Below are 72089 nucleotides of genomic sequence, written 5' to 3'. Positions count from 1 at the left end.
ATCCCTACATAACCACATGTTGCCTCATTTGTGTGAAGCCTGCTCCTGCTTGCTTGAATACTCATATTTAAGTTCAAAAGCAAAAACATAAAGCCTTGGAAATTAGAATGAAGCCTTTTTTTACGAACTGTGCTATGTTTTGATTTTGTTTGTCTTGTCCTTTTCCTATGACTGTAAATAATGTTGGTTGAAGATATAGTGTAGGTCTGTTGTGTGCCTATTGATACTTTATTTGTGGTTAAGAGGTTGTGATATCTTTTTAAGATCATAGTTGTTCATGTTGTGATATCTTTTTAAGATCACAGTTGTTCATGCAACCATGTGAAGTTTAAGTTCATTAGACTTATTTCCTGATCAGTTAAGTGTCATTATTGAACTTAAAAGTGGCCTAAGTCTAATTGGAGTTGTGAATGCCTATTTTTGATTGTATGATGAATTTGCTTAGTCTCTGTGCTCATATAGTGTCTTCTTTGGGAAAATTTCAATAGATAATGGTTGCCATATAACCTACACATGCTTCACTTACTTGGGTTTCAACTATAAAGGATTTACATGTCTCCTGATTGTCCTTTAGGTCTCATATTTGAGTACAGTACTGCTACAATAACCGACTTGCTACAGTAAGTGCTACAGTGAACCCGACCCGAATTTGACCCCTATATAAAGGGTAATAACTCCCCTTTTCCATCAGTTTTTGCCAGAAAATTCCTGAAATTGAAGAGAGAGAGTGAGGGAAAAAAAAGTGAGCAATTTTCAAGTAGCGGAGTAGTAGTTTAGGTCCGAGTAACGCATGGTTGTGATTCTAGTATTGTTTTGTGGTGGATATTGAGGATATTGCTGTCTTAACAAGAAAAAAGGTATGAATCTTTCTCTTTTGGTATTATTTAAGGCTTATTTACGGAGATAAAGTCGTTAAATAATTGTGTAGTAAGTTGGTTAGTTATGGAAGTTGGAAAACAGCGTGTGGGCTGTTTTATGGTACACATTGGTGTTGAAAATGATGCTATTGATGTTGGTATTTTTGTTATTGTTTTTGGTTGTTGGATTGTGATTTCGGGCTAGGAATATACATAGGGGAGGTGCTGCCCAAATTTCGGCAGATTCTAAACGAAATTAAATTGAAGACTTAAGTTGAACGTATGACATTGAGCCTAATAATAGTATGAATGGTTTATATGTAGATTTACGAGCTTGGAAGGATAAATGTTGAACGACTAAGGCGACCGAAACGTATATTAAGGCTTGTCCCTTTCTTTCAAAGGCATGATTCCTATGGTACGATTTAATAAATGTTTTCATAACTTCTTAATTTCCAAAAGCTAGATGTTTATGACTCCAAAACATGATTCCTTTCCTGATAACCCGTAAATGTCTTTCCAAAATGCTCGTATTTTCCAAACCAAAGGTTATGATTATGTGAGCTCTTGTGATAACAACGATGAACATGTTTTTACCATGATAATGATGACGTCAAGAGTGAGAATATTTTCTACAATGAGTATGATGCTGATGTTTTTATAGATAAATGTCTCAAGTTATGAGATCGATATTTTTATGAGAATATTGAGCTATTTTCCTAACTTTCTCAATTTGATTCATTGTTGTTGGCTTCACCTTAAAATAATTGTTCCTTCAAGGTGAGATAGAGCGATGAATATTCCATAATATAATCAGAGGTTACCGACCTTACGTCACTCCGATAGAGTTATAGCTTTTCTTGGGCTCTCATGCATGCTGCTTATATGATATATGTATATGTATATGGGGCCGTCATGCAGCAGAGCAATGTTCATCTAACTAGAAATTGAATAAGAGAAGAAGAATCGTAGCGTAGGGTCGACATAAACAAGAGGATGTTAAGACCGCTCAAGCACAGCATTTTCAGGGCTTTTTAAACTGAAAAACCCAAGCCCAATTGGAGATACAAGAGAGGGCCAATAACAGGATCTTTCATAAGTGAATCAGAATACCTTTACATCTTTCTATTCACCTTTAATAAAGCGAGCAGTGGCTATCAAAAGACCTAATCCAAATTGTCGAATCAACACCAGGCAGTATAGGAGTGCTTTCTCTGATCGGCGTTCCCCAGACCAGAACTGAAAGGACATACCAGCCCCCGAAGGATTATCTATTTGGTAGAATATAACGACCTGATCTCTTTGCTTTCGATGGCTATATGGGAAAAAGGGCGAGGTGCTATAGACGTATAGCCACCTGATCAGTTCGTATAATATGATATCATCTCGGACGCGGGATATATAACAAATGGATCGGGCCATTCGTTCCTCGACACTATTATATACTTATGGATTGGGCTGCATGTTCCACAGCAACAATATACATATATATATATATATATATATATATATGGATCGGGCTGCAGGTTCCGCAGCACTATTATGATACTGTTACACCTCGAAAAATTTTCTGTTGATGCACAGTGAATAGACTAATGAAGATTGCGAGTATACGGTATTTCAATAAGTAAGGAATGACATTTGATGACCCTCATTATGATTTCAAAGACGTTCGAGGTAGGGGGAAGAAAGTTGGCCAAAAGAAGGCAAGGCATACGATAGGTATCGAAAAGGAATTATGAGTAACAAGTTAACGAGGATTTAATAATGCTTTGGAGAAGAGTTATAACGTCCCTTAGATCGTTAATGAGGTGATAGAAAAATGCTAAGAAGGTTCCATAAGGATTGGAGATCAAACGAGTCGACGAGAACGAACTTCAAAAAACTGGGGATTATACGGCCAAACATACTGGTCGTATAAAACATACGGGCCGTATGTTGAACCGTATAATCAGCCCAGAATAGCACCCCTCTCTAGACCAAATATACGGCTAGACATACGGTCAGTATAATTTATACGGACCGTATGTTGGTCCGTAGAAATTAGTCGGGACAAAATTGTGTTATTAATAAGGGATCAAGTCTCATTTTATTTCATTTCCCTTTCACACCCCCTTCTCTCTAAAACATCTCTCTACACTTCTCCCACAAGAATTCAAGAGATATTAGTGATCAAATACATTAAACTAAGTGAATCAAGTGTAAGAAACCCACTAAAGTTCATCCAAGGCAAGGAATCCAAGTGAAGGTGAAACCAGGGTTTTGCTCAAGTGAGGTGTTCTCACCCAAGGTTCATCCCTAAAACATCTAAGGTAATATTTATGGTACTTCCATGTTATTTAAGGTATTTGAAAGTTGAAACACTTGGATTGTAGAAGGATATAGAAAAATGGGTCATGAATGTGGTAATAGTGCCATTTTGAATAATAGCTTTAATTGAGTCATGATTCTTGATGTATTGTGATATGGTTGTGTTATAAATGATGTTAAGAACATGGGGTAGGCATTGTATATGAATGAACGTAATCGTGTGCTATGACCATGGATATGGGTGACTTGAAGTGAATTGAGAATATGGATAATGTAGGAGAATAAAGACTATTATTATGATGTTGTGAATGTATTATTGATGTTTGGGAGTTGATATATGATATGGAGGAAGTCGTATAAATAAAGGAGATGTTGTCCAGATGTCTCTAGTTTTAGTCGTGTATGCTAGCTATCGATTTCTAATGATAGTATAACTCTAATGAAGGTAGAAACGTCATCATTGAAGGAGAACGTGCAAGTGATAAAATAGTTGAACGGAAAGGTATGTAAGGCATGCCCTTCTTTCATAAGGCATGGTTCTTTGGCCAAGTATCTATTCTTCTATGAGCTTAGGATGCTCTCCAAATGATTCTATCTTCAAAAAGCTACAAAGCTTATAATTCTTGATATGTATTACGATTGTACTAAATTCCTCATATGACGAATAATCCTATAAGGATAGATGTAATGAACAACGGTAATGATGACAACGATAATGGTAATGATGATAATGATGACGACGATAATAGCAATAACGATAATGATGACGATGGTAGTAGTGACAATGCTAAAGATGCCTATGAGCTTATATGTATGTGTGCCTATGTATGACTATTATGAACCCCGAGCTTATATGGTCGGGTAGAATATATATTTATGTAACTCGCGCGCACCTCTGCGGTTGGGTACGGATAACCCTGAAGCCTTGGTAGGGCCAAGTATGTGTAACCCTAAAGCCTTGGTTAGCCAGGTATGTAAGATAATCGAGCCTAGCCATGGTCGGTTACGTGAAACACTGAACCTTCGTGGTCAGGTATGCTATGTAAGTGCTATGTATATGATATGGATATGTATATGATATAGATATGAGTATGAATATGAATATGATACGAATATGAATAGGATGGATACGAAATGTAAATGATTACGGATACGGATATGGATGTATGTACACAAATACGCGTTAGAAATGGAAAGTCCCCATGAGAAGCAAGTAAATTCTTATGACGATGATACGACTATCTCTCATCCTATGCTATTTCTTTGTTGTATAATATGCTTTCATAATGATATTGATCATGCTTTACTTACTCAGTACATTCTTCGTACTGACGTCCTTTTGTTTGTGGACGCTGCGTCATGCCCGCAGGTGGCCAGGGAGACAGACTTGATCCATAGCTATATTTCTCAGGGACTACATAGCGGAGCTCCACTTCATTCGGAGCTATAGCTTTTGGGTATTGATTCTTTGTGTACATATTTATGGGCATAGCGGGGTCCTGTCCCGCCTATATGATATGACATACTCTCCTTAGAGACTCGTAGACACGTGTATATGGTTAGATGTATTTAGCCTTGTCGGTCTATATTTTGGGTATCATTTTGTTACCCTCGTCGGCTTATGTACATTGATAAGGGCATAGTTGCAAATGATGATATAAATGTATTGATTGTCCAATGGGATTAGTATGATTGATGGATAGAATGTATGATTTAATATGTAGCTCACCTAGATGTGAATGTGAAAGTATGTTAAGGGGTGCCTGGGTGGGTTAGCATCGGGTGCCCGTCGCGGCCCTTCGGTCGGGTCGTGACAGATACATATGTATGAGAAAGATTTTATAAAAAGCTAAGCATGCATGGTATCCGCCTTAAGAGGCAATCAGATGTACAGGTTATTCCCTTATCATATGTTATGCTCTATATTTTTCATTATGCTATTTTCCATGTTCGGTATCTCTTACTATGCTACTATTCATGCCTTACATACTCAGTACATTACTCGTATTCACATCGTTTCTTTTATGAACGCTGCGTTTATGCCCGCAGGATCAGGTAGCTAGCTGAGCAAGCCAGACCAGTAGGATCTCTCTTCCGTCTCAGCCAATACGCTCCATTAATCCGGAGCTACAGCCCTTTTTGGTATACTACTATGTTATGTACATATATGGGTATGGCAGGGCCTTGTCCTGTCCTTTCTACAGTTTGTACTCGATGGTGGTCTGTAGACAGTGATATGTAGTTGTGATGTTATGCAGCCTCGTCGATGTTTATTTTGTTGTACAGTATGTATGTGGCGGCCAAATACAGTACAACTCAGTTCCAGATTGTGTATGGGCCCAGGATAGTCAGTGAGCAGTAAATGCAAGCATAGGAGTACTTGGCCAGTAGTGGTCGGGCACTTGTTACGGCCCATCAGTTTGGGTCGTGACATTTCTCTTCATGATTATTTTCCTCATCTATATTGAAATTGCCTTGTGAATAACATGTTCACTACTAAGTTTTTTATTTGAAGTAATGGTCATATAGAAGTTGATTTGCTAGAGGCTATTGGTTACGTAATATTCATCTTCAAATAATGAATCCTTGTGTACCCTATCCCTTTAGTCCCCTTTTGATTTTATGTGTTGCCTATGAAAGTTTAAATGGTGCATAATGCAATCCAATTGCTCTAAATGAACTTTTATTTAATGTGTATCTACCATATATTTACCCTAGAATCGAAAATTGAGATTGACTTTTACTCTTGCCATAGTTAAGTTGAAGCTGAGCATAGAGACGAATTGAAATATATAGACTAGTTCTTATGCTTGCCTGCTTTTCTCTTCCTGGTCAATATCAAAGAAAATAACCCTGAACAACTGTGTTTAAGTGAAATCTAGGCATGTTTCTTAAGTATTTTAAGTATAAAATGAGCATGCTGAGTTTTTAGAGTTAGATAAGATGATGCATTTCTTTCCTTTATCTATTTCAAAGATTGTGCTTTTGCCTTTGTTGATTTTGTCTTGAGAAACTGCTGCAAAACGAGAAATATACACAGGTATACTGAATGTATATAATCTCTATATGTCCTTGGCATATAAGTATATTCATGGTATATTTCACGTCAGGCCTTGAATAAGAATGTTGTTTGCGAAGATGGGCTTAGTTTGTTTTTTGCCTGAATATCACTCTTAATTGCCATATTGGGCTTTTTCTTATATGTTGATGTATTTATGTGTTTTGGACTCGTTTCTTTCATCTGTTTTCCCTTATCACTGAATTGGGTCTGTCTTTTTTTTCATTTATTACCGAATTGGGCTCTGTTTCTTCATGATTGTCATATCTAGGCCTGCTTTTCCTTTTATTTCTCTTTCACTTTGAGCTTTTAAACTCCTGCTCATTTATTTGCTAAGTGTAGTGAGTATATTTGGTAAATAAATACGTACACATGTTTGTACTTCTCCTTCAAACTCTTGTTGATTTAATTACTGAGTCCAGGTACTTTCTAACCATATTTCCCCTTTTCCCCTCCTTTGTTTTGCATGAAATCCATACGAGCCACTTGCGGAATCTTGTATGAGACTAGCGTTGGGCTAAAGGCCCAACAACACTTCTTTTTCGATCTAGTCTGAAGCATAAAATGAAAACGACTGAAGGCCCATCCATGGGTGAAAATGGCAGCTGGTGGGCTTAGGTAGGCCCACCAGCCTAACCTTCTTATTTCATTCCTGTATTTGTATTTGTATCTATGTATTATATATGTAAACAAAGATGCTTGTAATTATTGAAACCTCAACGGATAGAACTTAGGAATTTTGCATAGAAAGTTAGGAATTCTCAAATGATTTTCATTTCAAATCAAACTTAGTAAGAATAGATGATGCATGAAAATTGGTAAACGGATTTCTGTAAAGTCTTTGAAAACTGGAAATTTGATATACGGTGTATATACATGTATACAGGTATGCGTACTTTAGAGTAAAATGGGAATATTTATGAACCTTGATTTTTTTATCAAGATCAAGAAGTGAACCTCTAACAATCGGGCAGATTCTAGAGTAAAAGGAAAACAAATGTTTGATTTTCATAAAAATTGATTGAAATGGCTGATAACGTCCGAATCCACCCTATTAATTAGAATGAGCACGGTCGTATGCAAATATAATTTACTCAACTATGAGTCGGGGTCGAATCCCACAGAGAACAATATGTAGGTGATTTAAGCAGATTAGGAATTATCACTAACAATAGCTATGCCCGAACGCATCATTGGTGGATTTTGATAAGGTTTTTATAAAATATGGAAATATAAATTCTAATCTAGAAAGCAAGTAAATTGATCAATGGCAACAAGAATAGAAGGAGGGAAACTACTTCTCAAGTAACGATTCAATCTATTTCACGAATTGTAAATAATAGAAAGTTTATGTTATTTAGCCTCGGATAATTACTCTAAATTAACTTCTTCCGAAGATTAACTAGACTACACAATTGAAGATCCCTCAAGCAATTAGGAGCATTAAGAACACCCGAATATGGCTACAATTGGTATTGCCTATTCCAAGGTCAATTTCCATTAGATGAGGGTTAACGCCCCAAATTCATGTTAATTATTCTAACCCAACTCCGTTCTTCCTCTTCCGAGTTTCAAACAAAGTAAATGGGCGAGTTCAAAGGTTAGCTAATCCATTGAAAACATTCAAGAAAGAGAATAATTAAAATAGCCAAAAACTTACTTGATTAAGAACAATGCAAATGAATAAATAAGCACAACAAGAGTTTCAATCTTAATTGTCCCCAAGAGATTTCCATCAACAAGGATTAAAAAGAAGAGAGAACATTTTTGTAGGAACCCTAGCCTCCAACTTGTGGGAGCTGCCAAAGATATCTTATATTTTGCCCTAATTTTCTATTTATATGTACTAAAATGGAAGAAATCGTCAAAATCCGAGTTCTGGTCGAAATTGCCAAAAATCCTTCAACGCGATCGCGCCATGTGTCTGCGCGATCGCGTGGATGACGTCAGCTCCCCTGCTCCCTTAATCGCGATCGCGTGTCGAGCCTGCGCGATCGCGTGTCATTAACAACGTGCGTGGGCGCGGTCGCGTTACATTCCAGCGCAACGCGTGGAGTGAAATTCCCGCGTGGGCGCGATCGCGTGGGTACTCTGCGCGATCGCGTAGAGTATTTTTCCACGGTATTTTCCAGAACTTCCAGTTATTTCCAGTTTTGCAACTTTTTTGCTTGTTTTCCACACTTAGGCTCTAGGGACCTCGTATTACCTGAAACATGACAAAAACTACGTAAAATGACATAGACTTGCTTAAAAACAAGTAAAACTTATAGTTAAAAAGCATCGATTGTGGTGTAAAATCACGCCACATCAACACCCCCAACTTAAAGTATTTGCTTGTCATCAAGCAAGCCATACAAAACCATGACTCAATCTAATACCTAGATATTATAGAATAACAATGTCTACATTGGTTTTGACTTTGAACTACCGGCATGCATGTTTTTCTTCCAAGGACCACCCCAATTTCTGTTTTAAAGCAATATGCACAACTCAAGAACACTACGACTAACATTGAAGCTTCAATGAATGACATTACATTATCGAACATATTATGGTGCACACAAACGCTACTTTAGGCGGTCACTTTATTTTGTTCAATTCTCATCCTTATGCCCTCACATAGACCAAAGAATGTCCCAACACACATATATACGACAAGATTGGGACGAAGACAAAAGAGAAGAGAAAAACACTCACACTCACAAAGACAATTCATATTTACACATGCAAATACCATAGGCTTGCCCTTATTTTCTATGTTCTCATCCTAGGATCGTTCGGTTGTGATCTCATTAGGACTTGTTTCGGCTTGTAATGTAGGTTTAGGGACGGGTCGGATACTTTTTGGATATTAGTGACTCACCCTCCTTGAACACTACAACATCTTGTCACCTTAATTCGCCTCTTTTCTTTCCACCCCTTTATTTTCTTTCAGTTTTCGACCTCGATGTGGTTTTACTTCTAACCAACTTACAATTCTTTTTGCGTTACAATTTTCTGATTTTTTTTTTATTTTTTATTTTTTATGTATATATATATACGCAGCTACCACATCGAATCTTCACTAGCAAACTCCACCACCCCCAACTTATGTTTTGAACATATACTCCACATTTAATTTACCCCCAACTTAGGCATTTTGCCTCATCTAATTAATAGCATCAAGGAGGGAACGGGTGTGAAGATGGATTAATTTCACAAAGGGTAAGGTTTCATAATTGGCTAGCCAAGAAAAAGGTCAAAAAGGCTCAAAAGGGAAACTAAGGGTATTTAACACTTTTGGTAAGACTTATTTAGGCAAAGTGACTATTTCAACAAAGAAAGCCTAAGATCATCTCACAACCAAACTAACTTTCGGATTTCATACAAGACCAACCGGGCAAGTTCTAGATCATACATGCATAAACAGAATCAAACTAACAACTCACACACACATCGGCATAAGGACAATAATTTTTACACTTGTGACCTCCTAAGTAGTAATTCATCACACACAACACCCCAACAATCATAATGTCATATAAAGAATCAATCATGTCAGACAATAACTGTTCTAAGTATGCATTTTTCAAAATTTCGAGGGGTCTAAAATTTCAACAAAACACAATACATGCCATTAGTTACCAAGTAGTACCAAATAAAACAAAATTAATCTATTCAACCTAAGTAACATCCTAAACATGCCAGTTTCAACAAAATAAAACCCCCCTCAGGAAAAGAACTCTGGCAAAGAAAAGCCGAGGAGGTTCCTACCCCTAACTAAAACAACTTGCAGTGTCCTCACTGCAGTACATCAACACTGAAAAACTTTTTTTTTTCATACCTCCTAGCACTGCGTGCTAATGGTCATCTCTGCTCACCCTCTGAACTGGAGCTGCTGGGCTCTGGCAGGACAAAATCGTCCTCATTTTCCTCCTCTTCGTGCTGTGCTCCACATACACTCCTCAGAATGCTCAACATTTTGTTCAGAAATTTGCTTTGCTTCTTGGCATGCTCCCTTGCCTTTTTCTGCCTCCTCTCTATTTTTCCATGCTTTTCTTTGATATGCTTCATGTCTTCCACCACACCTGCTAATGTTTGACCAATAGGAACAGAGGGAGCTGTAGATGTGCCTTCTCCATGTGGGCCCACAGGGAGACTAGCCACTAGCTGCTGAAGTCGATTGTCCACCCCATGGACCTGGGTGGAGATATATTGGAAAGGCCTGGCGGCTTCTTGCAGTGGTGGCAAGATTGGTATAGCCATGGGGGGGGGGGGGGGGGGGGGGGGGGGGGGGGGGGGGGGGGGGGGGGGGCAGATGCCCCACCAATCGAATCTGATGCAGTAGATGTGAACTGCTCAAATGATGATGTTGCTATATCAATCTTCCTTTTCTTCTGTACATTACCAGGCCCTCTCTTTTTCAACGGATAAATCGGTCCAGCAGGCCCTTTTTCTCTGTCGCCTGGTCTTGTGGGCACTCCATCAGTGGAGCACAAGTAAGTGATCAATGATGGGAAGAATAAGCTCTTGGTCCGTTCAAGCACCACCTCCCGGATTTCCTGCATAATGAGCCTCCCCACGTCAACAGGCAATCCTTCCATCACAGCACAAATTACTTTAGCCCTCTCAAGCGGCACCTCTGAATCATGTTTTGAAGGCAGCACCCTGGATGTGACAATATCAAGCCATGTTTTGGCTTCAGCGGTGAACTCTGCAGAGTCAATCCTTTTCTGCATTGTGTTTAGCCACTTTGGTTGTTCCCCACCGTGAAGGTGGGTCACAAACCATTGTTGCCACTGGTTTTCGTACATCTGTGCCATCTCGCTGTTGTCACCATCCTGCAGATTATAATAGGCATTGATTCTTGAGGCATTGCACAGGACATCCACGCCTCTGCAGCATTTGCGTAGAATTCCCGCACCAGGGTATGATTTGCCCTGATTAGTTCATCTGCAAAGCGTATCCAGCCGCTTGTTACCAACCTTCCATAGAACTCGGGCATCTTTTCTTCCAAAATTTCTGTTACAAAGCCCCTCTCTTCAATAACGCTCTTTCCCAGCAGTCTATCATATAGCTTCGAACATTTTGCTGAACAGAAGGTGGTGGTGTCATAATATTCAATCAAGGGTACTTGGGTAGCACTGGATGATGAAGCCATTTTTTGAGTTTAAGTACCTACAAAGAAAACACAATGCATATGAACACCTACAATGATGTATAATGAGGAGTTGGGTTAAGGACATTGGGCACCCAAGTTTTGAACAGCTCTGTGCGAGCATTCTGTTTGTGAACTGGGATTTTTCCTTTAGCGCGATCGCGTGACAAGGAGTCGCGATCGCGCCATTTTGTTGTATTCCTTCAGCACGATCGCGCAAGGAACTGGCGCGATCGCGTAATTCTTATGATTTCCTTAACCGCGATCGCGGTTCAACAGTATGCGATCGCGCCATTTTTGTCCATTATTCAGCGCGTTCGCGGCTTGTATTGGCGCGATCGCGCTGAATCGTTTCAGATTCTCCCAAGCATTTTCACAAACAGGTTATGGACATCATTTTTGGGGCTTCAATTCAACGATTTTAAGCTTGTGTTTTGCCCAATTTTTTTTTCTTATATCAACACCCAACACTCAACTCACAACACTCAACAACAAACAACAATTTGTATAACAACAAATTCAACAATTTCATCATATATTCATGCGTAAACAAGTAAAAGAAAAAAAAAATTCTTTCACAATTTCTAACATGGAATGATGATGAAAACAACCCTAGGAACAAGACAATGAAAGAATCACATACCTTGTGGTTGCAAGTTGAAGAATTTTCCTAAAATTTGAAGTTGAATTTGAGAGAAAAGTGGGAAAATTTTGAGAAGAAGTGAAGGAAATGAGGGGTTTTGCCCTCTTTTGTTCTGTTTTGATACCTGGAAAGCGCGTGTCTGCGTGTTCGCGTGGCCTTAAGGCGCGTTCGCGCAGAGTTATTTTTTTATTTTATTTTTTTTATTGTTTACCGCGTTCGCGTCTGTGTGGTGCGCGATCGCGCAGAGATAAATTAGGCACTATTTTTCCAGACTCCGAAAATAAGCACAGAAACCAGCAGCTACTGATTTGTGACTGTTCTGAAAACCCAACCTGCTCAAAACAATTCCAAAAATTGTGAAATTTTGCAGATTAGTCACAAATCATAAACTAAACAATTCTAAAAAATCAAAGTTCAAAAATGATTTAAAAAATTTTAAAACGATGGGTTGCCTCCCACCAAGCGCTTAAGTTAACGTCGCGGCATGACGGTTACCAACTTTACCGCTTTTCTCGCCATTTGGAAGATATGAATTTGCGCCCCAATTTTGAATCAAGATTATGATGATGCTCATGGGGCGGTGGCAGAAAAACAAAGAGGCTAACTCTCGGATGTCTCATTTTGCACTTTTTGGCCTTTGAGTGAGGAATGCCATTGTCTTCTTGGCATAGCAAACTTCAAAATAAAAACGCTTTCTTCTTCGTATCCAAAATTCTCCATTGGCTTGTTTGGTTCAACTTCCATATCATCAACCAAGCACAATGTTGAAAAATGGTTCGAATGTGGTCCAACGCGCTCAAATTTAAAATTTGCATGAATTTTGACATTCTTACCCATAAATGAACTAGAGTCTTCAAAAACGATTTCATGAACGTTTTTATGCAACTCTAGTATCATTTCTTCAATTTCGGCATCATTCACTATTTTTGGATTTGTTGGTTGGTAATTTATCATTAGCTCTTGAAAATCAATAATGACCACTTCTTCATTGGAAACCAACTTAAAACTACTATCCATGGCCTTTTGATATTGAGTGTTACTTTGCTCAACATGCATTTTTAGATATTCTTCCATCATCCGTGAAAAGCCTTCACGGTGATTTCCATAGGCTTCAAGTTGTTGAGCTTGATTCATTAGCCAATCTTGGCTCAAAATTTCCTCTTTGTCAAGTTTTTCTTCATGGTGAGAATCGTCCAAAGCTTGTAAAAATCCTAACATGGTGAAATCCATGTTTTGGATAGTTTCATCATCTCCCTGTTGAACTACTTCCCACTAATTGGCCACAATCTTCCCATATTCTGCATTTCTCGCCATAATGCCATTCAACATTTCCTCAATTTCCTCTTTTCGAGAAATGGAGATTTCTTCTTCATGACTTAGCTCATTTTCTTCAAGTTGAACCGTTTCTTCAATTTCACAACTCTCATCATGGTCACAAGAATTTTCGGGTTCATCTTGTAAACTTGAAATCTCTTCTTCAACCATTTCATTTTGAGGAGTCGACACTTCCATGACAATTGAGGAATTTGCTTCCTCAAATGAATCATTCAGTCTTTTTATGGCTTCTCCATTTTTTAAAATGGATTGTTGGAGGAGCTTTCACTCTTCCTCCATTTTAGCTTCTCGATCTAAGTATGTTTGGAGCATTGCCATAATGCCTTCATGTCCGGCACTTTGTCCTTCATTTGTCATGTTGTTGTCCCTGTCAAACTCAAAAGCATAGCTAGCATTTTCGTTAGAACAACTAGGGGGAGGGGAAGTGGAATAATTGGGACAATCACCCCAATGTCCACCTTGAACACCACATATATTACAAACACTCTCATCATAGGATTGAGACGGTGCACACATCTCTCTCCCGGGAGCATATTCACAATCTTGCCAAAAGTGGGGTCCTCCACAATATGGACATGGGTCATCAAAATATGGATTACAACCATCAAACCCATTTTCATTCGAAGATGCCATTTTTTTTATTTTTTAAATAAAAATAAAACACAGAAAACAACTACACAAATATTTACGGGTTCGGTTCAAAGCAAGTTAGCTTATTTCTTAGATTAGCCAAAATACACCAATTGTTCCCCGGCTGCGGCGCCATTTTTGATAACGTCCAAATCCACCCTATTAATTAGAATGGGCACGGTCGTATGCAAATATAATTTACCCAACTATGAGTCGGGGTCGAATCCCAAGGAGAACAATATGTAGGTGATTTAAGCAGATTAGGAATTATCACTAACAATAGCTATGCCCGAACGCATCAATGATGGTTTTTGACAAGGTTTTTATAAAATATGGAAATATAAATTCTAATCTAGAAAGCAAGTAAATTGATCAATGGCAACAAGAATAGAAGGAGGGAAATTACTTCTCAAGTAACGATCCAATCTATTTCACGAATTGTAAATAATAGCAAGTTTATGTTATTTAGCCTCGGATAATGACTCTAAATTAACTTCTTCCGAAGATTAACTAGACTACCCAATTGAAGATCCCTCAAGCAATTAGGAGCATTAAGAACACCCGAATATGGCTACAATTGGTATTGCCTATTCCTAGGTCAATTTCCATTAGATGAGGGTTAACGCCCTAAATTCATGTTAATTATTCTAACCCAACTCCGTTCTTCCTCTTCCGAGTTTCAAACAAAGTAAATGGGCGAGTTCAAAGGTTAGCTAATCCATTGAAAACATTCAAGAACAAGAATAATTAAAATATCCAAAAACTTACTTGATTAAGAACAATGCAAATGAATAAATAAGCACAACAAGAGTTTCAATCTTAATTGTCACCAAGAGATTTCCATCAACAAGGATTAAAAAGAAGAGAGAACATTTTTGTAGGAACCCTAGCCTCCAACTTGTGGGAGCTGCTAAAGATATCTTATGTTTTGCCCTAATTTTCTATTTATATGTACTGAAATGGAAGAAATCGTCAAAATCCGAGTTCTGGTCGAAATTGCCAAAAATCCTTCAACGCGATCGCGCCATGTGTCTGCGCGATCGCGTGGATGACGTCAGCTCCCCTGCTCCCTTAATCGCGAACGCGTGTCGAGACTGCGCGATCGCGTGTCATTAACAACGCGCGTGGGCGCGGTCACGTTACATTCCAGCGCGAATGCGTGGAGTGCAATTCCCGCGTGTGCGCGATCGCGTGGGTACTCTGCGCGATCGCGTAGAGTATTTTTCCACGGTTTTTTCCAGAACTTCCAGTTATTTCCAGTTTTGCAACTTTTTTGCTTGTTATCCACACTTAGGCTCTAGGGACCTCGTATTACCTGAAACATGACAAAAACTACGTAAAATGACATAGACTTGCTTAAAAACAAGTAAAACTTATAGTTAAAAAGCATCGATTGTGGTGTAAAATCACGCCACATCAATGGCAAAAAATGATTTCTTACAACTCCAAACTTAAGGCTTCTTTAAGATCTTTTTAGGCCTAAAGCCCAACCATAAGTCATAAAACAAGAGGAAATACACTCAAACTTTTATTTGAGGTAAAGGTTTCAAAGTTAAAATGTAGTTGACCTTTAAATTGGACATTGATAAATAATTACAAAACCCCTTTTTATATACTTGTGAACCTATGATAAATTTACAAAGGAAATATACTCAAATTGTTTTCAATAAATTTGTAAAGGATTAAAAGCATAAACATTTGAAGCAAAATTAAGTTGGACTCTACTTAAGAGAAATCTTAAGTGTGTCTTGGTTTGGAAACGAAATAACTTTAAGACTTTATGTATTATTTAAAGAAAAACCCAACCCTGTTTTATCAAATAAAGGATTTTTGCTACCAAATGAGTTATGATATGCCATGACAGTTTTACAAGAAAGAAACTCTTTAGCAAATAATCACGATTAATCACACATTGGAGCTCGTAGGTCAACCATATTCTATGGATCCTTAATACTAGGCTGCTTAAAACCTTCACTAGGGGATCACCAGAACCCTTACCTCACACTCTGCTTTAAAAAGGATTTTTCTATTGTTTGATAAACACTTTTAACTTGGTTTTCCTAATATCCCTTATAAATTAGGCGGCGACTCTAAAAATACAAAAATCTGAATAGAGTCCACAACCTCTTAGTTGCTTTTATGCCTAGCGTAAAATTGAACCGTAACATTGTTAATATTGTGAATTTAGAGCTTTTGGTTTTGGTTGCCCGCACGATGCACGAGTTAGGTTGTGACAAGTTGGTATCAGAGCGCTAGGTTACTGGTCTTACAAGTATAAGAGTTATGTCTAGTAGAGTCTCGTGGAATGGTACGTATACGTCCGTACTCTTCCGCGAGGTGCTATAGGACATTTGTGAAACTTCTTTTCTTTTTTTTCGTTCACTCCTATCGTGCCACTTCGTTCAAATTGGTATCTGGTTGAATCAAATTGGTATCTAGTCTATTCCAATTGGTGTCAATGTGTAGTGTGTTAGCGAGTGTTGCGTATGCTTGGTTCTCGAAGGAATGTTTTAATGAGTTTCGGGTGTCGTGTAAGTTCCTAGACTTAGAATATTTTCCTTTTCTGGTTCCAGGTTTCTCGCGCTGGTGAGAGGAACTCCTGCGTCTGAGGTGCTGCATCCGCTAAAGATGGGCCACAGATGCAACTATATTATCGCATGGCTAAGGCTGCCCCTGTTTGACCTTGTCCGCAGAAGCTAAACCAAGAAAATTTTCTGAGTGCGGGTAGGTGAAACACGTTACGCCGAAGCAAATCCGCCTCTGCGGGGATTTATTTAGAGTTAGCAAAATCATTGAGCAGAAACCAGTGAAGTTCTACCCCTTCTTTTCAACCTGTTCAACATCAATTCATAACCCAATTCATTCAAACCAACAATTTCAACATATAAAATCAAGCCCAACGAGGGTGAAAGTCTAGCAAATATCCAAAGCCCGACGAGGGCACAAAAACCAACATCCAAACCAAAGGAAAGCAAAAATAAACAATACTAAACCAATTTCCAAATGTCTAAAAAAAAATAGTAAATGTCTAAAATGAAAGCCTAACAAGGGCTGGACCAGAAACTGAACGGGCTCAAGCCTGTCGAGGCGTAGTCTGAGCCTCATCCTCCTTATCCCTATAACTATCACCACCACCTAAACCGTCCTTGCCAGATCTACCCTCGGCCTCCGTTAGGAAGGAGTATCTCTCCTTATCATCAGTGTCCTCAACTGGAAGCCTTCCCTTTGAATTCAGCATCTTGAAGACCGCCTTGATTCCCCTCCACATCCTCACCACTAATTTTCCCCTAGACCTGTGCTTCTTCTTCTCTTTGTCAACGTCTTGGCGGAACTCACTATGGGCTTTCACCATAGTGGTATAGGCTGCCTCGACGGAGCTAATGGAGGTCTTTAGCCCATTCTGTGCCTCCAAATACTATGCCATCTCCTCTCTGGTGAACTGTCCAGCAGTGATAGACCCTGAGGCACCGGCTTTTATGGGATGTTTGGGAATCTGGGCTACCAAGTCCCAAATAGTCTGCATCTAAGAACTTATCAAATCAAAGGTCCTCTGTGCCTACGTAGGGAAAGCATCATCTTCATCCTTAGCATCACCTACAGTTACCTCAACCTTTCTCTTTTTCCTTGATATCAAACTACCCTCCCCTTGGAACCTCAACGAGTGCAGCGGCTTCTTCGGAGCAACCCAATCATTGTTAGGATAAAACGGAACCCTCGCATCTTGGCACAAGTCAGTATTCAAGGAAGGGAGCATCAAACTCGTAGAGTCCAGACACAAGTAATCTTTCCACACCTGAATCACTGTGCACAACATTCATCAGAATGTTGTCCGAGATACAAGAAATCATAAGGGCACGAGAATACATGCAGTCAGTGGTGTTTAATGAAGGGTTAACCCTACGAGCAATGATGCTTTGCCACTTCTTGTCCTCGGCCATAAAGTATGTGTTTTGAATCCCTATCTTCTTATGAACCCAAGTAATCTTACCCTGTCACCCTTTGAAACAAGTTTGGAGAACAGCGAGTCCCCGTTTCCACAATCATCCTTAGCTTGCATCAACTCCACGGGATGATTGGCCACTTTATAGCTATGATTGATCACCTCATTATTCAACTTCACTACCATATTCTGGATGATGATCTCCGAATCCGGCTCAGAAAACCTCACGTGCTTCAGGTTGGCATAAAACTCCCTCACCTAATTTTGGTTTGCCTTGCTCGGATTTTTAATGAAGCAGTTACAGCCTATTGCATAAAGGCACCAATAGAAGTCTGGAATACGCTCCTCCACTTTACGCATATCAATTCCCTTTTCGTGTAAGAGTTTCTTCTCCAATAGATTTTGGAAGTAGCGAGTCTAACAATCCCGAGACATGAGGCGGGTGGCATGAAAATCACCCTCGGTCCCTTCTCTAACATTTCCTTGGGCCGGGGAAACATTTGCATCCTCTTGTTGATTTAATTTTGCCAATTAGTACGTGCATTGATCAAAATTCAGTCAATTTATTGATTGAAAAAAGTCCAGTAATTTAAAACTTATCAGATGAGCCGAAGAATCCCACAAAACCTACCTAGGAAAAACCAATGTGAAGTGATCTACATATATACCCAATCCTACTCCTTTTTCGCATCAGCACAGGGTAGGGCACCGAGAAGGAGTCGCGTTTGCGAAACTTGTTCCGCAGAGGCGAACTCGTCTTCAACCTTCGAGACCCAAAAATAATTCCATAACGTTTCCCATAATTTGGACCTGAAATCAGTGTTTTTACTCCTAGATCATATATCATTCAAGCATGCGTGGGTATCGAACTTCAAAAGACCTAATTTCGAGCAATAAATACCCCAAAATTCTAAAGGTTCTACCCCCAACTACCATGAACACTCACACCATTATTATTCAAGTTTTTACCCAATATCGAGCAATTCTAGTGCATTACACAGTGGTGGAGATGATCTAATGTTTTAAAAAAAAACCTACAAATTTTTCAACCACCCACCCACAAAACCCATTCCATAAAATTTTAAATTCTAGCCCAAAATTATTAAATTATAGGCATGTATAAATTCAGATATGCAATTAGAAACTATTCTAGAGTATAATGGGCGTGATAAACTTACCGTGGAGTAGAGACCTGAAGAGCAGGAAGTGCGGTTGAAAATCCTTTTCTTTTGCTCATGCATGTACCGTTTGCTTATCTATTTTATGTGTAGTGTTGGAATAAGAAGGAGAGTGGAAGAGGGGGAAGGGGTGTAATGGTTGGGGAGTGAGGAGAAAATTTCAGGTGGTGGAGTGTTGTGGAGGTGTGGAAGTGGTAAAGCTTTCTTTCTGAAACTTTTTGAATTACCGAACTTTCGCTTCAGCAGAAAAGGCCCGCCTTAACGAATTCACATGTGCAAATGATCATCCCTCCTTCACAAGCCTTTCCTTCCTTGACAAGCCACTTCTATGGCTGAGTTGATCAGATTGACGGACTCATCTTCGCGTGTTTCCTACGCTCCTGCGAGTTTGGTCCCTTTGGAGACTATCGCCTATGAGGATAGTCATTCGCACCAGCGAGTGCACCACTACTATTCCCCTTCACTTAAGCGGACTCTACGAGAATCTATTTTGCTTTGAGGAGTATTTATTCCACCCCAGCTTGATTCAAATCCACCTCCCAACTGTTATATAACCCTAGCGAAGCTTTTTATGTCATTGAAATCTATTGATGTGTTCCTGACCAACACAGTAGGTGACTACAAGGAAGATGAAGCTGCAGATTCAATAAATACCGATTGGTGTCTGATATGACTGGAAACCTTCCGATAATAGAAGGCAGGAAAACAAGGATACACAACAGATTTATGATCAGAGAAATTCACCACCTATGTATTCCACCATTTCCGGCACCTGGATGTTGTATCATAATTCATGACAGTACGACCGATGGCATGAAGCATTACTATGATAGCCAAATTTCCCAATCATTTCCATTCCAAAAAGTTATGATGTTTGCATATGTGCTTAAGTGGATAGCTCGAATTTCTCACGATGAGAGCTACTCCATAAACAGAGTCTGGTACCATTGGGTTTAAGGCATGAGATGTAATGTCGTTCTTGGGTAATCATTCTTCGTGCTGGAGGGAAATTCCTTGTGAGGCCTTGTCTCAAATTCATTGCTGATTTTGCGCATCTCCCTTTCCTTACTCTCGATTTGAGGACGAACGGTAGTTTATCTGATGTAACGACCCGTTTGGTCATTACAGACTTTCCTCCCCCTTTATCCAAATAATCCTTGTTCCGGTTCGCGCTGGTAGCTATTTCACGTGGGGTTTACGTGTAAGAGTGACCCATAGCCAGTTTTAGAAATAACCTCTCTAACTTAGGAAAATTTGAGAACAATTGTTCTGCTTCTACGTTTGACGGGCCGCTTCGCGAGCCCGCATCGGTGAAGTTATGGATGCGTAGGTGAGCAACTCTGATATTTTAATGATTACGCATCTGCGGAATACCTTCCGCAGAGGCGACTTCACGTTAGCGGATGGATCTCAGCGTAAGTAGAAGTCGTTAGGCAGACCTAGCATTTAATTCCCCATTTCGGGATTGGACCTCATTTTCACCCAACCAAAGCTCTAGAGTGTTCCTTGAAGAGAATTTTAGAGAGATCAATGGCCACTGGGAAGGGTAAGGTCAAACTCTATATCATTTCTTCCATTCTTGTCCTTTATATTCTATTTTTAAATCCCATGCTTAGGAGTAAAGGATTTGGGGAAACGTTCTTTTGCTAGTAAAACCCTTGGTGGGTGAATGGTGTTCTTCTACCAAATACCTTGGTGTGTAAGGATTATTAATGTATGGTTTATCTTGGGAAACCATTTTTCTAACTTTTATCTCTATTTAATAATTGGATTTTGTCAAATAGGTTAGACTAGGGCTGTCTTAGAAATTGGGGTGTTTTGGTAAGTGAAGGATTTGGAGTCCCATTTGCGGTTAGATGATTTGAAATTTAGGCTATTAATCGTTGGAGAACCTAGTAAAATAGTTTAAGGGAAGATTCCAATTTTCCTTTTGGGCCTGGGGACGTTCTCTATAGTTCTCTTAGAACTCTTCTACAGTTGTAGTATTTGAATATCCTCAACGCGTCTCTTAAATGAAATACTTGTTCTTTTAGACCCTATTATTGTCAACGCTTTCCGAAGAAGGAAAATGAAGTTCGAGAGGGATGTTCGTGGCACCTGTTCGGTATTAAGGTAGGTTACGACTTACTTGAGTTAGACTCCGATTAGGAATTCATATGTTAGTAGGTGTTGATGGAAAAACCATGCATAGGTCTTCGAACAAGGTGTTGGGATGGATACTCTTAGGTTGGTAATTAGAGGTTGTGTTTGTGGTGATTGGGATTGTCTCCCCATATTGTGACGTTGTGCTTGTTACTTTATTAATCATGATTAGAGGTTGTGTTGAGCTTGATGTTGCTTGTTCAGAATATTCTTGGCGTAGTATGTCATTTCCTTTATCTCTTATCATTCCTGGTAGGTTTACCCATATTAAGATAATTTATGTATAAACTGTGGTTTACTAGAGAGACTATTGTAATGACTGATAGACTTGGGAGTTAGAAGTTCCACCTAGGCTAATGAATTGAGTAGTGAGTTGCATCGTACTTGTGCTCGAGTTAAATGGGTTGTTGAACCTTTTGGATATGGATGATTGGTTGCAGTTAATACACCTTTATGACTATTTTTGTTGATTTGACATTCATGCATGTATTTCATTCCGCATTATTCATGGTTAATTGATGTGGTTCCAAAGGAAACAATGACAAACGTGACATGGTACTGTTGATGAAAGATTTATGGAAACCAGGATAAAGTATTGTGATATTTTGGTGGAAATATTATGTGAGTCTGTGATCTGAGGTTGTTACCGGAGTGGGTGGTACGTGTGCTCGTTATCCAATGGGACATTTCAAAGCTAGCGGTACATGGACTTTGCTGGTCCCCTACGGGTCATGACTATCAAGACGTCAAAAAATCCACCAGTAGCATGTGTGTACAGGTTGTGACATTGGCCATTGCATTGCATTACACTTCATTCATATGCATTACATTTTACATCATTATGGTTTCCATTATCTTTTTCGCTCCTTGGTTGTGTAATGCTTTAGTGAGTGTTTGGCTGTGAGGTAGGAATCTTGGTGAGGTGAACACGTATATTGAGGAATATAACTTGACTTTAGGATAAGATTTGAGCGTATAGAGACTCTCTTATACTAAGTGTTATGGACTATTGTGTTGATATGTGTACTTCCTCATTTGATTTCCTATCATACTCATCTGTTAACTCCCACTTGTTATATATGTCTTACTAATCGTTTTCAGCCTATGATGCTTGCCATTACGTCCGTTGTACTAATACTACTCTTGCTACACACTTTTTGGGGTGTAGAGTTGTTCCAGGTTAATGCCTAAGGTTCAGTTAGCTTTCGAGTATCTCATAGTGTCCACTCTAAAACTTCCTGTTGATTCTCATTCCCAAACAGGAGTTGTACTTAGTTAAATGGTATTTCATGGCAAGTTGTATGTCTTAGAAGCCCTTGACTGAGCCTAGACCCGGTTTTGGGAAATGGTTCAATTAATGAAAGTATATTCTATAGTAAACTTCTCTTTTAAAAATTGTGTTTGGTTTGGCTAATTTATCATTCTTATTAATATTATGAATTTTGAGCTTTTGGTTGGGAAAGGATACGCCCACCGGGAAGGGTTAGTGTGGGTGCCCGCACATTTCACAAGGTGGGTCGTGACAATATCTTTCCTCATACCATTCCACCAGTAAACCTCTTTAATATCGTGGTAAATCTTCATCGACACTGGATGAATAGAATAGCGGGATTAGCGAGCTTCCGCCATAATTTGCTGATGTAGCGCGAACACATCTGGAACACACAATCTGCCTCAATATCTCAGGACTCCGTCTCTTGTTACCTCAAAGGGTAACTTCTCTTTCTGTGGCCCTTGTCCCTAAACTGCAATAACGTAGGATCCTCTTACTTGTGCGCCTTTAGCTCTGCTACCAAGGATAATGTCGATGTATCCTGAATCGTAACTTTGGTATCACCTGAGTCCAGTAATAGGACTCCCAAGCTAGCCAACGAATGGAGCTCATGATCTAACCCTTTCTTCTCAACCCGTAAATACGATAAGCTACCCATAAATATGCGACTAAGAGCTTGAGCTACGACCAGAGAGAAGAGAAATGGCTTGTGAGCTCCAACAGTTAGCCAGCCTAGGAGTTCGAGTAGTGGACTCAGGTAGCCAGGGAGCTACTATTCAGAATTCAGCAGTTTCGTCGCTAGTAGCAGAAGTGAAGGAGTGACAATACGAAGATTCCATGGTAATGCAGTACAGAGATACACTCCCTCAGAAAGAGGAGTCCTCATTTGATATTTTAAGAGACGGAGTTCTCTGATGCCGAGGCAGATTATGTGTTCCCGATGTGGCAGGTTTACGCCACCAGATTTTGAGAGAAGCTCATTGCTCTCGTTATTCTGTTCACCCCGGTGCGACGAAAATGTATCATGACCTTAAGTCGATATATTGGTGGAATGGAATGAAGAAAGATATAGAGGAATTCGTAGCTCAATGTCCCAATTGTCAACAAGTGAAAATCGAGCACCAAAAGCCGGGTGGATTGTTGCAAGCTATAGAAATCCCAACTTGGAAATGGGAAGTGATTAACATGGACTTCATTTCAGGCTTACCCCGTTCTCGACGTAAGTATGATTCCATATGGGTGATTGTAGATAGGCTCACAAAGGCAGCTCATTTCTTACCGGTCAGAACGACCTATGTGGCAGAAGATTATGCAAGGCTTTATGTTAAAGAGATAGTGAGACTCCATGGTGTTCCGGTATCTATTATCTCCGATAAAGGGACTCAGTTTACAGCCAACTTTTGGAAGTCTTTCCAAGAGGGTCTAGGGACCCAAGTGAGCCTTAGCACGGCATTTCATCCACAGACAGATGGACAGGCTGAACGTACCATTCAGACTCTTGAAGATATGTTACGGGCATGTATGACAGATTTTGGAGGTAATTGGGATGATCATTTGCGACTCATTGAATTTGCTTATAATAACAGTTATCATTCTAGCATTCAAATGGCACCGTATGAAGCTTTATATGGGTGAAAGTGTAGATCCCCAATTGGGTGGTTTGAAACCGGAGAGACTAAATTGATAGGGCCAGAATTGGTCCAGCAAGCTATAGAGAAAGTCAAGCTCATACAAGATCGGTTGTTAGCAGCCCAAAGTCGTCAAAAGTCCTATGCGGATAATCGCCGAAGACACTTAGAGTTCCAAGCGAAAGATTGGGTATTCCTGAAAGTGTCGCCAATGAAGGCGTCATGAGATTTGGTAAAAAGGGGAAGCTTAGTCCCCGGTACATTGGGCCTTATAAGGTTTTGCGCAAAGTGGGCAGAGTGGCCTATGAATTAGATCTACCTCCGGATTTGGAGTCAGTCCATCCAGTCTTCCATGTCTCGATGCTTTGGAAATGTGTAGGAGATCCTACTAAGATTGTGCCAATAAATGATGTACAAGTGACAGAGACATTGACTTACGAAGAGGTACCCATTGCCATACTAGATAGGCAAGTATGGAGGCTTAGAAACAAAGAAGTGGCCTCAGTTAAGGTTTTATGGAGAAGAAGTAATAGAGAAGAAATGACATGGGAAGCGGAGATGAGGCGTCAAGATTGTAAGATATGTATGTTTTCCTTTTTATGCTTTTTGGTCGTGTGTGGCCAAATTTTATTGCTATTATGTTGTGGCCCTGTGAGGCATTAATATTATGGGTCGTTGTGATAGAATGGTAGTGCCATATTGTAGGGGAAACTCTAGCGAAATTTTTATAGAATTCTCGAAGACTTTAACATTCGAGGACGAATATTCTTAAGGGGGGAAGAATGTTACACCTCGGAAAAATCCTCCGTTGGTACGGAAGTGAATGAACTAGTGACGAGTACGAGTGTATGATGTTTCCATGAGTAAGAAATGACGTTCAATGACCCTAAGTGAGATTTCAAAGGCATCCGATGTAAGACGAGAAAGTTGGCTAAGATATGACAAAGTATTTGATAAGTATCGGAAAGGAAATGTGAGTAATGAGTTAACGAGAACTTAATGATGTCTTGGAGAAGTGTGATAACGTCCCTTAGATTGGTATTGAAGTCTTGAACAAGTGTTAAGAAGGTTCCATAAGGATTGGAGATCAAACGAATCGACGAAACGAACTGCGGGATCACTGGGGATTATATGGCCAAACATACTGGCCGTATAAATTATACGGTCCGTATGTTTGGGACGGTATAATCAGCCCAGAATGGCTCAAGTCTATGGACCAAATGTACGACCAAACATATGGCTCGTACAATATATACGGACCGTATGTTGGTCCGTATATTTGGTCGGGGCTGAAAATGGATCATTCAATAAGGGGACCAAGGTTCATTTTATTTCACTTCCACTTCACACCCCTTCTCTATAAAACATCTCTCTACATATATCCATAAGAATTCAAGGATATTTGGTGATCAACAACATAAATCAAGGGAAATCAAGTGTAAGAAAACCATCAAAGATCATCCAAGGTCAAGAAATCCAAATGGAGTAAACTAGGGTTTTGCTCAAAGTGGAGTATTCTCAACTAAAGCTTTTTCCTGCAACATATAAGGTAAGATTCGTGATATTTCCATGTTGTTTAAGGCATTTAAGAGTTGAATACTTGGATTGTTGAAGGGTATGGTAAAATGGGCCATGAATATGGAATAGTGTCATTTTGAGAGATAGTTTGAATTGACTTATGGTCCTTGATGTATTGTGATGTAAATACGTTATAAATGATGTTGAGAACATGAGATGAGCAATGTATGTAAATGGACGTTGTTGTGTGTTATGGCCATGGATGTGGATGATTAGAATGAAAAGTCTAGAAATATGGATAATATGAATGGATAACGATTATTGTTATAGTATTGTGAATGTATTATTGACGTTTGGGAGCTGATATACGTTATGAAGGAATGTTATATAAATAAAGGGGATGCTGTCCGATTTTCTTTAGCTTTGGCCATATATGCTAGTTATCGATTCTAACGATAGTATGCCCTTAATGAAGGTAGACACGTGAGCTTCAGAGGAGGACGGGCAAGTATAGAATAGTTTATCGGAAAAGGTATGTAAGGACAACCCTTCTTTCATACGGCATGGTTCTTTGGACTAACGTCTAAATCTTCTATAAGTCTATGATTTCTTCAAATGATTGATCTTCCGAGCTAGTAAGCTCACGATTCTTGATACGCTACAATAGTACTAAGTTCCTCATATGACGAGTAGGCCTATAATATAGATGTAATGATAATGACGATGGCAGCGATAATGATAGTAATGATGATGAAAATAATGTGACGCTAAAGATGCCTCCGAGCTATTATATGTATGTGTGCCTATGAAGGGCTATAATAAGACCCTGTGCTTATGATGCCGGCAGAATATATGTATATGAATATGTATAGAGTATGTATATGATTTCGTAACGCGCGCATACCTCTGCAGATGGTACGGATAACCCTGATGCCTTGGTAGGGCCAGGTATGTATAACCTTGAGCCTTGGCTGGCCAAGTATGTATGAAACACCGAACTTCTTGGTCAGGCATGCTATATATATATATATATATATATATATATATATATATATATATATATATATATGTGTGTGTGTGTGTGTGTGTGTGTGTGTGTGTGTGTATATATGCTATGTATATGACATGTATATGAGTACGAATATGTTATGAATATGAATATGAATACGAAAATGAATGTGAAGGTAATTAAGTAAGGATATGGAAGTATGTGCACGTTTATGCAATGGAAATGGAATGTCCTTGTGGAAAGCAAGTAAGTGTTATGACGACGATATTATTATCTTTCATGCTATGCTATCGCATATGTTGACTATTATGCTTTCATATTGATATTGATCATGCTTTACATACTCAGTACATTCTTCGTACTGACGTCCTTTTGTTTGTGGACGCTGCGTCATGCCCGCAGGTGCACAGAGAGACAGACTTGATCCATAGCTGCTTCTCAGAGATTACATAGCAGAGCTCCATTTTATTCGGAGCCATAGCTTTTGGTACTTAATTCTTTTGTGTACATAATTATGGGCATAGCGGGGTCCTGTCCCGCTTATGTGATATGTTATACTCTCCCTAGAGGCTCGTAGTCATGTGTATATGGTTAGATATGTTTCTCCTTGTCGGCCTATATTTTTTGTCACACCCCAACCTTACTAGGGTGTGATGGGCACCCGACCCCATATTCGGAGCCGAGCGAACCCTCTGAATCTTATTACATACATACTCTTTTCGAACTTTCAAATCAAATAAGCATAAAACTCATAATAAGGTTTTCAAAAACTTTCTTTCTGTCTTTCTCAAATCAAACAAAATCTGTAATCATACGGGGTTTATCACATAACACATAATGACACGTCGGCTGATGGGGCCGCTTACAAACTGACATTCTATACCCACGACTCTGGCTGCAAAGTCTCTAAGTTCGAACAAGACATCATAGCATAGTACTCTGACCCGACAACACTCCAGGGCAAATGGAGCTTGCCAACTCCGCTGGAACGTCTTCTATCATAACTTCTACTCATCTGGTTGTACCTGCGCGACATGAAATGCAACCCCCGAAGAAAGGGGGTCAGTACGAGCAATGTACTGAGTATGTAAGGCATGAATAGTAATATAGTAAGGGATATAATTATAAACCATACAGACTGGGAACATAGAGCATATCATGAGATAAAAGAGTAACTTGTACATCTGAGTGCCTCTTAGGGCGGATGGCATTCATGCTTGGCTTTCCTTTGAAAAACATTTCTTATCCATATATATAGAAAATAGAACATATCATAGCGCTGAACAACGTCGGCTCCCCCACATATGTCCCGCGTCCAGGATGATAAGTTACGCCAACTGACCAGGTGGCAATGCGTCTATAGCGCCACATATGTCCCTTTCCCCCATATTCCCCATATACATATACATATGTCATGTCCATGTGTCATATACATATATCATATAAGCAGCATGCGTGAGAGCCCAAAAAACATCATGTATCTATCGGAGTGACGTAAGGTCGGCAACCTCCGATTACATTATGGAATAACCATAGTCGCTTTGTCTCACCTTGAAGGAACAATTATTATAAGATGAGACTAGCAACGAATAACAGCGTACATAAACCGACACCTAAAGACTCAGAAACAAGTTTCGAGTCGATCCGATTTAGTATAAGAAAGTTATGAGCGTTTGAAGTACAGAACCTTCTACGAACGTTTCAGAAGCCAATTTTGGAAAATCAAAGCAATAATCATACCAAGTACCTTTAAACATGAAATCATTCTTATCATATTCATCATAGAAACATTCTCATCCTTGACATCATCAATGTCATTGTAAAACATATCCATCGTTATTGTCATAAAATCTTACAAAATCATAAACCTTTGTTTTGGTAGAATACGGACACTTTGGAAATACATTTACGAGATATTGGGAAGAGAATCATGCCTTGGAATCATAAATATCTAATCTTTTGAAAAACAAGTAAGATATGGAAACAATTATGAAATCATAACATCGGGATCATGCCTTTGAAAGAAAGGGACAAGCCTTAAATACCTGTTCCACGTCCTATTAGCTACGCTTAATTGTCCAAGCTGGCTATCGCTAGTCTACATTCAAGAAGATTGACACAATCATTAGATTCATCACCATATACTTGTCTTAATCCTTCAAATAAATTCACTTATGATCTGCCGAAATTTCGGCAGCATCTCCCCTGTAAATATACCATCCTCGAGAATCTAACTCGGCCCAAATCATCAATCAACAATCAGAGAATTTAACTCGGCCAAACTATCAACAACAATACCAACAATCGTGCCAACAACATCAACAATCAATTCAAGACGCATTCTAACATTAATAACCTTTGTCATACAATTCAACAACATTTCATTTATGTTCAATTCAATTCACATAATATTCAAAACAACCCAATCAACATACTACTTCACCCGACACCTTCCAAATTCAACAAGAACAATAACAACCTATTTCCTTCTTTCAAACTCAATCACAACAACCCAACTTACAATCTTCCAAACACATCTCTTATCTCCAAATTCATGAGTTATATCAACAACTCATACATTATCAAATTTATTCTTACAAATATAAGAAACCACACTAATGTCACACTAACTTCTTCAATAATGCACAAACGATTTCAAATTCATTTCAAGCCACCAAACCTTCATTTTACATCATGGAATCCACAACACAACAATCAAACTACTAAATAAAATTAATTCGTCACCTCTACACAACACTACTCTATATTTGGTCACAACACCATATTCGTATTTCGTGAACTTCATCCATTTTTACCTTCTACACTACTCACAAATCATCCATAAAACATGTAAGAGAAGGTTGAACACATACCTTTTTCCACTTATCTCTTCACTCGGCTAGAGGCATATATTGCACAAATGAATGATTTAATTTCCCCAACAACTCCTTCATGTTAATAAGGACCTTCCATTTAGTTTAAATGCTAGAAGAAATTAATTTTTCTTGATCAATGTCCATGGATACATATTTTGGACTCATGGCCGAACACTACTATATTTCTCTCTTTAAGTTTTTCTTGAGTTGGAAGACAAATATTTGTCTTGCTTTGTAAGCATGTCCACATATATATAATTAGCCTCATCAAATAGAGTGTGGACACATGCCCCCTTCTCAAAGATTCTCTAATTTTCTTAAATTAAAAAGATGACTTAATCTTGGTTAGTCATCACTCTTTTCTTTCTTTCTTTCTTTTTTCAAGACTTACAAGTTTCCATAATTCACTTGTAACCCCAAATGTTTCCTTAATATTTCCATGAGCCACCTTGTGAATTTTTCTTTTTACCCTGAGCCTTTCTCAATATTTCCATACTAATAGTATTCATAATTAGTATTCATAACCAACTTGTACATTAAAATAATTTTTGAAAGTGGTCTTGCCCTTAACCTACCACGACCACCTTGAAATATCTGAATGTATAAAATACGGGATATAACATTTTGTATATCATTTTGATGGCCTCGTCGGCCCATGTACGTTGATGTGGCATAGATGCCAACTATGATATAAAGGCATTGTCGTCTAATGGGACTAGTGTGATGGATGAATAGATTTATATGTTTAATTGTATGGCTCACCTAGATGTAAGTATAAGTGTAAGTTAAGGGGTGCCCGGGTGGACTAGCATCGGGTGCTCATCGCGGCCCCCTAGACGGGTCATGACACATAGTCCTTCAATAATTTTAACCATCATCTCAAACAACTCATTTTGGTTGAAGATATACTGGAGACTCTTCTGATCTGTATAGATATCGACATAGATGCCATATAAGTAATTCCTCCAAATCTTAAGCGCTTGAATCATCGCTGCCAATTCTAAATCATGGGTTAGATAACTCTTCTTATGCTTTCTGAGCGGCCTCAAAGCATATGCAATTACCTTACCATGCTGTATCAACACACAACCCAACCCGACGCCCGAAGCATCACAATAGACAGTAAGCCCTTTAATCCCTCTGAAAGTGTCAGAATTGGCGCTGAAGTCAACCTATCTTTCTACTCTTGGAAACTCCTCTCACAACCATTTGTCCACAGAAGCTTAGCTGCCTTCTGAGTGAACTACGTCATTGTAACGACCTGTTTGATCATTACGTGTGTTTTGACCCTTTTACCCCCATTGACCCTTCCCCTAACTCTGTTAGCGTGATTTTGACCCACAGGGATGGGTGACACGATTCCTGAGGTCATAAGGGAGATTTGATAGGATTTGAGGAAGTTAGGACCTTAAAGTGAAAAACATTTGACCAATAGTTGACTTTGGGTAAACAGACCTTTTTTGGAATTTCATCAATTCCATGAGGTCTGGAGGATCGATTATGACTTGGTGGGTTCAGTTCCCGAGGCTTTCGGGAGCATTTTATACCTTAGATTGGAAACTTGGCTTTGGCTGTTTAGGGGTTGACTTAGTCAAGGTGACCTCCGTTGGGAATTTTGAAGCCACGGTTGAGTTTGTAGCATGTTTTTTCTTGTGTCTGCATGTTCAGTTTGTGCCTGGGAGGTCTCGAGTGGTTGTCGGGATTTGGGGTGGAACTTGGTGAAAACCAAATTTTTTAGTTTCTGGTGTCCCGCCTCTGCAGGAGAATGTCTGCCTCTTAGGGTCTGCCAACGCGGAACCTAGCCCGCAGATGCGAGAAATGACGTGATTAATGAAACCCACCTCAGCAAACGGTCATCTGCCGAGGCGGAAGCGCAAAAGCGGAACGTTGAGCACAGAAGCGGGGATCACTGAATAGATTCCCTTTTTATTTCCCAATTCGAACCATTTTTCATTCATTCACCAAATTGAAACCCTAAGAGATTCTAGAGGAGATTTACGGAGTTTGGGGGTGACTTCTTCATTGGGTAGGTTCCCTTTTACTTCTTGTGGTTATTTTATTTATTTAGAAAAGAATCCATGGTGGTTTTAAGGTTTTAATTGGGGAAGATGGGTTTACAAACCCTATTGTGAATTGTTGAGTCTTTAGCTATGAAAATAGGTTTATTTGGTAAATCTTGCCTAATATAATAGAGCCAGAGCATTAGCTTGAGCATGGGCCTGTAGAAGAGAGAGAGCTGGGATCAGCCCAGACTCAGCCCGAGGTGATTCTTATTCTGGTGCTTCAAGACACCATGATCCATATTCTACACTATGTTGATGGGATGAATGTGGTGGGTGGCCATCTAACCACTGTAGGAGGCTCACAGACTAGAGCGGGAGCGTAGACTCTCGAGCTGGGCCAGACTTAGAGGATATAGATGGTTGCTATGGCTACACGTATGGACGAGAATCCCGACACCTGTATGTGCTCCTTGGCTTGTTACCGGCCCAACTATGATCGTTGTAGATCAGGAGATGTTTTGCCAGATTTGTTACGATGAAGCCGCCGAAGTTCTTTTGTACTATGTATTTTGTCAATTTTGAGGTGATGCTAAGGTGTGGTGGAAGTCTTTTGTTGAGTGTTGGCCAGTTGGGCAGCCTCGGTTGTCTTGGGTTTAGTTTCATTCGACGTTCTTGGAGAAGTATGTCCCCCTCACTCTTAGGGATATGAGAAGAGACGAGTTTAACAACCTGAAGCATAGGGGTTTGTCTATTGCTAAGTATGAGGCCTGATTCCTTGCCCTCGCTTGATATGTTGTTCAGTTGATTCCTTCCGAGGCTGAGAGGGTTAGAAGGTTTGTCACAGGATTGATACTTCTGTTGTACTTGGCTTGTCTTCAGTTTGTTACCATAGGGTCTTCATTCCAGTCCATGGTGTATTATTCTATGAGGGTGGAGTCTACTAGGCTTTGAGCACACGATGGAATAGCGACCAGAGGGCCTGAAAAGTTAGCAGTTTCAATGGTTAAGCTTCTAGAGGTGGGGGCCAGTCAGGCCGGACTCACCAGCATTGTCCTGGCCGTCCCATCCAGTCAGCGCTCCAGGCTTCAAGTAGTGGTCCTTCGAGACAGATTGGTTACAGCGCTGGGCAGACCTCTAGGGGTACTTCTTCTCGACCAGCAGACCATGGTGGTTATACCGGTTCATCAGCTTCTGTGTCACAGCCTCGAGAGGTTAGATGCTATGAGTGTGGTGACTTGGGACACTTTGCCAGAGAGTGTCCCAGTCCTAGACATATTGGGGCCCAACAGGGTTCTAGATTTCAGACTCCCAGGACTTTACACCTTCAGCCAGCTGGGGTAGATATTCTAGTAGGGCCGGTGCTCTAATAGGCCCCGGTGGTTCTCAATCTTCTCGAGGTGGTTATCAGCCCGGTTGGGGCGGTTCTCAGGGTTCTAAAGGAGGAACTCAGTCATGCTAAAGTGGTCGAGGTAATGCACAGTCCGATGGCAGACAGGTCCATTGTTATGCCGTCCCTGGTAGACTAGAGACGAAGGCTTCTAATGCAGTCATCACATGTACCATTTCTGTTTCTCATCGGGCAGCTTCGATTTTATTTCATCCGAGTTCTACCTTCTCATATGTGTCTACCTACTTTTCTAATGGATTGGATATGACTTGTGATATTCTTGATGTGCCCATATGTTTGTCTACTCCGGTTGGAGATTCTGTGGTAGTAGATCAAGTCTATTGGGATTATGTGGTTACTTTTATGAGCTATGATACGGGGGTACACTTGGCGATCCTTAGTATGGTAGACTTTGATATTATCTTGGGCATGAATTGGTTATCTATGTACCATACTATCTTGGACTGTCACGCCAAGACAGTCACGTTAGTTATGCCCGGTATTTGCATTTGGAGTGGAAGTGTACTCCCAACCCTTCTCCTAAGAAAATTATCTCGTACCTCCGAGCGAAGAAGTTAGTGGATAGAGGATGCTTATCCTACTTGGCACATATTGGCAATACGAGCGTGGATACTACTTCCTTGGAGTTTGTTCCTAGAGTTAGTGAGTTCGCAAAGGTCTTTCCCGCAGAATTTCCTGGTATGCCACCTGACGGTGACATCGATTTCTATATTGATTTGGAGCCAAGCACTTGGCCTATTTCTATTCCATCTTACCGTATAGCTCCAGCCGAGTTAAGAGAGTTGAAGGAACAATTGCAGGATCTGCTGAGCAAGGGGTTCTTTCATCCTAGTGTGTCCTCTTGGAGTGCTCCTGTGCTATTTGTGAAGAAGAAATATAGTTCTATGTGGATGTGTATCGATTATCGACAATTGAGTAAGGTTACTATTTGGAAGAAGTATTCGATAACCTATATAGATGACTTCTTCGATCAGCTTCAGGGTGTATCATCAACCCGTTATGGTCATTATGAGTTTCTGGTTAGGTCGTTTGGGCTTACTAATGCCCCCCCCCCCCCAGTGTTTATAGATTTGATGAATGGGATCTTTAAGCCATATTTGGATTCGTTTGTGATTGTGTTCATTGATGGTATCTTGGTTTATTCACGAAGTAAGGAAGAGCATGACAAGCACTTAAGGATTGTGCTTGGTATATTGAAGGAAAAAAAGTTGTATGCCAAGTTTTTTGAGTGTGAGTTTGGCTCAGTTATGTGGCATTTCAAGGCCATGTTGTGTATAAGGACGGGATTATGACTGATCCTAAAAAGATCGATGTTGTTAGAGATTGGGTGAGGCCCACCTCAGTTACTGAGATTCGTAGCTTCGTGGGCCTTGCGAGCTATTATCGCTGGTTTGTGAAAGGGTTTTCTTTGATTGCTAAGCATTTGACCCGGTTGACTCAGAAGATTGTTCCTTTCTTGTGGTCCGACGAGTGTGAAGAGAGCTTCCCAAAGCTTAAGGCTTTATTGACTTTAGCCTCGATTTTGGCATTACCCGTGGAGGGTAAGGACTTCACTGTATATTATGATGCATCTCGGATAGGTTTGGGTTGTGTGTTGATGCAAGAGGGCAAGTTAATCACATATGCTTAGAGGCAATTGAAGGTTCATGAGAAGAACTACCCCACTCATGAATTAGAGTTGGCGGTGGTAGACTTCACGTTGAAGATATGAAGGCATTATTTGTATAGGGTCCATTGTGAGGTGTTTACCGATCGCCGCAGTTTTCAGCATGTGTTCAATCAGGGGATCTCAATTTGAGGCAACGTAGATGGTTGGAGTTGCTTAAGGATTGTGATATCACCATGTTTTACCATCCGGCCAAGGAAAATGTGGTAGCTGATGCGTCGAGCTGAAAGGCAGTGAGTATGGGTAGCTTAGCCAGTCTGGTTGTTAAGGAGCGTCCTTTAGCCATAGAGGTTCAAACTTTGGCTAATAGCTTTGTGAGATTATATATTTCAGAACCTGGCAAGGTTCTGGTTTGTGTTGAGGCGAGGTCATCCCTCTTAGAGCAGATTAAGGCCTATCAGTTTCATGATATAAAGTTGTGTAAGATTCGAGATAAGGTGTTGAGTGGATAGGCTAAGGAGGCCATGCTTGATAGCGAGGGTGTTTGGAGGATTAAGAGGCGTATTTATGTTCCTCTTGTGGGAGGTTGATTCGTTTGATATTGGGTGAGGCTCACAGTTCAAGATATTCTATTTATCCGGGTGCACCAAATATGTATCGTGATTTCAAGCAGCACTGTTGGTGGAGTTGGATGAAGAGGGAGATTGCTGATTACATCTCTCAGTGCTTGAATTTCCAGCAAGTTAAGTATGAGCATCAGAGACCAAGCGGTGTAATTTCGAGGATGCCATTCCCGGGTAAAAGTGGGAGAGGATTGCTTCGGATTTCGTGGTTGGTCTTCTGAGGACCTTGGGAAAGTTTTATGTTTGGGTTATTATGTATAGGTGGACTAAGTCCACGCACTTCATTCTGATTCAGATGACTTACAATGCATAGAAGTTGGCGCGGATTTACATTAGAAAGATCGTCTGATTGCATGGGGTGTCTATTTCCATTATCTCAGATAGAGGCACTCATTTTACTTCTCAATTCTGGAGGACTTTCCAGCAGGAGTAGGGTACTCAATTGGATCTTAGCACCGCATTTCATCCACAGACCGATGGTCAGTCTGAGAGGACAATTCAGGTGTTTGAAGACATGTTGTGTCACGACCCAACTGGAGGGCCATGACGAGCACCCGAAGCTAACCTACCGACCACCTCTAAACTTAAGAGACATATGCACTGTATTCTTATCATCAAACTATGCCCATATATTTATACAAGCCAACATCTAGCTAGATACTTCTGTCAACGAGCCTCTACATGGAGTGCATAACATCATAAAGATGGGACAGGACCCTGCCATGCCCATATATGTACAAAAGAATATTACCAGCTGAATCACCGCTCTGGAACGAATGGAGCGCTCCTGCACAATCGCTGATGTAGCAGCCTAGGGGTCTGGTCTGTCTCCCCGTCTACCTACGGGTATGAACGTAGCGTCCACAGACAAAAGGACGTCAGTACGAATAATGTACCAAGTCTGCAAGGCATGAGTAATAAAATAAGGAAAGTATAGTCCCTTCGAGATTCTCCGTAGTGTTGGTGAGGTGGCTTACAAGTTGGCTTTACCACCGGGGTTGTCAGGTGTTCTTCCGGTATTCCATGTTTCCATGTTGAAGAAGTATCATTCAGACGGTTCTTGTATCATTCAGTGGGATTCGGTGTTGGTTGATCTGAATTTATCCTTCAAGGAAGAGCTGATAGCGATTTTGGATCGGCAGGTAAGGAAACTGAGGTGTAAGGAGGTTGCTTCAGTCAAGGTGCAATGGAAGCACCGTCCAATTAAGGAGGCTACTTGGGACACTGAGGCCGATATGTGGGAGAGATATCCCCAGCTTTACACCGACTCAGGCAATTTTCCTTCGTTTCCTTTCGTCTCTGTTCGAGGATGAACGATTATTTAATTGGTATCTAATGTAATGACCCGTTTGGTCATTACGTGCGTTTTGACCCTTTTACCCTCGTTAACCCTTCCCCAAGCCCCGTTAGTGTGATCTTAACCCTCGAGGATTGATGACATAATTCCCAAGGTCATCAAGAGAGATTTGATAGGATTTGAGAAAGTTAGGACCTCAAAGTGAAATACGTTTGACCAATAGTTGACTTTTGGCTGAACGGACCTTTTTTGAAATTCTGTCAATTTCATGAGGTCTGGAGGGTCGATTATGACTTGGTAAGATGGTTGGTTCAGTTCCCGAGGCTTTCGGGAGCGTTCTGTACCTTGGGTTGGAAACATAGTTTTGGTTGTTTAGGGGTTGACTGAGTCATGAAAACCTCCGTTAGGAATTATGAGGCCACGATTGAGTTCGTAGAGTGTTTTTAGTTGTGTCTGCATGTTCAGTTTATTTTCGGGAGGTCTCGGGTGGATTTTGGGATTTGGGTTGGCACTTGGTGAAAACAAAATTTTCTGGTTTCTGGTGTCCGCCTCTGTAGGAGTAAGTGTGCCCACGCTAGACCTATCCCCGAGACCCGATTAATGAAACCCTCCTCAACGGACGATCATTCGCCGAGGCGAGAGTTTGATTACTAGACACTAAGCTTGAATCGCAATTTTGAATACTAGACACTAAGCTTGAATCGCAATTTTGATTAAGAATTAGATTATGGGAAGTTAAGATTTCATTCCAATTTGGGGGTTTTCGATCTAATGGGGGAATTGATGGTTAATTGGGTCTAATTAGCAATTGGGGAAGAGTATTGAACTTCTAAAAAGTTGTGTTACAGATCTTACTCTCGAAATTCCTATTTGCCCTTTGTGGGCCCGATTTTCCTTCAATTAAAGAGTTGTTTCGATTTGATTGGTGCTATAACTTATTGGATATCGTTAGTCTCTATGTCTCATATAGCATGCATTGTTGAATAGGCTTTGATCTTTCGAAAGCTCTTCGAAAGGGCAAGGTTCAAGTTGGATAGTTTGTGGCACCCACTCGGAATGGAGATAGGTTACGGTTTACCTTTCGGTTAGACTCCAATTAGTGAAACATATGTAGGAGTTAGTTATTGACGGGAAAAGCATGCTAGGCCTTTGAGTATAAAGTTGGGATGGAATTCTATTACTTTGTTGTTGTGGGCTTGTTGCCTTATTATTTTTGTTTGGGCTTGTCACCTTATTTGTTATGTGGTGACTTATGTATGCATTCATCTCTCTTATTTATGACAGTTATCATCGAATGGGGAAAGAATCATGATAATTAGGCTTGAACTATGATGTGTGCTTACAATAAGACACGAATGAGACTTGATTTCGAATTGTTGTTGATTATGATATCTTGCATTACATACACTCTAATTTCATATGATGCACTGATGTGAACTGTGACTTGGTACTGATGATGATAAGTGATACCAAGGAACATCCGAGGTCTTTGCCGGATTATATATGAAAGAGATGAGAATCCGTGATCCGAGGTTATTACCGGAGCGGAATGTGATATACATGTTATCCTAGGTTTCTTACCGGGACGAGGGAGTGCATGGACTTCGCGGGTCCCCGATGGGTCATGACTATTGAGACGTTGAGATTTCCGTCCTTATCCTATGTGTACATGTTTGAGGTTTTCGCTAGTGCATTGCATTGCATATGCATTTCACTCACACATCCATTATTCATTGATGAGTTTCAGTTTGTATTGATATTGAGATGATTTCATTGTTGATTGGTTCATTAACGTACTTGTTTGCTTACATGTCTACTTGTTGATTATTTCTTCATATATGTGAACTAATTATTGTTGTCCTAGGATACTTACCAGTATGTAGTGTTTGTATTTATGCTACCTTATTGTACTCTTTCCTGAGTGCAAAGTTTGCTACAGGCTCCACTTTAGCACGTCGTTAGTGATCTTCCCAAGGCTTTTAGTACGAGTTTCAAGGGTGAGCTATATTCCTGATCAGCTGTCACGACCCGACTAGGGCCATGACGGGTACTCGGGGCTAACCACCGAGCACCACTCATTCTAATACTCATTCTGCGTACAGTCATATTTCATATACTCATAATCGTAGGAAAACCATTTTCATTTGAAACATATTTTACCTTTATATACATAAGCCCTTCGGCTATCAAAATAATACATATATACAATGGGAAACCGTGAGACCATACTACCCACACATGCGTATCTACGAGCCTTTACTAGAGTACTAGACATATGGACGGGATAGGACCCCGTCGTGCCCAAAACATATATACACAAACAAATAAATCAATGGCACCTCTGGAGCAATGGAGTGCTCTCAAGGCCTGCTAATAGCTCCTACGAGTCTGGATCACCTCCCTATCTACCTGTGGGCATGGACACAACGTCAAAATAAAAAGGACGTCAGTATGAACATTGTACTGAGTATTTAAGGCATGAATGAAATGAAGATAATAGAGAAATTATAAGACATAAGGTGAAGAATAGGTATAACCTGCTTGACTTTTAAGAGTGTGAGCATTTTAATCATATCACATATATCATGAAATCACATATATCATCATATCACGTTTATCATATCACATACACCCTCGCCGTTAACCCGCGTCCAGGTAATCATCATACGCCGCCCACTAGTTGTGTCATGCCCGGCCCTCTAGGCTCGATGAAATCATAAGCAGCCCGCCTTAGCGGTGACATGCCCGGCCAATTAGGCACGGTGGAATCATATGCAGCCCGCCTTCGCGGTGACATGCCCGGCCATTTATGCACGGTGTAATCATATCATCATATACTCATCATAAACTATCATCATCATACATTTGTCATAGAACACGCATTAGAGCTTAAAGACCATCTATACTATATCGGGCTGATGTAAGGTCGGGAACCCCCAATTACATTAAGGAGTGATCATAAGCATCATATCTCACCTTGAAGGAGACTAACATTATAAGGTGAGTGTACACAAGGAACAACATCAATGTAACCATACTTAGGATCATTAACCTCATGGACATCATATCTTACTTTAGGATTATATATACTTAAACTCACCATCATCATTATCATGCTCGTGTTTTATCTCTTTTCTTTATCTCATACTTATATAGCTCTTTATAGTCATAGACTCATCATTTCCGTTACATAGGAAAGTCATGGAAAAATAGGAAGATTCATGCCATATGAGTCATGCCTTAGAAGGAAAGGACTAGCCTTACATACCTTTTCGTTTAGCTATTCTATCGCTTGATCGTTCTCCTTAATTGCTCACGTTTCTACCTTCAAGAGAGTTCGTATTAACATTAGCTAATCGATCACATGAACATGTTCAACTAAAGCTACAGAAAATTGGGCAGCATTTCCTTTGTTTATACAACTTTCCCCATATCATATATCAACTCCCCAACATCTATAATAACACTCACAATATTATAACCAACAATCTTCATTCACTCTACATTATCCACATTTCAAAATTTCACTTCAATTCCTCCATAATTATGGTCATAGTTCACCTTTACACTTACTCACATATAATGCTTATCCCATGTCCTTAATATCATTTATAACATAATCATAATCACAACATATCAAGAATCATGACTCATTTCAAGCTACTACTCAAAATCTCATTATTCTCATCTTTGTAACCCATTTTCTATCTCCTTTCATAATCTAAGTCTTTCAACCTCTCAATATCTTAATAAACATGGAATGATCATAAAACATACCTTGGATAGTGTAGGAATGAGCTTTGGGTGGAAATACTTCACTTGAGCCAAAACCCTAATTCACTTCCCACGGAATTTCTTGACTTGGATGAACTCCAACGGGTTTCTTACACTTGGTTCACTTGGTTTGATGAAGTTGATCATAAATTTATCTTAAGATCTTGTGGAAGAGGTGTGGAGAGCTTTCTAGAGAGTTCTTGATGTGTTGGGTGAAAAATGAAATAAATTGAATGAGGTTGGTCCCTTATATTAATTTTAGAAGCTGGCCTGACTCAAATCTACGGACCAACATACAGTCCGTATCTTTTATATGGACCGTATGTCTGGCCGTATCTTTGGTCCAGTGGAAGTCCCATTCTGGATAGGACATACGGCCTAACATACGGCCAGTATGTTGGGCCGCATAATGCCCAGCTTTTCCGAACTCTTTCTCGTCAACTCGTTTGATCTCCAATCCTTATGGAACCTTCTTAACACTTGTTTAACACCTCATTAACAATTTATGGGACATTATAACTCTTCTTCAAGACATCATTAAGTCATCATTAATTCAGTACTCGTAAATCTTATCCGACACATAACGTATACCTTGCTTTTCTTGGCAACTTTCTTCTCTTACCACGAATGTCTTTGAAATCTCAATTAGTATCATCAAATGTTATTTCTTACTTAATGAAACATCCCACACTTCGTGCCCTTCATTAGTCTATTCGCTGTGCATCAACGGGAAATTTTCCGAGGTATAAATTCATCCGCCCTTTTAGAACATTCGTCCTCGAATGTTGAATTCTCGGGAATTCTACGAAAATTTTGCCAGAGTTTCCCTTGTAATACGGCACTACCGTCCTGCCACAATAGCCCATAATAACAATGCGTCACAGGGACACAACATAATAGCCATACAGTTTGGCCACACACGACCCGAAATCATAAATAGAAAGCATACATACCTCATAATCTTGACATTTCATCTTGGATCCCTTCCGGGGGCTGAAATAGGTGCGGGTACTTGGACTTCATATTTTCTTCCGCTTCCCAAGTCATTTCTTCTCGGTTATTGTTTCTCCATAAGACCTTAACTGAGGCTACTTCTTTATTTCTAGGCCTCCGTACTTGCCTATCTAAAATGGCAATGGGTACTTCTTCATAAGCCAACCTTTCTATCACTTGAACATCATCTATTGGAACAATCCTCGTAGGATCTCCAACACACTTGCAGAGCATTATGACATGAAAAATCGGATAGACTGATTCAAGTTATGTGGGTAAGTTCAATTTATAAGATACTTGGCCCACCTTGCGGATAATGTTATAAGGTCCAATGTATCGAGGACTCAACTTTCCTTTCTTACCAAACCTTATCACTCCTTTCATTGGCGACACCTTCAAGAATACCCAGTCATCAACTTGAAATTTTAAGTCTCGCTGGCGATTGTCCGCGTATGATTTCTAGCGACTTTGGGCTATTAACAACTGATCTCGGATGACCTTGACCTTTTTCAGTGCCTGTTGAATCAACTCAGGGCCTATTAGCTGTACTTCCCCTACTTCAAACCACCCAATTGGGGATCTACACTTCCTTCCATATAGAGCTTCATACGGAGCCATTTGGAGACTGGAATGGTAGCTATTGTTGTATGCAAACTCGATAAAGGGTAAGTGGTCATCCCAACTACCACCAAAATCTAGTACACATGCCCGTAGTATATCTTCCAAATAGTTCGGCTTGCCCATCAGTTAGAGGATGGAATGTCGTGCTAAGCTTTACTTGAGTACCCAAACCTTCTTGGAAAGATTTCCAGAACCTAGCTGTAAATTGTGCTATTCTATCTGTGATAATAGACATCGGGATACCGTGGAGTCGCACAATATCTTTGAGATACAACCTTGCATAGTCTTCTGCTGAATATGTGGTTCTGACATGAAGAAAATGAGCTGCTTTCGTGAGTCTGTCCACGATCACCCATATGGAGTCATATCTACTTCGGGAATGAGGTAATCCCACAATAAAATCCATGTTGATCACTTCCCACTTCCAGGTTGGAATCTCCATCGCTTGCAATAATCCTCCTGGCTTTTGATGTTCGATTTTCACTTGTTGGCAATTTGGACATTCTACAAATTCTGCTATGTCTTTCTTCATTCCATCCCACCAATACATCAACTTGAGATCATGATACATCTTCGTTTCACCTGGGTGAATAGAATACCGAGAATAATGAGCTTCTTCTAGAATTCGACGATGTAGTTCTGCAACATTCGGAACACATAGCCTTCTTCAGTATCTAAGAACTCCATCTATAGAAGTTTCAAATGGAGACTTTTCTTTTTCGTGAAATGTGTCTCTATAATGGCTCAAGTGAGGATCTTCATATTGACGCTCTTTTACCTCCATGTCCAAGGATGAAACAGTGGGATTATTGACAACAATTCCTGTACTGCCTGAATCAATTAGACGAATTCCAAGATTAGCTAGTTGGTGGAGCTCATGAATTAATTCTTCCTTCTCTGGAGGAACTTCAAATAGGCTACCCATTGATCTGCAGCTAAGTGCATCAACTACTATATTTCCTTCCCGGGGTGGTATAAAATACTCACCTCATAATCTTTCAATAATTCTAACCACCGCTTCTGTCGTAGATTTAACTCCTTCTGTTTGAAAATGTATTGAAGACTCTTATGATCTGTATAGATATCAACATGAACATCATACAAGTAATGTCTCCACATCTTTAATGCATGAATAACTGCATCCAATTCAAGATCATGAGTTGGGTAGTACTTTTCATGTTTCCGCAGCTGTCTCGAAGCATAAGCAATGACTTTACCGTGCTGCATTAATACACATCCTAACCCAATGCTAGAAGCATCACAATATACAACATAACCATCTGGACCTTCTGGGAGTGTCAAGACTGGGGCTGAAGTTAATCTGACCTTCAACTCTTGGAAGCAGCATTCAGAAGCATCATTCCATTGAAATTTAGCTGACTTCTGGGTTAGCTTTGTCAATGGGGCTGAAATAGAGGAAAATCCTTCTACGAATCTTCTATAGTAGCCCGCCAATCCCAGAAAACTACGGACTTCCATGGGTGTTGTAGGCCTTGGACAAGTTTTCACAGCTTCAATTTTCTGAGTATCCACTCGGATACCATCATCTGAAATAACATGAGCCAAAAATGTGACGGAATTCAGCCAAAACTCGCATTTTAAAATTTTTGCATACAATTCTCGAGTTCAAAGAATTCCAAGAACAATACGTAAATGGTCTGCATGTTCTGATTCTGTCCGACAACATACCATAATGTTGTCAATGAACACTATCACAAATAGGTCCAAGAGAGGCCTGAATACATTATTCATCAAATTCATGAACACTGTCGGGGCATTAGTTAACCCAAATGACATCACCCAAAATTCATAATGGCCATATCTCGTTCTGAAAGATGTTTTGGGAATATCTTCTTCTTTAACTCTCACTTGATGATAACCTGACCTTAGATCTATCTTGGAAAACCACTTGGCACCCTGTAATTGATCGAACAAATCATCAATCCTTGGAAGGGGATATTTATTCTTGATCGTCACCTTATTCAACTGTCTGTAATCAATGCACATTCGTAGGGAACCGTCTTTCTTTCGTACAAATAAGACTGGTGCTCCCCAAGGTGATGAACTAGGTCTAATGAATCCTTTTTCAAGAAAATCCTTCAACTGTGCCTTGAGCTCTTTCAATTCTGTAGGAGCCATTCGGTAAGGAGGAATAGAAATAGGCTGGGTGTCCGGCAACACATCAATGGCAAAATCAATCTCTCTTTCCGGAGGAAGGCCCTGGAAGTTCATCTGGAAATACATCCGGAAACTCATTCACTACCGGAACGGATTGGAAAGTTGGTGACTTTGCTTCGGTGTCATGAACTCGAACTAAGTGATAAATATAGCCTTTTGCTATCACCTTTCTTACCTTAAGGTAGGAAATAAACTTACCTCTTGGGGATGCTGTATTACCCTTCCATTCGAGCACAGGCTCTCCCGAAAATTAAAATCGAACTACTTTCATTCGACAATCAACATTAGCATAACATGAGGCCAACCAATCCATGCCCATTGTTACATCGAAATCTAGCATTTGCAGCTCGACTAAATCAACTGTAGTCTGGTGGTCACATATCATAATTACACAATTTTTATACACTTGTCTAGCTATCACGGGATCACCAACCGGAGTAGATTCCTCGAAAGGTTTAATTGGCTCGGGTTTCACCCCAATACGACTAGCGATATACGGAGTAATATAAGATAGTGTAGAACCCGGATCTATCAATGCATATACATCATGGGAAAATACGGATAATATACCTATAACTACATTCGGGGAGGACTCAAGATACTGTCGTCCGGCTAAAGGATAGATAATGGGCTGGATACCACCCGAACTAGACGTTCCCCCATTGCCTCTATCTCGGCCTACTGGAATCTGGAGATTCTACCCTACCGGGCGCACTGAGGAAGAACCAGTCGCTAATCCTGTGGGCTGAACCCCACCTCTACCATACCTCGAGGGACAATCACGCATCACGTGCCCAGTCTGTCCGCAAACATAACAAGCATCTGTACCCTGGTGACATGGCCCCGAATGTAACTTCCTGCACTGACTACATTGTGGGGCTGGTGGTCTCCTCTGGCTATAATCACCCCCAAACGGGAACCTGAAGCTCTCGAGCTCTGACCCTTCCTTGAATGAATGGAGCTGTCAAATATCCTACCTGCAAATTGTGGAGGTGCACTAGTTACTGACTGGCCAGAGTTTCTAGAATATAACTGCCTCGATCCCCCTCTATAGTCGCTACCGGTGCCCATAGATCGGGCCCTCTGACTTTTCCCTCTATCAATATCACGCTCACTCCTTTACGAATGTTGCTGCTCTTCTAAGTTCTGGGCATGTGTTATATCCCGTGTTTTTGGCGTATTTGGAAAAATTTGGAATAATCTTGCTTTGTAGGAAATGAGGGCCATATTTGATTTTATTTCATATATGTGTGTTATTCATGAAAAATATTAATGCGGAATTACGGAGGAAGGCCAAGGGTAAAATTGGAATTTTGGAAATTAGTTTCGGGAATTTAAAAATAAGATTTCTAATGAATTGGGCCCAAAACAATAAAGGAAAAATTAAGGCCCAATTGCTTGGGGTGGCCGGCCATATGGCCAAGCCCAAGTCCATGGAAATTATTCCATGTGCTAATTAATTAGGAGGATTATTATATAAGTCATTATCCATAGAACATTCTTGATACAACACAAAACAAGGAGAGAGCAAGAGTTGAAGGGCCTTTCGGCCGAACCACAAACAACAACAAAAAAAAAAAATCCAAGTCCATCAACTTTGATTCTAAAATCTTATTCTTCTTGAATTCTTGTTAAGCTCAGGACGCTCTCCAACGCGGTATAATTAGTTAAGCGAGAGAACAACGTTTACGGCAAGTTGAAGTTTGAAGAAAGAGGTAAGAAATCTATTCTTTTATGTTATGGAATAAGTATATATGTTGTAAGGATTGGAATTAGATGAGAATTATGGAGTTGTGATGTGTGTGTGCATAGTCGTGTGTGTGTGTGAAGTGGTGTGTGGCCGTAAGCCATAGGGTAGTAAAAGGAAGGTGAATTAAATTCCATTTAGTTTGTTAGTTGTGTCGTTGTGACATTCATGACGTAAATAAAGGTTTAACGAGCTAAGTCGGCATTGAAATTGGTTATGCGTTGTTATGGGAAATTATGTGTTTTTAATATATAGTTTTATGTAACTATGGATGTAGAATTCTAAAATGTGGATTATGGTTGTTGTTAATGAAATTGGAAGAAGACAATGCGACCTTGTTGTTTCGTCGCATTTGTAGAAGTTTCGGCGGGAATATAGAATTCGCGGGAATACTTGAATCCATGAGTATTGCTTGAAATGTTATTGAATTATGTTTGAATAACCTTGAATTAGTAAATGAATATAAAAATGTTGATGTTAGCTTGATATTGTGAAGTTGGAACGGAAGTTGTCGCCTTATGTAGAAAAGAGGACTATTTATGTTATAGTGTGTTTTGTGATGATTGTTGATGTTGTTGGTATTGTTGGGTTGTTGTTGTTGATACATTGGGCCGAGATGATTCTCGTGGATGTTGAGTTTATAGGGGAAATGTTGCCGAAATTTCGGTAGACAATATGAATTTAAGATTGAAATCCTAAAAGCTTATAACTTATATTTGGCAACTATGACCAATTGTAGATTTTGGACGAAACGGGAATTGAGTTTGGGCGAGCGTAAGACGCAATTAAGGTATGTAAAGCTACCCCTTTCCTTCTTTTGGCATGTCCTAGGTGTACTAGGTTTGGATTTGAGCCTCGGGGATTATTCTGTTCATAGAGATCCGAGTTTACTTTTGGTACCATTTCATTCAGCAAAATTGAATTAGAACCTTTTACTTTGTTGGAAAGAAATGTTCAAACATCTATAATTATCATAAACGTAACTGAATCCCCTTGAGACTTTCGTGAGTGACTCCATAAGGTCTAATGTTTGTAAATTTCGTACGCCACCTCGACTTGACCCGAGATGGGCCCACTAACTCCGAGAATCCTTCGTTTGCCCTAATAGACTTATCTTTGTATGATATCGGAAAGAGACTTTTGCTTATGCTTTTGGATATTATAGAATAGTGTTTTGATTGCTCCATGATATTCTGATTTATATTTTAAACTATAAATACGATTTCAGAAGTATTTTTGTGAGATAAACTCTGTATTGACCAGTTGTTCAGACTAGTTTACCCAACAGGTTGTCATATGATTATATCAAGTTTCATAAATGTTTTGATATGTAAATTGCATTAGTTTCCGCACTACTGTTGTTATATCCCGCATTTTTGTGCATTCGGATAATTCAAGACAAATTGCGGGAGGTTAAGTGCAAGCATACACTTCAACCTTGATTAGTACACAAGATGTTTGTAAGAATTATGGACGCAAAAATATGGGGGAAGATGAAGGGCAAATTTGGAAATTGGAAAAATAATTTTGTTCATGAATTGTAGAAAAAAAAAAGAAATGGGTGGACTTGAGTTTGGGCCAAGTTGGCCATCCAAATTGGTGTGGGCTTAAGCCCACATAAAAGGTTAATGAACAATATTAAAAGAAGACCAAGTCTTCTAATTGTCCCCATAACATTCTAGACATTTCAAGACTTGGAAAAAAAAAGGAGAAAGCTCTAGGCCATTTTCGGCCAAGCTCAAGACCAAGGAAAACAAATCCCTTCAAAAATCATTTTCTACCAATTTAATGGTCCTTAGAAAGTTGGAGTGCTCATTGGAACAAGAAAAATTCATATTCTTGCAAGTTGGAAGTTTTAGCCAAGTGAAGAAATTGGAGGAAGGTAAGAATTGCATTCTTTTTATGGAAAACTTATATTGTTATGATGATTAGAATTTAGTGAAAATTTTAGAAGTGTTGTGTGTGGTGTGCAAGCCGTGTGTGTGTGTGTGTGTGTTGAGGCCGTGGGGTGCTATATGGTGAAGGGGAGATGAGTCGATTTTATTTGGTATGTTAGTTGTGTTGTTGTGACGTTGTGATGCAAATGGAAGAGTTCTAGTTCAAGTAGCATGAAAAATTTGTTGTTGAGTTGTTGTCGGAAAGTATGTGATTCTATTATAAATTATGTAATTGAGGAAATGAGGTTGTTAAGGTGCAATTGTGACGATTGTTGATGAAATTAGAAGATGGAAACATGTTATGAATTAGTACGTTAAAGATTAGAAGTTCGGATGAATTATGCCTTTGGTGCAAAGTTTGTATATTTTGTATATCTTGTGAATATATTGTAGAATTGATATGAAATGCTTCCGAATCATATTGTAATGATCTTGATTAGTAATGAATATGAGCATGTTGGTATTGATTTGAAAATGTGAAGTCGGAATGAAAGCTATTGTGATTTGTAGTGATTTGCATTATGTTGGAAAGAAGACTAGTTGTGGCATATTGTGATTTGTAGTGATTGTTGTTGTTGTTGAATTATTTTGGCCGAGTTGAATTCTCGGGGTGTCGTATTTATAGGGGAGGTGATGCCGAAATTTCGGTAGACAAGTACTAATTCAGGATTGGGTGCCAAAAGCCTTACAGTAACATTTGGTAAATGTGACCATTTATAGGTTTCAGACGAAACGGGAGTTGAGGTTTGGCGAGCGTAAAAGGCAAGAAATGTATGTAAATCTCACCCTTTCCTTCTCTTGGCATGTCCTAGATGTATTAGGTTTGAAGTTGGACCTCGGGGACTACTCTACTCTTCGGAATCCGCGTCTAAATTTGCCCCTTTTCCATTCAGTGGAATTGAACTAATTATGTTGCAAATGGTTAGAAAAGTTGTTTAAATACTTAGAACTTGTGTAAATAAAATTCGATTACCTTAAAACGCTCATAAGAGACTCCATAAAGTTTATTACACATACTTTGTGTCCGCCACCTCATTTGACCCGAGGTGGGCCCACTACTCCCGGATTTTTCTGATTTGTTCCGTTTGACTTGTTCTGAAGTAGAATTCAAAGGAAACTCTTGGCTAGTCTCCTAACTACCATATGACGTTTGTTTGAATTATTTCGTTGACTTCCATAATGCATTTTGAAACATGAAAACGATTTCAGAAAGCTTATTTTGATATAAACCATCGTGACATCCGAAAGGCATACGCTATGATTACCGTTCAATCTCTTTTATATGATTTGCCATCTGAGTTATGCTATCGAGATTCTGTAAATGTTATATTTTGATATGTTCAAACAATCCCAAAAGTTTTAATTCGATATAATCCCCCGCGACATCCGAAAGGTACGTGCTATGACTATCGTCTGATTTCTTTCTTAAATGACCTGTCATTCGGATTATTCTGTCGAGTCTTTGTAAATATTTTATGATGCAAAAGTTGCTCACTACTCTACTCGTGGATGCCTCAATGCTTCCTTCACTGAGCCCGGGCCAGGATTTGTTATCAAGCGTATTCCACTGCATTGTTCGCCGTGCCTCGATGTGAGGGGGCAGGTATGACATGTACATGGGTCCGGAGTATGATTTTCCATGTACACCTATGTTCTAATATGATATGATATAATATGATGTGGCCATCTGATATGTTATGATATGTTACGGAGCTATTCCCTACTCTGAAGTATGATGTGTTGTGGCGCCAGTGACGGGGTGGCGCCACGTTCTGTTCACCGAGTCCCGGATTTGGCATATGTTTCTGCATGCATTATTTACGTTTTGTAAGTATACATTTTGATATCCTGGACTTTGCACTCATTTTCTATATTTTCTGTTCCGGTTATGATTTCGTCTACTGTACTTCATGCTTTACAAACTCAGTACATATTCCATACTGACCCCCTTTCTTCGGGGGCTGCGTTTTCATGCCGCGCAGGTACAGACGACAGGTTTGCTGATCCGCCCGCTTAGGACTTTGTTCTGCTATTTTGGAGCGCTCTTTTATCCGGAGCCTATATTTTGGTATAGTATTATGCTATTGTATATATGTACGCTATTCAGGGGTACGACGGGGCCCTGTCTCGTCTTATGTTTCTGTTATTACTGTTCGTAGAGGTCTGTAGACACATATGTGGGTTTTGTATATGTTCTGGGAAATACGTATTTTGTGATGGCCTTATCGACTTCTGTGCGCTACATCTGCTTATGTACGATAGCTTGTGACTCCGTTTGGCTTTATATATTTATGTATCTAATTTATATGTTGGTTTGGGGTTACTGGGTACGTAAGATGTCCTGCTCGGACACGAGTCGCGGCCTACAGGGTTGGGTCGTGACAGAAGTGGTATCAGAGCTGTTTGTCCTCGGAATGTCTACAGGCCGTGTCTAGTAGAGTCTTGTATATCGGTGTGTTGTGCACCACATCTATAAACAGGAGGCTACAGGACATTTAGGATGTTACCCTTTCTTTGAATCTTGGATCGTGCGATAGAGCTGTATGGTTAGGATGTTTCTCTTCCTACGAATTGCTGTATCTACAGCGAGGCTCCAACGAGCAACAGTGTCAGCATTTGGGAAATTGTTTCTGATCCTCTTTTTGCATGTGACTGTAGATTGACAAAGAATGAAAAGGATAGCTCCTGACGATGGGGATAGGGGTGCTAAGAAGGCCCCCAGGATATCACCAGGACCGAGTAAGTAGAGCCCCAGCTACTCGATTGAGACAGACCCTTCGGAGGATCCAGAGACAATTCCTCCAGAGTTTCTGATCCCCAGAGCAGAGGATCTCAGAGAAGATAGTTATGATACTGACCCTTCGGAGGATCCGGCGACGATACCTCCAGACTTTCTTACCCCCAGGGAGGAGGATAGCCACGATACAGATCCACTAGAGCATTCCTCTGGGACGCCGGAGGAGGAGGTTTCCGGGGAGATGCCAGCAGCTACTTTGGTGGAGCACTATGTTAGATAAGCCTCCCCGGAGAGTGTTACGCCCTACTCCAGTCCTTTGTCCTGGCCATCAGCGAACCAGGAGTTGCCGGGCTACCTATACTCCTCCGATTCGGATGCAGGTAATAGCGGGAGCCAGACGAGTGGGGGGCAGACAGACGATGATGATGGACACATTTCCCATGGCAGCTCCCCAGGTCAGGCCCGAGATTGATCATTTATAAGTATATGAGTTTCCTAGAATTTCCTATGTGTGTATGATTTCTGTAGAATATTATTCAGTGACGGCAATGGAACAATTTTAAAAGGATTAAAGACCCAGTGGTTAAAAGAAAGGGCGACTGAGATGTCCCCGCCACCAGTGTGAATCTAGAGACCCCAGATGAAAGTGAATATTGAAGATTCAGAAGGGCAATATGGTAATTGTATGGTTTAAACCGGAGTGGGCCCGTTACGGGAACTTTTCGAAAATTTACTAAGACCCCGATCTGCCCTAAATCACATGACAAAGGTCGTGTGGGGCAGTCGACGCAATTATGTTAGCATTAACGCATCAAAATGCATGAAAGTTTCGAGGTTAGGCGTGCTGGGGCCAGAGCAATTCTGGGATGGGTGACCCCCTGGGAAGGATACAAAAATTTTCACAAGTGTAAGTATAAGATATAAATGGAAATTTGGGGTAACCTAAAGGAAAAGAGAACGTGTGGAGTGGCTAGAAACACTTAGAGAAGCTGCGTAGGCTGAGACGGACTAGATATGTGAAAGAGAAGAAAGCGCAACACAGGTCGGGAATTAGGGTAAATTTGAATAGTGGTTAAAGATGTTTGTAAGCGAAGTAGTAGTAAATGTGTGTATACATACGTACGACCTTCCATTGGCGACCGTATTGATCGAAAGATAGGGTATAGACATTATGAGGTAAACAAACACTGAGTTCACTAAAAGTTAAGGTAGGAAAATTCCAGCACGACGGTATTTGGGAAAGAAAGTGAGCGGGTAAGTGAACGAAAGGCAAGGAGATCCAAAGTGTCGAAAGGAGTGAAAAGGGAGGAATAAGATCAGGCAAAGCATCTAAGGAACCGACTATTGGCGTAGAAAAATTTGAAGGGCAGAAGAATTAGGGTGTGACAGTCTAGAACAAAAAAAAAAAGTAATAAAGGAAAGATGATTTGGGAGCCCTCCCCGAAGTACTATATTACACCATGAGGCCGATTCAACATTCGAGGACGAATGTTCTAAAGGGGGGGAGGATGTTATATCCCGCATTTTTGTGCATTCGGATAATTCAAGACAAATTGCGGGAGGTTAGGTGCAAGCATACACTTCAACCTTGATTAGTACACAAGATGTTTGTAAGAATTATGGACGCAAAAATATGGGGGAAGACGAAAGGCAAATATGGAAATTGGAAAAATAATTTTGTTCATGAATTGTAGAAAAAACAAAAGAAATGGGTGGACTTGAGTTTGGGCCAAGTTGGCCATCCAAATTGGTGTGGGCTTAAGCCCACATAAAAGGTTAATGAACAATATTAAAAGAAGACCAAGTCTTCTAATTGTCCCCATAACATTCTAGACATTTCAAGACTTGGAAAAAAAAAAAGAGAAAGCTCTAGGCCATTTTCGGCCAAGCTCAAGACCAAGGAAAAAACAAATCCCTTCAAAATTCATTTTCTACCAATTTAATGGTCCTTAGCAAGTTGGAGTGCTCATTGGAACAAGAAAAATTCATATTCTTGCAAGTTGGAAGTTTTAGCCAAGTGAAGAAATTGGAGGAAGGTAAGAATTGCATTCTTTTTATGGAAAACTTATATTGTTATGATGATTAGAATTTAGTGAAAATTTTAGAAGTGTTGTGTGTGGTGTGCAAGCCTTGTGTGTGTGTGTGTGTGTTGAGGCCGTGGGGTGCTATATGGTGAAGGGGAGATGAGGCGATTTTATTTGGTATGTTAGTTGTGTTGTTGTGACCTTGTGATGCAAATGGAAGAGTTCTAGTTCAAGTAGCATGAAAAATTTGTTGTTGAGTTGTTGTCGGAAAGTATGTGATTCTATTATAAATTATGTAATTGAGGAAATGAGGTTGTTAAAGTGCAATTGTGACGATTGTTGATGAAATTAGAAGATGGAAACATGTTATGAATTAGTATGTTAAAGATTAGAAGTTTTGGATGAATTATGCCTTTGGTGGAAAGTTTGTATATTTTGTATATCTTGTGACTAAATTGTAGAAATGATATGAAATGCTTCCGAATCATATTGTAATGATCTTGATTAGTAATGCATATGAGCATGTTGGTATTGATTTGAAAATGTGAAGTCGGAATGAAAGCTATTGCATTATGTTGGAAAGAAGACTAGTTGTGGCATATTGTGATTTGTAGTGATTGTTGTTGTTGTTGGGTTGTTGTTGAATTATTTTGGCCGAGTTGAATTCTCGGGGTGTCGTATTTATAGGGGAGGTGCTGCCGAAATTTCGGTAGACAAGTACTAATTCAGGATTGGGTGCCAAAAGCCTTATAGTAACATTTGGTAAATGTGACCATTTATAGGTTTCGGACGAAACGGGAGTTGAGGTTTGGCGAGCGTAAAAGGAAAGAAAGGTATGTAAAGCTCACCCTTTCCTTCTCTTGGCATGTCCTAGATGTATTAGGTTTGAAGTTGGACCTCGGGGACTACTCTACTCTTCGGAATCCGCGTATAAATTTGCCCCTTTTCCATTCAGTGGAATTGAACTAATTATGTTGCAAATGGTTAGGAAAGTTGTTTAAATACTTAGAACCTGTGTAAATAAAATCTGATTACCTTAAAACCCTCATAAGAGACTCCATAAATTTTATTACACATACTTTGTGTCCGCCACCTCGTTTGACCCGAGGTGGGCCCACTACTCCCGGATTTTTCTGATTTGTTCCGTTTGACTTGTTCTGAAGTAGAATTCAAAGGAAACTCTTGGCTACTCTCCTAACTACCATATGACGTTTGTTTGAATTATTTCGTTGACTTCCATAATGCATTTTGAAACATGAAAACGATTTCAGAAAGCTTATTTTGATATAAACCATCGTGACATCCGAAAGGCATACGCTATGATTACCGTTCAATCTCTTTTATATGATTTGCCATCTGAGTTATGCTATCGAGATTCTGTAAATGTTATATTTTGATATGTTCAAACAATCCCAAAAGTTTTAATTCGATATAATCCCCCGCGACATCCGAAAGGTACGTGCTATGACTATCGTCTGATTTCTTTCTTAAATGACCTGTCATTCGGATTATTCTGTCGAGTCTTTGTAAATATTTTATGATGCAAAAGTTGCTCACTACTCCACTCGTGGATGCCTCAATGCTTCCTTCACTGAGCCCGGGCCAGGATTTGTTATCAAGCGTATTCCACTGCGTTGTTCGTCGTGCCTCGATGTGAGGGGGCAGGTATGACATGTACATGGGTCCGGAGTATGATGTGCCATGTACACCTATGTTCTGATATGATATGATATGATATGATATGATATGATGTGGCCATCTGATATGTTATGATATGTTATGGAGCTATTCCCTACTCTGAAGTATGATGTGTTGTGGCGCCAGTGACGGGGTGGCGCCACGTTCTGTTCACCGAGTCCCGTTTTGGGGCCGGATTTGGCATATGTTTCTGCATGCATTATTTACGTTTTGTAAGTATACATTTTGATATCCTGGACTTTGCATTCATTTTCTGTATTTTCTGTTCCGGTTATGATTTCGTCTACTGTACTTCATGCTTTACAAACTCAGTACATATTCAGTACTGACCCCTTTCTTCGGGGGCTGCGTTATCATACCGCGCAGGTACAGACGACAGGTTTGCTGATCCGCCCGCTTAGGACTTTGTTCTGCTATTTTGGAGCGCTCTTTTATCCGGAGCCTATATTTTGGTATAGTATTCTACTATTGTATATATGTACGCTATTCAGGGGTACGACGGGGCCCTGTCCCATCTTATGTTTCTGTTATTACTGTTCGTAGAGGTCTGTAGACACATATGTGGGTTGTGTATATGTTCTGGGAAATACGTATTCTGTGATGGCCTTATCGGCTTCTGTGCGCTACATCTGCTTATGTACGATAGCTTGTGACTCCGTTTGGCTTTATATATTTATGTATCTAATTTATATGTTGGTTTGGGGTTACTGGGTACGTAAGGTGTCCTGCTCGGACACGAGTCACGGCCAATAGGGTTGGGTCGTGACAACTCTGCTCGTGCCTACTACTATGATATCGATCACCGGTTCCCGGACCGGCTTTGTGATCGTGCGTATGATGTGTTACGGTTCCCGAGACCTTGCCATAGGGTCGGGTACCGTTTATGGAGTTATGCTGTGATATGGCTTATGATACGTTTTGATGATATGATATGTTGTGATGATATGTTATGTTCGGGGTTTGTACGGAGATTTGAAACCTTCTGGAGTATGCTGTGTGTGGCACCAGCGTCGAAGTGGTGACCACGTTCCTGAGCCTTATGCATGATTTCTTTTATTTGCATTATGTACATATGGTCTCAGTACAGGTTTTGACATACTGATTCAGCATTTCCCCTTCTGTACCTTATGCTTCAGTTATGGTTGGATTTTTGTATTCTATGCTTTACATACTCAGTACATCTTTCGTACTGACCCCCTTTCTTCGGGGGCTGCGTTTCATGCCCGCAGGTACAGACGTCGGTGATCCGCCTGTGTAGGCCCCACATTCTGCTATTTCAGAGTGCTCCCTTTGATCCGGAGCCCACATTTTGGTATATATGTCTTTTGCTATGTATATGCTTCTGTACATTTGACTATTTGGGGTACGGCGGGGCCCTGTCCCATCGTATGTTTTCGTTTTGATTTGTAGAGGCTTGTAGTCATATATGTGGGTCGTGGGTCCTATGTGTGCTCGTTTTGTTCATGATTTGTGTCTTAATGCGGTCCTGTCTGTTATGACGGCCATGGTGACCCATATATTTGTATATGTGCTTATATTCGGCGATGTGTATTCCGCCGCCCCTTTGACTTTGATATGATATCTCTGCTTGCGCGACCGCTTAAGATAATAGTTGACTTCAAATCCGTTAAAAAATGATTAATATGAAATCTGAGATAATCTATAATATGACGATTTGATTTGTTTGTCTGTCTGGGTGTCCAAGTAGGGCACCAGTCACGGCCCACGGGGCTGGGTCGTGACAAAAGTGGTATCAGAGCGGTTTGTCCTCGGAATGTCTACAGGCCGTGTCTCGTACAGTCTTGTTTATCGGTGTGTTGTGCACCACATCTATAAACAGGAGGCTACAGGACATTTAGGGTGTTACCTTTCTTTGAATCTTAGATCGTGCGATAGAGCTGTGCTATTAGGATGACTCTGTTCTGATCGGTTGTTGTGTTTTTCAGTGATGCCTCCGAATAAGGCGGCGGCTGCCCAGAAGGGCAAGGCGGTGGTAGGAGAGACTAGTCAGGTGCAGAGAGTTACCCGGGCTCGTGCTCAGGATTTGCCCGATGTTGTGCCCCAGTCGGAGGGTTCTGCTACACCACCGGAGGATCCTGGAGCAGGTCAATCATTAGCTCCAGACGCTCCAGCGCCCGAGCCTCCAGCTCCTCAGCCAGGGGCGGAGGATAGGACGTTAAGGGAGGTCGTACAGTTGTTGATGACTTTGGTGGCGGTACAGGCTCGCAGACGCGGGCTGAGAGGTGATGATGATGATGACAGGCGTGATAGCCTGAGGGTTCATGATTTCTGACATGTAGTCCCCCAGAGTTTTTTGGGTCTAAGCACGAGGATGACCCTCACGACTTCATTCGGGGGATGAGGCGCTCATTGGGACTGGTCAGAGCTTCAGAGACCGAGTCCGTTGAGTTAGCCTCACACAGATTACGAGATGTTGCAGCTAATTGGTATGAGTCTTGGGAGCTGTCCAGAGGTGAGGGTGCTCCCCCAGCTACATGGGACGAGTTTGTGGCCGCTTTTCTCCGCTACTTTTTGCCCCCGGAGTTGCGGAGGGCGAGGGTTGACAGATTTTTGCAGCTGCGGCAGAGAGGTCGGAGTGTTCGTGAGTATAATTTGGAGTTTGATTCCTTGGCTCGATATGCACCTGCTATAGTAGCGGATATGGCTGACCGGATGCACCGGTACGTGATAGGGTTGGACCGCTACCTGGTTGACAGTTGTATGGCGATGGCATCGCAGACTGATATGGACATCGCCCGATTACAGGCTTGTGCCCAAGGTATGGAGGACCGGCACAGAGAGGACCGGTCGGGCAGAGATCGGGATAGGAGGCCGCCCAAGCGGGCTAGATCAGCAGGGTATTCGGGATAGGAGGCCGCCCAAGCCTCACTCACAGCAGTCAGGCAGATATCCTTCTCCGTCAGGCCGGGGTACACAGTCCGCCGGTAGACGATTTGATAGTGCAGGACCATCTGGGGCCGGCAAGAGTTCCAGAGCATCAGGTTCGCAGATGACCAGGGGTTCCAGCCAGTCCAGACCACCCAGGCCCCGTTGTTCTTATTGTGGGAAATCGGACCCAGGGGAGTGCTACTGAGCTACAGGGGCTTGCTTTTCCTGCGGCCGTCAGGGCCATTTATGCGAGATTGTCCGATGGCGAGTGGTTCTGGTAGTACAGTTCAGCCGACGGGATCAGCCGCTGGTTCATCTTCTACTCCCTCAGCTATGCGCCCTGTAGGGCGGGGTTTATCGGCACCGGCGGGCCGCGGTCGAGGTCGTGGCGGTGTTTCAGATTCTAGCGGTCCTTCGAACCACATATATGCATTGGCTAGCCGCCAGGACCAGGAGGCTTCGCCAAATGTTGTCACAGGTACATTACTGGTTTTCTCCCGATCTGTATATGCATTGATTGATCCTGGTTCTACTTTATCATATATCTCCCCGCTCGTTGCTAGTAAAATTGGAATAACACCTGAACCTATAGAGCCATTTGAAGTAGCTACACCGGTCGGGGATTTTATTATAGCGAGGCAGGTATATAAAGATTGTTCCGTGATTATATATGACCGTTGTACTAAAGCTGATTTGATAGAATTGGATATGCTGGAATTTGATTTTATTATGGGCATGGATTGGTTAGCTTGCTGCTATGCTAATGTTGACTGCCAGAAAAAGGTAGTTTGTTTCCAGTTCCCAGGGGAACCAGTTATAGAGTGGTCCGGGAGTACAGCATCGCCGAGGGGTAAGTTTATTTCGTACCTCAAGGCCAAGAAGATGATTCAGAAAGGTTATATCTATCATTTGGTCCGTGTGCACGATACTAAGGCCGAGACACCTACTCTTCAGTCAGTTCCGTTTGTTAATGAATTCTCAGATGTATTCCCAGATGAGCTTCCAGGCCTTCAGCCTGAACGGGAGATAGACTTCACTATAGATTTGTTGCCAGATACACAGCCCATATCTATTCCTCCCTACAGAATAGCACCGGCAGAGCTAAAAGAATTAAAAGAACAGCTGAAAGATCTATTAGACAAAGGCTTCATCAGACCCAGTACATCGCCCTGGGGAGCGCCGGTATTATTTGTCAGAAAGAAAGAGGGGTCACTGCGAATGTGTATTGATTATCGGCAATTAAATAAGGTAACTATAAAGAATAAATATCCCCTCCCCCGGATTGATGATTTATTTGATCAGTTGCAGGGTGCTAAATATTTTTCGAAGATAGATTTGCGTTCGGGCTACCATCAGGTACGGTACGAGAGGAAGATATTCTGAAGAATGCTTTCAGGACCCGGTACAGGCATTATGAATTCAGAGTGATGTCTTTTGGGCTGACTAATTCTCTAGCGGTATTCACGGATTTGATGAATCGGGTATTCCGGTCGTTCCTTGATATGTTCATGATTGTATTTATCGATGATATTTTGGTTTATTCACGATCAGCAGAGGAGCATTCAGATCATCTGAGATCAGTACTTGGCACCCTTCGGCAACAAAAATTATATGCTAAATTCTCCAAATGTGAATTCTGGTTAACTTCTGTGGCATTCTTGGGGCATATCGTCGGAGCAGATGGTATTCGGGTCGATACACAGAAGATTGAAGCTGTACAGAATTGGCCCAGGCCTACTACACCGACAGAGGTACGTAGTTTTCTGGGGTTGGCCGGTTATTACAGAAGGTTTGTGGAGAATTTTGCTTCTATCGTGGCACCATTAACAAAGCTCACTCAGAAAGCAGCAAAATTTCAGTGTACTGACGCCTGGGAGCACAGCTTCCAGATGCTGAAGGAAAAATTAATTACAGCTCCAGTTTTAGCTCTTCTAGAGGGGTCAGACGGGTACGTTGTTTATTGTGATGCCTCCGGTATTGGGATAGGTTGTGTGTTGATGCATCACGGTCGAGTCATAGCCTATGCTTCCCGGCAGCTCAGACCGCACGAGAAGAATTATCCCACTCATGATCTGGAATTAGCCGCTGTGATTCACCCTTTGAAGATTTGGCGGCATTACTTATATGGGGTCCACGTTGATATTTATATGGACCATAAGAGTCTCCAGTATATTTTTAGCCAGAAGGAATTAAATTTGCGGCAGAGAAAATGGCTTGAATTATTGAAAGATTATGACGTCGATATTTTGTATCATCCTGGGAAAGCCAATGTGGTAGCTGATGCACTTAGCCGCAAGTCCATGGGCAGTTTGATTGATGTACAACCTGGCAAGACAGAATTGGTTCGTGAGATTCATCAGTTAGCCAACCTCGGAGTCCGTTTGGCAGATTCTGGAGATACTGGGGTTTCTGTTCGAGAAGTTGCTGAATCATCAATTATGGAAGAGGTAAAACAGCTCCAGTTCGAAGATCCTGTTCTGGTACAGTATAGAAATATGGCCCTTAATAAAGAAAAGACTCAGTTCGAAATCTCGCCTGAGGGGGTATTGTTATATGGAGGCAGATTATGCGTACGTGACGTTGCAGGGTTGCGGCGGCAAATTATGGGTGAAGCACATAATGCTCGGTATTCTATCCATCCTGGTTCCACAAAAATGTATCATGATCTCAGGTGTTTGTACTGGTGGGATGGTATGAAAGGAGACATTGCAGAGTTCGTTGGTCAATGCCCAAATTGTCAGCAAGTTAAGATTGAGCATCAAAAGCCCGGAGGGTTACTACAGGAAATGGAAATTCCAGCGTGGAAATGGGAAATAATTAATATGGATTTCATTGTAGGTTTGCCGCGCACTCCACGCAGGTACAATTCTATTTGGGTTATTGTGGATAGATTGACGAAATCAGCCCATTTTCTTCCGTTCCGGACTACTTATTCGGCTGAGGACTATGCTAGATTGTATATTAAAGAAATAGTAAGACTTCACGGAGTTCCTGTATCTATTATAACCGACAGAGGTGCCCAGTTTACGGCTAACTTGTGGAGGTCGTTCCAAGAAGGATTGGGGACTCAGGTGAGTCTTAGCACAGCATTTCATCCTCAGTCCGATGGACAGGCCGAGCGCACTATTCAGACGTTAGAAGATATGTTGCGGGCCTGTGTTATTGATTTCAGAGGTAGCTGGGATGACCATTTGCCGCTTATTGAATTTGCTTATAACAACATCTATTATTCCAGCATTCAGATGGCGCCTTATGAAGCCCTATATGGCAGAAAATGCAGATCTTCGATTGGTTGGTTCGACGTGGGCGAGACTAAATTAATTGGGCCAGATGTGATCCAGGAAGCAGTTGATAAGGTGAAACTTATTTGAGAATGATTATTGGCTGCCCAGAGTCGACAGAAATCATATGCCGAAAAACGACGTCGACAGTTAGAGTTCCAGATTGGCGACTGGGTATTTTTGAAGGTGTCGCCCATGAAGGGTGTAATGAGATTCGGTAAAAAGGGTAAGCTTAGTCTGCGATATATCGGGCCATATCATATTATTCGGAAGATAGGCGAGGTCGCCTATGAGCTAGACTTACCATCCGATTTGGAGGCAGTACACCCGGTATTTCATGTATCCATGCTCCGAAAATGTGTTGGTGATCCTTCCAGAATATTCCCAGTAGATGATATTCAGGTGACGGAGGACCTGTCTTATGAAGAGCAACCTGTAGCTATTCTGGATCGTCAGGTAAGGAGGCTACGTACCATGGAAATATCCTCTGTTAAGGTCTTATGGCGAAACAATAATAAAGAAGAAACGACCTGGGAAGCGGAGGACGAAATGAAGAAGAAATATCCTCACCTGTTTCCGGTACCTCCAGGTAATTTAAATTTTGTAATCGATTACATTAATCAGTAAATACTTCATGTGTGCCACCCATATAGAGAAACTGCCCCAAATGCTTGTGAGACCTTATAAGGCTAATTTAACATTCGAGGACGAATGTTCTAAAGGGGGGAAGAATGTTATATCCCGTGTTTTTGGCGTATTTGGAAAAATTTGGAATAATCTTGCTTTGTAGGAAATGAGGGCCATATTTGATTTTATTTCATATATGTGTGTTATTCATGAAAAATATTGATGCGGAATTACGGAGGAAGGCCAAGGGTAAAATTGGAATTTTGGAAATTAGTTTCGGGAATTTAAAAATAATATTTCTAATGAATTGGGCTTAAAAAAATAAAGGAAACATTAAGGCCCAATTGCTTGGGGTGGCCGGCCATATGGCCAAGCCCAAGTCCATGGAAATTATTCCATGTGCTAATTAATTAGGAGGATTATTATATAAGTCATTATCCATAGAACATTCATGATACAACACAAAACAAGGAGAGAGCAAGAGTTGAAGGGCCTTTCAGCCGAACCACAAAAAAAAAAGAAAAAAAAATCCAACTCCATCAACTTTGATTCTAAAATCTTATTCTTCTTTAATTCTTGTTAAGCTCAGGAGGCTCTCCAACGCGGTATAATTAGTTAAGCGAGAGAACAACGTTTGCGGCAAGTTGAAGTTTGAAGAAAGAGGTAAGAAATCTATTCTTTTATGTTATGGAATAAGTATATATGTTGTAAGGATTGGAATTAGATGAGAATTATGGAGTTGTGATGTGTGTGTGCATAGTCGTGTGTGTGTGTGAAGTGGTGTGTGGCCGTGAGCCATAGGGTAGTAAAAGGAAGGTGAATTAAATTCCATTTAGTTTGTTAGTTGTGTCGTTGTGACATTCATGACGTAAATAAAGGTTTAATGAGCTAAGTCGGCATTGAAATTGGTTATGCGTTGTTATGGGAAATTATGTGTTTTTAATATATAGTTTTATGTAACTATGGAAGTAGAATTCTAAAATGTGGATTATGGTTGTTGTTAATGAAATTGGAAGAAGACAATGTGACCTTGTTGTTTCGTCGCATTTGTAGAAGTTTCGGCGGGAATATAGAATTGGCGGGAATACTTAAATCCATGAGTATTGCTTGAAATGTTATTGAATTATGTTTGAATAACCTTGAATTAGTAAATCAATATAAAAATGTTGATGTTAGCTTGATATTGTGAAATTGGAACGGAAGTTGTCGCCTTATGTAGAAAAGAGGACTATTTATGTTATAGTGCGTTTTGTGATGATTGCTGATGTTGTTGGTATTGTTGGGTTTTTGTTGTTGATACATTGGACCGAGATGATTCTCGGGGATGTTGAGTTTATAGGGGAAATGCTGCAAATTTCGGTAGACAATATGAATTTAAGATTGAAATCCTAAAAGCATATAACTTATATTCGGCAACTATGACCAATTGTAGATTTTGGACAAAACGGGAATTGAGTTTGGGCGAGCGTAAGACGCAATTAAGGTATGTAAAGCTACCCCTTTCCTTCTTTTGGCATGTCCTAGGTGTACTAGGTTTGGATTTGAGCCTCGGGGATTATTCTGTTCATAGAGATCCGAGTTTACTTTTGGTACCATTTCATTCAGCAAAATTGAATTAGAACCTTTTACTTTGTTGGAAAGAAATGTTCAAACATCTATAATTATCATAAACGTAACTGAATCCCCTTGAGACTTTCGTGAGTGACTCCATAAGGTCTAATGTTTGAAAATTTCGTACGCCACCTCGACTTGACCCGAGGTGGGCCCACTAACACTGAGAATCCTTCGTTTGCCCTAATAGACTTATCTTTGTATGATATCGGAAAGAGACTTTTGCTTATGCTTTTGGCTATTATAGAATAGTGTTTTGATTGCTCCATGATATTCTGATTTATATTTTAAACTATAAATACGATTTCAGAAGTATTTTTGTGAGATAAACTCCGTATTGACCAGTTGTTCAAACTAGTTTACCCAACGGGTTGTCATATGCTTATATCAAGTTTCATAAATGTTTTGATATGTAAATTGCATTAGTTTCCGCACTACTCTGCTCATGCCTACTACTATGATATCGATCGCTGGTTCCCGGGCCGGCTTTGTGATCGTGCGTATTATGATACATTCGGCAGTATGATGTGTTACGGTTCCCGAGACCTCGCCATAGGGTCGGGTACCGTTTATGGAGTTATGCTGTGATATGGCTTATGATACGTTTTGATGATATGATATGTTGTGATGATATGTTATGTTCGGGATTTGTACGGAGATTTGAAACCTTCTGGAGTATGCTGTGTGTGGCACCAGCGTCGGAGTGTTGACCACGTTCCTGAGCCTTATGCATGATTTCTTTTATTTGCATTATGTACATATGGTCTCAGTACAGGTTTTGACATACTCATTCAGCATTTCCCCTTTTGTACCTTATGCTTCAGTTATGGTTAGATTTTTGTATTCTATGCTTTACATACTCAGTACATCTTTCGTACTGACCCCCTTTCTTCGGGGGCTGCGTTTCATGCCCGCAGGTACAGACGTCGGTGATCCGCCAGTGTAGGCCCCACATTCTGCTATTTCAGAGTGCTCCCTTTGATCCGGAGCTCACATTTTGGTATATATGTCTTTTGCTATGTATATGCTTCTGTACATTTGGCTATTTGGGGTACGGCGGGGCCCTGTCCCATCATATGGTTTAGTTTTGATTTGTAGAGGCCAGTAGTCATATATGTGGGTCGTGGGTCCTATGTGTGCTCGTTTTGTTCATGATTTGTGTCTTAATGCGGTCCTGTCTGTTATGACGGCCATGGTGGCCCATATATTTGTATATGTGCTTATATTCGGCGATGTGTATTCTGCCGCCCCTTTGACTTTGATATGATATCTCTGCTTGCGCGACCGCTTAAGATAATAGTTGACTTCAAATCCGTTAAAAAATGATTAATATGAAATCTGAGATAATCTATAATATGACGATTTGATTTGTTTGTCTGTCTGGGTGTCCAAGAAGGGCACCAGTCAGGGCCCACGGGGCTGGGTCATGAAAGCATGGTCCTGAATGCGGGAAATATCCATCCATCTTGCAATGAAGCCGTTAAACAATCTTTAAATAAATGTGGCCCTAGGCCACTCACAAATCGGTGCACTCTATCTCCCATGTCGGCCACTTTATTCGGAGCATATCTAGCCAATGAATTAAACTGAAGGCTATACTCCCGAGCACCCATATTTCCTTGTTTCAAATTTAAGAATCTATTTGCTCTAGCTCGACGGACCTCGGGTGGCAAATAGTGACGGATGAAGGCATTTACAAATTCTTGCCAAACCGGAGGAGGCGCATTCTCTTTCCTTGAGGATATCCAATTACTATACCATAAAATCGCCACATCCTAGAGTCTATAAGATGCCAACTCCACAGATTTAGTTTTGGAGGCATGAATAATCTTCAATGTTCTCAACATTTCATCAATAAAACCTTGCGGGTCTTCATCCGACTTTGACCCGAAAAATTCCGGAGGATTCAAACTCGTGGAATCACAGGCTCTAGTACCAACTACCCTGTCACTTGAACCTGTACCCTGCTGCTGTGCCTGGGCGGCAACTAACTACGTTAATAGATGGATAGCCTCGGTCATTTGTTGACCCGATGTAACCGGGGAAGGAACTGGAGGCATAGGAGCTGGAGCTGAAGCCCCCTCTTGTTCTTCTATAATAGGCGGAATAGAAGAGGTGTTAGATGGAGCCTCATTATGTGATTAGCCCTTTTCTACATTCCTTGGCGGCTCCCCTTCTACCCGCCTTTCTATCGTAGTCTTGCCCTTCTGGGCGGCTGTAGCTTTCCTCTTTGGCGGCATCTCTGGAATCATAACACACTATTAGGAGGAAAAATCTTATAACACGGCTCTATCGCACGATCTGATAAGAAGAAGAATGGTCATTTTCCCTAAATGCCCTGCAGCTTCCTGTTTATTAGTGTGGCGTGCAACACACCATAAACAAGACTCTACTAGACACGACTCGTAGACATTTCCTATGACTGAACTGCTCTAATACCACTTTTGTCATGACCCGACTAGGGCCATGACGGGTACCCGGGGCTAACCACCGAGCACCACTCATTCTATTACTCATTCTGCGTACAGTCATATTTCTTATACTAATAATCATAGGAAAACCATTTTCATTTGAAACATATTTTACCTTTATATACATAAGCCCTTCGGCTATCAAAATAATACATATATACTATGGGAAACCGTGAGACCATACTACCCACACATGTGTATCTACGAGCCTCTACTAGAGTACGAGGCATATGGACGGGACAGGACCCCGTCGTGCCCAAAACATATATACACAAACAAATAAATCAATGGCACATCTGGAACAATGGAGTGCTCTCAAGGCCTTCTAATAGATCCTATGAGTCTGGATCACCTCCCTATCTACCTGTGGGCATGAACACAACGTCCAAAGAAAAAGGACGTCAGTACGAACATTGTACTGAGTATGTAAGGCATGAATTAAATGAACATAATAGAGAAATCATAAGACACAAGGTGAAGAATAGATATAACCTTCTTTACTTTTAAGAGTGTGAGCATTTTAATCATATCACATATATCATGAAATCACATATATCATCATATCACGTTAATCATATCACATACACCCTCGTCGTTAACCCGCGTCTGGGTAATCATCATACACCGCATGTTACATCCCGTATTCTCATGCGTTGGAAAGTGTGCGAGTTAAATGATGTTAGTAATGGAAACGAGGTTATCCCCAAGCTTATAGGTGGTTAGAGTAATGGTACAGATGTGTTGTAAATATTAGAAGTTAAACAAATCGAAGAAAATAAGTTTCGTCGAGATTTGAAATTTATTTGAATGAAATACGGTCCAAGCTATAATACCCCATATTTTTGGACTAGGAAATTGAACCGTCTAGCATGAGCAGATTTACCCAAGCTTGGATAATTTAGTCATATTGAAGCATGAAAATCAAGAACTTGGTGTATATGAGGAATAAAGTCCAAAAATAATTTAGGCCTTAGCAAGTGTGATGACGGTGATTGGGAATAATATTTGTGTAGGTATAAAGAGGCTATGGACTAGAGTTCTACCACATGATTATGATAACGAGTATATGAAGTGTGCTTAAAATGATCATTATTTAAGTGAATTGAGATTAAGAAATTAATTGGGGTTGTTGGGTAATTAATATGTGGATATGCCCATGTATTTTATGGACAAGTGGCAGCAAGTTAATCTTTTTGCATGACATAAAATGATAATGTTGTTGTGGCATATTTAGGAGATGTGTATTAAAAGGCATTAATACCTAGTTACTCGTGTAAAGTGGCGGGAGTGTATCTAAAGGTTTTGCTTTAATTTGCTGGACGTTTTTGGCATATAAAATTGGAAGTGCACATGTTGCCTTGTATTCTTAGACCTCCTTATTTCAGATTTTAACCAAAGAAATGTATGCAACAACTCCCATTTTGATCTTCTCTACTTTAGCAAAAATTGTCTTAAGACAAGGTAGCAACAATGTTTCTTTCCAGCATAGTAGCAACGTTTTTCTATTTTAAGAGAACCAACTTTTAATTCGTGATGAAGCAAAGTAACGGGAAGTTTGATAGAGACCAGCAATGGTACAATCCGTCATCTAAAATCTTCTACGAGCTCAAATCAGCATCCAATGTATATCTTTGATGAGAACTTACGAATCGACGGCCAGGAGCCGGATATGTATTATTATTGTTTGTTGGACTATTTTGAAGTGGGGTGTATGGTGTTCTATGGAAATAATTGGTAAATTTGATATGGTTGTAGTTCTTGTGATGTATCAAGGGTAGAATCATGTAAATGTGTTACTAATATATTGGACTTGTTATTGTAATTAGGAAAGCAGATGGGGACTTGTTGTTTCCTAAGTTAATGAGCTTGTAGCTTGTTATTGTTCACTGAGATTGTTGGCTGCCTCGTAGATGTTTATATGTCTAAAAGTAAGCTTGGGAAAGTAAATCAAAATAGAGGTGATGCTATTCAAGTTTGTTTAGAATGTGTTTAACGTCCATAAGCTGTCGATAAGAGCTATCGTAACGTTAGTATCATGTTTGTTGCTGCTGTAGATTCCACTTGGAGGGAGATTAAGCTCGTGAGCCTATGAAAAGAGTTGGTATAAGGTATGTAAAGCTAACCCTTCTTTCTTTTTGGCATGATCTATGTGAGACAAACAGACGACGAATGTATAAGCTCCAAAGAAACTCCTATTCTTAGAGACACTAGGATGGCTAATGTTCTTGATTTCCCGAACCTATTTCATTATGACTTGATACATCTCTATGATTCTTGAAGTTCTATTTGATATAATCCATAGTGACATTCGAGGGATACTTGACATGACAGTTGTCCTTGATACTCAAGTATTGGTTTATTCTACTTATTCTATTGAGTCTCGGATGATGATTTAGTTTTCATATGGTTGCTCACTACTCTGCTCGTGCATGCCGTTAATATATCTTTCACCGAGTCCCGGGCCGGTATGTTTTCGTGCACAATTTCACTACATTGTTCACCGAGTCCCTCGCTAGAGGGCCGGGTACGATATATATACATATATATATATATATATATATGATGATGATGATGATTATGTGATTATGGCGCCGAGTATGGTATATGATGACTTTATTCACCGAGTCCCATAATGGGCCGGGTATGGTATATGATATAAACATGCATGATTCTCATCTCGTAAGGCACAGGTGCACTGGTATCTTTGATTATCATATTTTCCTCCTGTAGTCTTCTATTCAGTTATGGTTTTCTTATTGTATTTCACGCTTTATATACTTAGTACATATCTCGTACTAACCCCCCTTTCTTCGGGGGGTTGCGTTTCATGCCCGCAGGTACAGACACTCGGTTTGGTGATCCTCCAGCTTAGGACTTCTGCTCAGCTGTTTGGAGAGCTCCATTGTTCCGGAGCCTAGACTATTTTGGTATAGATCTTTTGATATAGACTTATATATATGTCCAGGGGTACGGCGGGGCCCTGTCCCGTCATATTTCACTTTTATACTCTTAGAGGTCTGTAGACATGTGTGGGTTGTATATAGGTTTTGGTCAGCTGTGTCTATATGGTTTGCTTTAGATATTCCCGTGTATAGTGGCAGTCTCGTCGGCTTGCGTATTGTGTTATGTTGTGGTTAGCCGTGACTCCTCAGGAGACAGATTTATGATATGTGGCGTTGTGAATCCTTCGTTTTTTTTTTCAAGTTTCCATATTGTCCTTAGTTTCAGTTTGACTATATTTAACAGGTCCGTATACGAGTGTCCAGTTCGGGCACTAGTCATGGCCCATGGGGTTGGGTCGTGACACCGCACACTAGTGGTGTCATGCCCGGCCCTCTAGGCTCGATGTAATCATAAGCAGCCCGCCTTAGCGGTGACATGCCCGGCCAATTAGGCACAATGGAATCATATGCAGCCCGCCTTCGCAGTGACATACCCGGCCATTTAGGCACGGTGTAATCATATCATCATATACTCATCATAAACTATCATCATCATACATTTGTCATAGAACATGCATTAGAGCTTAAAGACCATCTATACTATATCGGGCTGATGTAAGGTCGGGAACCCCCAATTACATTATGGAGTGATCATAAGCATCATATCTCACCTTGAAGGAGACTAACATTATAAGATGAGTGTACACAAGGAACAACATCAATGGAACCATACTTAGGATCATTAACATCAGGAACATCATATCTTACTTTAGGATTATTTATACTTAAACTCACCATCAACGTTATCATGCTCGTATTTTATCTCTTTTCTTTATCTCATACTTATATAGCTCTTTATAGTCATAGACTCATCATTTCCGTTACATAGGAAAGTTATGGAAAAATAGAAAGATTCATGCCATAGGAGTCATGCCTTAGAAGGAAAGGACTAGCCTTACATACCTTTTCGTTTAGTTATTCTATCGCTTGATCGTTCTCCTTCAATGCTCACGTTTCTACCTTCAAGAGAGTTCGTATTAATATTAGTTTATCGATCACATAAACATGTTTAACTAAAGCTACAGAAAATTGGGCAGTATTTCCTTTGTTTATACAACATTCCCCAAATTATATATCAACTCCCAAACATCTATAATAACACTCACAATATTATAACCAACAATCTTCATTCACTCTACATTATCCACATTTCAAAATTTCACTTCAATTCCTCCATAATCATGGTCATAGTTCACCTTTACACTTACTCACATATAATGCTTATCCCATGTCCTTAATATCATTTATAACATAATCATAATCACAACATATCAAGAATCATGACTCATTCCAAGCTACTACTCGAAATCTCATTATTCTCATCTTTCTAACCCATTTTCTAACTCCTTTCATAATCTAAGTCTTTCAACCTCTCAATATCTTATGGAATGATCCGAAAACTTACCTTGGATAGTGTAGGAATGAACTTTGAGTGGAAATACTTCACTTGAGCCAAAACCCTAATTCACTTCCCATGGAATTTCTTAACTTGGATGAAATCCAATGAGTTTCTTACACTTGGTTCACTTGGTTGGATGAAGTTGATCATAAAATTCTCTTGGGTTCTTGTGGAAGAGATGTGGAGAGCTTTCTAGAGAGTTCTTGAAGTGTTGGGTGAAAAATGAAATAAATGGAATGAGGTTGGTCCCTTATATTAATTTTAGAAGCTGGCCTGACTCAAATCTACGGACCAACATACGGTCCGTATCTTTATATGGACCGTATGTCTGGCCGTATCTTTGGTCCAGTGGAAGTCCCATTCTGGACAGGACATACGGCCTAACATACGGCTAGTATGTTTTATACGGCTAGTATGTTAGGCCGTACAATGCCCAGCTTTTCCGAACTCTTTCTCGTCGACTCGTTTGATCTCCAATCCTTATGGAACCTTCTTAACACTTGTTTAACACCTCATTAACAATTTATAGGACATTATAACTCTTCTTCAAGATATCATTAATTCGGTACTCATAAATGTTATCCGACACATAACGTATACCTTGCTTTTCTTGGCAACTTTCTTCTCTTACCTCGAATGTCATTGAAATCTCAACAAGGATCATCAAATGTTATTTCTTACTTAATGAAACATCACACACTTCGTGCCCTTCATTAGTTTATTCGCTGTGCATCAACGGGAACTTTTTCGAGCTGTAACATCAGCGGACTCGAAAACTCTTATTTATGATATCTTTCTTGTTCCGAGACTGTATTCAGACTTTGTTATTTCACATTTCCAACTTATGTATATTTAGTGGCTCTTGTACTGTACTTAGACAAGATTTTAGGGCATTTGTAGTATTATTTCACACTTAATAATATTTATATATATTGAGACTGCTTCTATACTTATGTTTCTTATTGATATGCTTAAAATGAATGTTGAATAAGAGAAGGGTTCGCCTACCAGGGGGGTTAGCGTGGGTGCCAACTCGACTCAGGAGTTTGTTCATGGAAGTCAGTGGGGATGAAAGAGAAAAAAGCCCTCTACAAATCTTCTGTGATAGCCTGCCAAACCTAGAAAGCTACGAACCTCTGTATGCGTTATGGGTCTAGGCCAAGTCTTCACGGCCTCAATTTTCTGAGTGTCAACTCTGATGCCCTCATCTGATACAATATGGCCCAGAAATGCCATAGAGTTTAACCAAAACTTACACTTAGAGAATTTCGCATAAAACTTCTCATCCTGAAGAACCCTGAGTACTGCTCACAAATGACCTCATGCTTTGCTTCTGATCGGGAGTAAACCATAATATAATCGATAAATACAATCACGAACAGATCGAGGAAAGGTCTGAATACATTGTTCATCAAATCCATAAATATCGCTAGAGCATTAGTCAATCTGAAAGACAATACGAGGAACTCAAAATGACCATATCTGGTTCTGAAAAACGTCTTCAAAATATCTTTCTCCCGAACTCTAACTTGATGATAATCCAACCTCAATTAATCTCCAAGAAACGTTTAGCACCCTCAATTAATCTCCAAGCCCGTATATTGTACGTTTGGAAATTCCAAAGTCGTCGTGGAAAGTTAGGGGCGAGATCATTTTCAAAAAATTATTTCAATGTACGAGTGGTTGAAAATATTATTTATGATTATTATTAGTATGGAAATGTTGAGAAAAGTTAAGGGAAAAAGGAGAAATTCGCAAAATGATCAATGGAAATAATGTGGAAGCTTAGGGGCAAAATGGTAATTTCACATAATGTTCAAGAATGATCTTGGAGGAGCAAAAATGTTCAACAAAATTTATGAGGAGGCCATATTGGCCGTGCACTATATTCCCTTCTTTGTAATTAATGGGGGCTAATTGTGAGTATAGAATAATATATGGGTCAAATCTTCCTTAAGAAGACATTTGGTCTTCTTTGACCATATGAAAAATTCAAAGAAAAATCAAGAAAAAGAAAGAAGAGTCTAGAAGAGGAAGGAAAGGGACTTGAGGTCATACTTGAAGGACTAAATTATAAATATGAAAAAGTAGTGGAAGACATGTATATATATGTGGAGTCATCTTTTAGTTGAAGAAATAAGAAAGAAAGACAAAAAAAAGATGAAGGAGAAAAATGAGGCCTAGGTTCGGCCAAGAGGGAGAAAAATTTCCACCATGAAATCTTGGTCCAAAAAAATTATTTCTTCATATATTTCTACCCAATGAAAAGTCCTCTACAACATGGAGTAGGTGTTGAAGCAAGTGGAATGCTCATTGAAGTCATATACCAACCCTAAGCCAAGGGTGAAGTTGAAGGAAAACAAAAGGGGGTAAGAACTAATCTTCTTTTATGTTGTATGAATGCTTGGTATATGTTGTTGTATGGAGAAATGAATGGAAAACATGAAACCTTGCATGATTGAAGTTGTAGCCGTGCATGGTGTGTGTTGTGTGTTGTGTTGCATGGAAGATCGAATTAATGTTATGTAGTGTGTTGGTTGTTGTTGTAATGTGTAGGAAAAGATAGGAAATTCATGAAATATGTTGTTGTTGTGGTATGGCCGAATGGGGTGTGGGTTGACAAACCATG

The 72089-nt window shown here is 40.3% G+C and overlaps 1 long non-coding RNA gene across 1 annotated transcript; it reads left to right on the top strand.

Annotated features, from left to right (window-relative positions):
* The first annotated feature begins 53262 nt into the window (after nucleotides 1-53262).
* Nucleotides 53263-54850, top strand: LOC132639581 (uncharacterized). Its single transcript, XR_009582116.1, has 2 exons — nucleotides 53263-53315; nucleotides 54547-54850. It is a non-coding gene; the product is annotated as an uncharacterized LOC132639581 (long non-coding RNA).
* Nucleotides 54851-72089: the final 17239 nt, after the last annotated feature.

The sequence above is a fragment of the Lycium barbarum genome, chromosome 1 (assembly GCF_019175385.1).
Source record: "Lycium barbarum isolate Lr01 chromosome 1, ASM1917538v2, whole genome shotgun sequence".
Classification (NCBI taxonomy): domain Eukaryota; kingdom Viridiplantae; phylum Streptophyta; class Magnoliopsida; order Solanales; family Solanaceae; genus Lycium; species Lycium barbarum.
The sequence above is the reverse complement of the archived record's forward strand: the minus strand, read 5'-3'. Positions and strand labels throughout refer to the sequence as shown.